The sequence below is a fragment of the Chiloscyllium punctatum genome, chromosome 36, assembly GCF_047496795.1.
Source record: "Chiloscyllium punctatum isolate Juve2018m chromosome 36, sChiPun1.3, whole genome shotgun sequence".
Lineage (NCBI taxonomy): Eukaryota > Metazoa > Chordata > Chondrichthyes > Orectolobiformes > Hemiscylliidae > Chiloscyllium > Chiloscyllium punctatum.
Window position 1 is genome coordinate 44,335,710 of NC_092774.1, and position 72,089 is coordinate 44,407,798.

Sequence of the window (72,089 nt, forward strand, 5' to 3'; positions counted from 1 at the left end):
GTTTGCAGGATCCCTGAATATAATTGACAAATCTTCCCGCAAGGATATTCATTCCTTTCCAGTACTAATAAACCCATTCTACTTGAGCAGGTCTTTTCTGCCCTAAAAGAGAAGCCAAGGGTCTAAGAACCTAAACCGCTGAACATGACACCCTCCACAGACATTGACTTATCTCCGTTATCCTTTGGTTTTTTTCCCATTGTTTGAGTAAACCAGGGAATCCTACTTATGGCGTGCTGTTTTTTTACCTTCTACCTAACCTGTCACATTCACTCTGTGAAGCCTTAAATATGTTATTCTTACAAATCCGTGCAATAACTTACGATTTCTCACTCTCCCCTTTTACAATATGCTTCAAACATTTCGAGATCTCCTGATTCCTCACATTAGAGAAACATCCTTCGATCCTAAATTCACGGTTATAATCGCAGAATAACCTGTCTGTGCACTTGACGGGACAATTCCTTAATACTGATTGCTTTAAATTTTCTCCACCCCTGCCCAACATAAGACACATTCATTGTGTCCAAAGTTTGACTGTCTCATGAATTTTTCTATTGGAGACCATAACTAAGAATGTGATTGTGAGGGTAACAATCACAAAAGACTTCTAAAGTGACTTCTTACCTTTCGTGAGAGTCACCCATCTCTAAGAGTATCCTGCGCTTTAATCACTTCTCCAAATCAATTCGCCTGACATCTCTGTGTCTCTTGTATGAGCTGAACGTTATTAAGTCTAAAAAGAAGCAATTTGAAATGACACCTTAAACACAAAATAAACTACTTTTCTGCACCAAAGAGTTAACATTGGGCATGCAGAAATTAAGAACTTTAAAAAATCAAGCGTTGGAATCTTCAATAAACTCAACCACCGAGTTAAAGGATTGAGTAAAACTTGCTCCTGCTCAAATGTTCCAGCAGACAGCTTTCAAACTTCTGATTTAAAAAGCAACGCACTGCAGATTTGCCAAAGCGTCGGCCTCTCCAAAAACTCCATAAACCTTACACCACGTAAAACAAACTCGCCTCCACAATTTAAAGCAAATATCTTTCGCGATGATTAAATCAACATAAATTCTATGCATATAATTTTCCAGAAAAATAAACGTGCCGTCCAAGTACAGATCTCTCCATAATGTCTGTCTTGAACGTCGATGCTCCAAATAAATTAGAAGGGTAACAGTATTCAAATCCATAAATTATGGTAAAAGGTCTGTATGTGCTCTTTTAGGATTAGATGGATTTGTAGTGATCTCTTATACATATTAGATTGATGAATATTTGTAAGCAGCAGATTTGACTTCGCTATATCAGTTCGTTTTCAGAACACATGTATAAGCCAGTAATAGTTTAAATTAGGCACAGGCCATACTAAAGTGAATTTGGAAACAATTGTCACACACATTGTGCATTAACTTTCAAAAGGTGGCGGTTCCTGGGAAGTTCAAATCGATGAATGTGTGTTATCGAAGTTGTCAAGGTGCATAGAATTAAGGTCTTAAACGTTTTTTTGGTGTGGGACGTTGTTTGCGATCTAAATGAACAAAAGTATTGTCTGTCCAATCTGAGATGTTGCTTCCGTTTCCTCGGACATGCAATAGCTAGCGTTATTCTCTAGGTGCCGTGAAATGCTGTTATATGAACCTATTCTCCTTTACAGAAGTGTACCAAGACAGAAAAATATACACTGATTTCTGATTGTGCTGCACTGTGTAATTTTCTGCGGGAAATCCATTAAGTATGGTTTAGTTTCGAATTATAGAAAGGACATGGCTTCAAGTTATCTCCTGAGATAAAAAGCTGAAAGCTTTCAATTGAATTTCACTTCTGTCTTACGCAATTGAATTCGCCCGTATAACTGCGATAAGTGAGGGAAGAAGTAATGCATGGAAAACATGCTGGCAGGATTTCTTTTGTCTTGTATAGTTCGTATGAAGCATATTGGTGAAACCAGACAAAGATTAGCATATTCTGACCATCACACAAATAAGGGACACAGCATGCGAGATTCAACCTCACTGTTACTTGAACTTTTTGCATTGTTTTCAGGCTATTGAATTTAATATTAACCATTCAATTGTTTTACAAGTGTGTTCTTGGACTCTGTAAGGTATTAAAATCACTTCTCGAAATCCCAATGTTATGTCACTTGTGCCCATATTTTTCGACAATATGAAAGGGAGTGAAGCTATTTCATGTGTATTGTTGACGATTTTGAACTGTTCTCGCAACGTTGACGACGTTTGAATGAATGCATATCAATGACTATTGTAAATCATTGAATCAAATTTGATTTTGTAGACGAATACCATTTTCAGCTCTCCTCATGCTTCCATACAAGAGCTTTTGAGACATTTGCAATACTCAGGCAATGAATGAAATGACGCTGTTTTTACAAACTTTAGGATATTGAAAACATTTAATGTGAGGTCTGTCTTAAACTACAGATATGTGTTAGTAAGGGATTGCGTTAAGAATGAGCTACGTCATGATGCCAAGCGATCTTGGGACTCTCGCCCTTGCTTGCTAATTCAAGATGTGCCACTGAAAATCGTCGATGTGTCTCAGGCCACTGACAATGGGCAATGCGGCAAATTGCAGTAACATTTTGGGGTGACATCTTAAAAGATTGTTTAAAAGACATTGTAAAAATAATTTTCAATATCGACCCGAGATAGTGGTATTACAGTAAGGACAAAAATTATTGATCTGTACCTTCAACATTGGGAAATCAGGGATCATCCACTGCACAATGTAAAATCCCCTGCCTTTTTCAAATGATAAAGCCAATTGCATTCATAATGTGTATAATAATTATTTCAACTCTAGCTGGTATATCCAATGCTAAGGTATCAAGATCTGCTAATTTTATTTTTCAATCATTGTTTTTTTTTTACTGCATCGAGCTTCCAAGTCTATACAGATATATATAATTATTTCTGTCTTTCATGAACAATGAAGAACTGAAGACGATGATGCAGCTGATTGCTAAAATCCGCGACACTAATTCAATGACTTTCTATCCCTCTTCTTTGTAATGTGATGAATTCAGAGCCACGTTACTCTACTGTTTTGAAGTACAAGGTCATTCGTTACCATGGGGTCAACGGAGGCTTGCCAATTCCCCTCGATTCATTTGCCATCTTGACATGTTTTGTGCAGTCCCCTATGTAACATAGATTGTAGCAGATTAAAAACAATAATCTCGCAAGGAGGAATTGTAGATGGGAATTAAGAGCTGGTCGTTTCAATGCTGCCTATTTCACAGGAGAGTTTCCATTCGATCTGACTTTCCTGCCGGCAGGAAACATTGAAAGTAAATGAAAAGAGCTCTGAACACCGGTTTTTAAGTTAATACTTGATTTTAAAAATTTTATTTGCTAAAGGAACACCATTTATAAAGCAAACGTAGGCAATTATTGACGTAGTCATTGGAACGAACTGAATAACATTGAACTTCGAAAACACATGTTAGTTTTTAAGCCAGAGTTTCAGCAAAACAAATGAATATCAATATGAGGCACAAAATAGCAAGCACATTTCACACCTCTACGTTGAATAATATAAAAGCAGTAACGAAATGAAAACACAGCAGGGACATTTATTGGTGGCAGCATTTCATTTCCACAGTTTGCGGAACTGAGTGAAAGTTTCTACTGTTTCAGACACTACATTTTTCATTTCAAAATCACAAGGATGACAGTCTTGTCAATAAAGTCAATCCAAAGTCTCAGAAACACGTGGGAATACAGTATAAGATACTGAGCAAGCAAATGACAAAGATGTTGCAAGGTTTGGAATGGCCCATTCATTTCAAGAATGAATCCCTGACCCACTAAAAACGAGATATATTCTCTTATAATTAATCATTTTCATTGCAACTTGTAAGGTTTTCAGCTGGATAAACAGCAGAGAAATCTTTCATTTGCATTCTAGCTATGATTATGCAGACCATCTTGTGTCGATTTGACTTTCTTTTGCCTTTGACAGTAGAGAGAGATAACGAATCGTTTTAAAATATGTTGGAAAATAGCCCTTCGTCAAGTTGCTTTCCAGCCACGATGATATCAACAATTTTGATTGAATTCGCAACAAGATTTTGAAAAATGAATCGTACTTGGAACACTTTTCCACATATGTGTTGTTACTGACAGTAATGACAGTGCACAGTACCCATTATATTTCTACAAGAATGTGAAATCCTGGGACTGTGTTAAGATGGAATACAATTGAATGCTGCTCTCATGAATTTTTTTCAGTGCTGTCTGGGCTCTGTATCTTGAAATATCCTGAAGATATTTTCAAACATTGCCTTCGTTAGTTTAAGCAAACGAAACGATTGCTCACATGGGCTATAGGCCAGTGAGTCTCACTTCTGTTGTGGGCAAAGTCTTAGAGAGAATTGTAAGGGATATGATTTATGCATATCTGGATAAGAATGATGTGATCAAGGATAGTCAGCATGGTTTTGTGAAGGGCAGGTCGTGCCTCACAAACCTTATTGAATTCTTTGAGAAGGTGACTAAGGAGGTAGATGAGGGGAAAGCGGTGGATGTGGTATATATGGATTTTAGTAAGGCGTTTGATAAGGTCCCCCATGGTAGGCTACTGCAGAAAATACAGCGATATGGCATTGAGGGTGAGTTGGAGGTTTGGATTAGGAATTGGCTCTCTGGAAGAAGACAGAGGGTAGTAGTTGATGGCAAAGGTTCATCTTGGAGTGCCGTCACTAGCGGTGTTCCGCAAGGATCTGTTTTGGGACCATTGCTGTTTGTCATTTTTATAAATGACCTGGAGGAAGGGTTAGAAGGTTGGGTGAGCAAGTTTGCCGATGATACGAAAGTCGGAGGAGTTGTAGACAGTGAGGAAGGATATGGCAGGTTACAGCGGGATATAGAGAAGCTGCAGAGCTGGGCAGAAAGGTGGCAAATGGAGTTCAATGTAGCTAAGTGTGAAGTGATTCACTTTGGTAAGAGTAATAAAAAGATGGATTACTGGGCTAATGGTAGACTACTTGGTAGTGTGGAAGAGCAGAGGGATCTTGGTGTCCATGTACACAGATCTCTGAAAGTTGCCACCCAGGTAAGTAGTGCAGTCAAGAAGGCATATGGCGTACTGGCTTTTATTGGTAGAGGAATTGAGTTCCGGAGTCCTGAGGTCATGCTGCAGTTGTATAAGACTCTGGTGCGGCCGCATCTGGAATATTGTGTGCAGTTTTGGTCGCCATACTATAGGAAGGATGTGGAGGCACTGGAACGGGTGCAGAGGAAGTTTACCAGGATGTTGCCTGGTATGGTAGGAAGATCCTATGAGGAAAGGCTGAGGCACTTGGGGTTGTTTTCTTTGGAGAAAAGAAGGTTTAGGGGTGATTTGATAGAGGTGAACAAGATGATTAGGGGGTTAGATAGGGTTGACAGTGAGAACCTTTTTCCACGTATGGAGTCAGCTATTACAAGGGGGCATAGCTTTAAATTAAGGGGGGGTAGATATAGGACTGATGTTAGGGGTAGGTTCTTCACTCAGCGAGTCGTAAGTTCATGGAATGCCCTGCCAGTAGCAGTAGTGGACTCTCCCTCTTTATGGGTATTTAAGCGGGCATTGGATAGGTATATGGAGGATAGTGGGTTAGTGTAGATTAGGTGGGCTTTGATCGGTGCAACATAGAGGGCCGAAGGGCCTGTACTGCGCTGTATTCTTCTATGTTCTATGTTCTATTCAGCATTGATAGCCTTAGTATTTAGCAAATAAAAAGCCAAACAGAGGAATTCTTCATCTCGCGCTGGCAGATTATTAGTGAATAACAGAGGGGAGAAGAACGTTCAAGCTTGGAGGTTTGTTTTCAAGTCATCTCAAACACAATTTGTGGATGATGCATTTTTTAAATTCTATAATAATGATTTGAACTTCTGAGATCTATCTAATGCTTTTGGGTAAACATTCTTTGCTTGACCGCATGTCTGTTTGGAAAGTTGCTCTTTACTTATCACAAATATATATCGAAAATATCTCTAGCAGGCCAGTTACATTAGATACATATCACACTTTCAAAATGCTACCAACAATTGGCAACTTTCAAAGATTTGTCTTCAGCTTATTAAATTGGGGAAGTGCAATTTCCTCAGTCTGAAACAGTTACAAGGAAATTCCTTAACATCAATACTTAAAAAAGAAAGCGTGATGGAAAGCATTAATGATGAAAAATGTGCGGGCAGTTCCCATTCCTTTGTTGAGAGTAAATAGGATTACACGTTGAAGTGATGCCGTGGAGCAGTCAAAACAGTTGAGAGCGAAAATCGATTCAATGCGATTTGCAATCAGCAGAGCATGGAGCTTCATTCACAAGCTTTCAATGAAATCAGATGTAATTATTTTCAATAGTGGAGGTCAGTTCACCTGTAGGGAGAACAAGCGCAATAATTACGAGAAGAAATGTATAAAAACATTTAGAATTCTAAAGCATACACAAAAAGGCAAAAGCAGACGATAGTTATGAAGTCGGGACATCTGGAATATGATCTGGAAACTAATGACAAAAGATCATGCCGAGGTAACCTCAACTCTGGTTAGATATGTCCTCAATTATGGAAAGAACACAGAGCAATTTCGACTAGAAAGAAAGACAAATGGAGCATAGATTCATGTTTTCAGAGAAAATTAAGTTCAGTTGCACAGGAGACAAATTCTCTGGTGATTTAGCAAATCAAACGAGTACAAATAAAGGTAGATAATGGTCTCTGAGGGCAAATGTCAGGTTTGTTTTTCAGTCGATGAAGACAGATCAAGTTTGATTTCAAAACGTTAGCAAATTATATGTTCGCGCTATTGACTTAATTGAACTAATTTTCACTCTACATCATCATCCTGCCTGCAACTTGAAATGTTTTGTCAACAACATGCTTCAGAGGCCAGTTAAAGTAAAAATGTAAATGCACACCCTGAAGCATATAATGACAAACTGTTGAGAATCAAATTTCGAAAATTGCTCCAGGAAATTCCAGGATAATCTGTTTTCCATGCTCTACCAAACCTGAAAGAATTAACTGATGACACATTATGTATGTGTGCTTTATATTAAATACAAGAGATTAAAATTTAAAAATATTCTAAGGCTCTTGAATACTCCTAGAATATTTCCAAAAAAACTATGAAACCTCTTCTCTACTTTAATCTGGTGCCCTGTGAAATGAGGTTTTCACCTACTTCCTCAGCAACCAACTGTCATGCAGGAATTCATTTTTTTTTCTCAGGCAAAACATTTTCATCAATCAAAACAAAAATTAAACGTCTGTGGATACAGTAAATCAGAAACAAAAATGGGAATTGATGGAAAATCTCCGCGGGTCTGGGAACATCTGTAGAGAGGAAGTAGATTTGACGATGTTGGTGCAGTAACCTTTCGTCAGAACTTCTGTATTTGTATTTGTTTGATAGATTAAGGCAGTGTGTGGGACACAAGTATTTGGACATTCTGTTATTATTACATTGAATTCTTAACTTTGCGTTTGGCTGCAGAGGCCACACAGCAAGAAGGTATTCCAGACCCTTGCATTTAGCAGTATGCATTGTATCCATGTTAGACCAGGACGGTTATGTTGAAGCTGACCAAAATCTAGGTGAGACCACAGCTGAATTACTGTCTGCAGTCCTGTTAGAAAACTATATGAAGAATATTTCTGAACTGGAAGTAGTTTGGAGAAGATTAACCAGAAATGGAGAGCTCTCGATGTGAACAGATACTCTATTCATCCTGATTGCTTTCTTCACAATACAAAAATCAGATTATAAACGTGATTGAGGTGTACGTCACTATAAGTTGCATGAACAGGGTAGATGTGAAAATCCTGTTTCCTATAGTTGAGGGTTCAGTAAGCAAGAAACATGTTGAAATTAAACGAAAAAGGGAGAGTTGGGAGGGAAAGTGGCAGATGGATTTCAATCCAGAAAAATGTGACGTGATGCATTTGGGCAAGACCAATTCTAGAGCGAACTATACAATGAACTTCGAGAAAGGTTGTTGGGCAGAGGGATCTGCGAGCGCAGGTCGATTGTAGCCTGAAGGTTGCTGCACAGGTGGGTAAAGTGCTCAAGAAGGCATATAGTATGCTTGCCTTCATTGGACGGGGTATTGATTTTCAGAGCTGGCAAGTCATGTTAAAATTGTACAAGACATTGGTTCGGATGCATTTAGAAACATGTGCACAGTTCTGATCGCCAAGTTAGCAAAAGGATGTGGGCGCTTTGGAGAGGGTGCAGAGGAGGTTAGCGAGGATGTTGCCTGATAGGGAAGGTGCTAGGTGTGAAATAAGGTGGATTAGGTCAGGTTAATTTTCATTAGAAAGAAAGAGGTTGAGGAGGGACCGAATTGAGGTTTACAAAATCATGAAGGGAACAGACAGGGTGGAGAGACACAAGCTTTTTCCGGGGGTGAATGATTCAGTAACGAGAGGTCACACTATCAAGGTAAGAGGTGGAAAGTTTAAGGGGGTCACACGCGGTAGGTACTTCACAAAGAGGGTGGTGGGCGTTTGGAAGACATTGCCAGCAGAGGTGGTGGAGGCAGGCACGGTAGATTCATTCGAGATGCGTCTGCACAAATGCATGTGTAGGTGGGGAGTAGAGGGATACAGATGATAAGGAATTAGAAAGCAAATTTGGATTGGCTCAGGCTTGCAGGGTCGAAGGGTCTGTTCCTGGGCTGTAAATTTTCTTTGTTCGTTGTTCTTTGGACCGCGTGTTAGAATGAATTTTATGCAATATTTACTCGGGCAGTGGTGGGCTTCTGGAGTGCACTGCCTCGGAGTGGACCAAAAGCGACAAACATTATTATATTTAACTGCGAATGTGGATGATCACTTCAAGTGTCATCTCATTCAACACAAATGACTGAACGTACGATTAGAGTGGTTAGGTCGGTGCAGACTCAAAGTCTTGAAGTTCCTCTTGTGTGTTCTGTGTATGTATTTCTCTACCATCAGGACAAACAAGCTTTCTGCATTATGTGAAGGAGCCGATGTTGGACTGAGTGTAAAAAGTTAAAAATCACACAAGATTAGTTTATAGTCCACCAGGTACATTTGGAAATACAAGCTTTCAAAACAATGCTCCTTCATAAGGGCAGCGGTCCGAAAGCTAATGCTTCCAACTAAACTTCTTGGGCTACAACCTGGTGTGGTGTGAGTTTTAAACCTTTCTGCTTCTATCCTGTAAAGTCTTCGGCGAATGTTGCATTTTATACGTAAAGCCGCCAATCATGTCCATGTTTTTATTCCTATCTTTTCACGGTGATTTGTTTCTGCTCCATCATTAAATAATGGTTTCCCCATTCCTTCACGGAGATTCTGAATTACTTGAAACAGCTTTGGAAACTGTTGGGGGGGACAGCCTTGCAGGTGTAAGCTGCAGTGAAGGGGTCGGTGGCTCTGAGACTCAGAAGGGAAAGGGGGAGAAGAGGAGAGCGCTAGTTATAGGGGACTCTCTAGTTAGAGGGACGGACAGGCGGTTCTGTGGACATGGGCGAGACTCTCGGATGGTTTGTTGCCTCCCGGGTGCTAGGGTCCGAGTCGTCTCGGACCGTGTCTTCAGAATCCTTAAGGGGGAGGGTGTGCAGCCAGAAGTCGTGGTACACATTGGCACCAACGACATAGGTAGGAAGAGGGGTGGGGAGGTCATTCAAGACCTCGAGGAGTTAGGCTGGAAGCTAAAAGCTAGGACAGACAGAGTCGTCATCTCTGGGTTGTTGCCGGTGCCACGTGACAGAGAGGCAAAGAATAGGGAGAGAGTGCAGTTGAACACGTGGCTGCAAGGATGGTGTAGGAGGGAGGGCTTCAGATATTTGGACAATTGGACTGCATTCTGGGGAAGGTGGGACCTGTATAAACAGGACGGGTTGCACCTGAACCAGAAGGGCACCAATATCCTGGGGGGTAGGTTTGCTAGCACTCTTCGGGGTGGTTTAAACTAATTTGGCAGGGGGATGGGATCCGGACTTGTAGTCCAGCAAGTAAGCTAGCTGTGTGTCAGGATGCCCAAGACTGTAGGGAGGCTGTGGAGAAGGTAGCACTGACAGGGACTACTTGCGGACACAGAGATGGGCTCAAGTGCGTATACTTCAACACAAGGAGTATCAGAAATAAGGTGGGTGAACTTAAGGCATGGATCGGTACCTGGGACTACGATGTTGTGGCCATCACGGAAACATGGATAGATGAGGGACAGGAATGGCTGTTGGAGGTTCCTGGTAACAGATGTTTCAGTAAGATTAGGGAGGGTGGTAAAAAAGGAGGGGGGGTGGCATTGCTAATTAGAAATGGTATAACGGCTGCAGAAAGGAAGTTTGAGGGGGATCTGCCTCTGGAGGTAGTATGGGCTGAAGTCAGAAATAGGAAAGGTGCAGTCACCTTGTTGGGTGTTTATTATAGGCCCCCCAATAGCAGCAGAGATGTGGAGAAACAGATTGGGAAACAGATTTTGGAAAGGTGCAGAAGCCACAGTGTCGAAGTCATGGGCGACTTCAACTTCCCAAATATTGATTGGTAACTCTTTAGATCAAGTAGATTGGATGGGGCGGTGTTTGTGCAGTGTGTCCAGGAAGCTTTTCTAACGCAGTATGTAGAGCGTCCAACCAGAGGGGAGGCCATATTGGATTTGGTATTCGGTAATGAACCGGGACAAGTGGTGGGCTTGTTAGTGGGTGAACATTTTGGTGATGGTGACCACAATTCTGTGACTTTCACCTTGGTTATGGAGAGAGATAGGTGCGCACAACAAGTAAGATTTTACAATTGGGGGAAGGGAAATTACGATGCTGTAAGACTGGATTTGAGGAGCATACGTTGGGAGCATAGGCTGTCAGGGAAGGATGTGGTGGAAATGTGGAACTTTTTCAAGGAGCAGATACGACGTGTCCTTGATATGTATGTACCGATCAGGCAGGAAATAATTGGTCGTGTGAGGGAGCCTTGGTTGACGAGGGAGGTTGAATGTCTAGTAAAGAGGAAGAAGGAGGCTTACATAAGGTTGAGGAAACAGGGTTCAGACAGAGCAGTGGAGGGATACAGGATAGCCAGAAGGAACCTGAAGAAAGGGATTATGAGAGCTAAGAGAGGGCATGAAAAATCCTTGGCGGATAGGATCAAGGATAACCCCAAGGCATTCTATGCGTATGTGAGAAACCTAAGAATGAGGAGAACGAGGGTAGGTCCGATCAAGGACAGTAGTGGGAGACTGTGTATTGAGTCGGAAGAGATAGGAGAGGTCTTGAACAAGTACTTCTCTTCAGTATTTACGAACGAGAGGGACCATATTGTTGAAGAGGAGAGTGTGAAACGGACTGGTAAGCTAGAAGAGATACCTGTTAGGAAGGAAGATGTGTTGGACATTTTGAACAACTTGACGATAGACAAGTCCCCCGGGCCTGACGGGATATATCCTAGGATTATGTGGGAAGCAAGAGAGGAAATTGCAGTACCGTTGGCAATGATCTTCTCGTCTTCACTGGCAACGGGGGTGGTACCAGGGGACTGGAGAGTAGCGAATGTTGTGCCCCTGTTCAAAAAAGGGAATAGGGATAACCCCAGGAATTACAGGCCAGTTAGTCTTACTTCTGTGGTAGGCAAAGTAATGGAAAGGGTACTGAGGGATAGGATTTATGAGTATCTGGAAAGACACTGCTTGATTAGGGACAGCCAGCACGGATTTGTGAAGGGTAGGTCTTGCCTTACAAGTCTGATTGAATTCTTCGAGGAGGTGACCAAGCATGTGGATGAGGGTAGAGCAGTGGATGTAGTGTACATGGATTTTAGGAAGGCATTTGATAAGGTTACCCATGGTAGGCTTATGCGGAAAGTCAGGAGGCATGGGTAGAGGGAAATTTGGCCAATTGGATAGAAAACTGGCTAACCGTTCGAAGGCAGAGAGTGGTGGTAGATGGTAAATATTCAGCCTGGAGCCCAGTTACAAGTGGAGTTCCGCAGGGATCAGTTCTGGGTCCTCTGCTGTTTGTAATTTTTATTAATGATTTACATGAGGGAGTCGAAGGGTGGGTCAGTAAATTTGCAGATGATAAGAAGATAGGTGGAGTTGTGGACAGTGAGGAGGGCTGTTGTCGGCTGCAGAGGGACTTAGATATGATGCAGAGCTGGGCTGAAGAGTGGCAGATGGAGTTCAACCCTGCCAAGTGTGAGGTTGTCCATTTTGGAAGAACAAATAAGAATGCGGAATACAGGGTTAATGGTAGGGTTCTTAGTCAGGTGGAGGAACAGAGGGATCTTGGGGTCTATGTACATAGATCTTTGAATGTTGCCACTCAGGTGGATGGAGTTTGTAAGAAGGCCTATGGAGTATTATCGTTCATTAGCAGAGGGATTGAATTCAAGAGTCGTGAAGTGATGTTGCAGCTGTACAGGACTTTGGTTAGGCCACATATGGAGTACTGTGTGCAGTTCTGGTCGCCTCACTTTAGGAAAGATGTGGAAGCTTTGGAGAGGGTGCAGAGAAGATTTACCAGGATGTTGCCTGGAATGGAGAGTAAGTCGTACGAGGATAGGTTGAGAGTTCTCGGCCTTTTCTCGTTGGAACGGCGAAGGATGAGGGTTGACTTGATAAAGGTTTATAAGATGATCAGTGGAATAGATAGAGTAGACAGTCAGAAACTTTTCCCCCGGGTACAACAGAGTGCTACAAGGGGACATAAATTTAAAGTGAAGGGTGGAAGGTATAGGGGAGATGTCAGGGGTGGGTTCTTTACCCAGAGAGTGGTGGGGGCATGGAATACGCTGCCCGTGGGAGTGGTGGAGTCAGAATCATTGGCGACCTTTAAGCGGCATTTGGATAGGTACATGGATGGGTGCTTAATCTAGGTTAGAAGTTCGGCACAACATCGTGGGCCGAAGGGCCTGTTCTGTGCTGTATTGTTCTATGTTCTATGTTCTAATTATTTGTGAGCTTCTGTCCATCTATTCAGTTACCTTTATAACCAGAGGTGTCAATATATTTCACCGTGTCCAGCTTAGTACAAATAAATACAAACTCCTTTCATATAAACCGTTGTCTGTCCTTTTATGAGTCGACATTAACTTTTAATCATTATTTGATTACTGACATATTTTTGTTCTTCAAGTCCGCATTTTATCCTGTGTGTCTGCATTTCTCTGTGCAAAAGTCCTAATAAGGTTATTTATTCAAAATGGCAGTTAATCACCCAAGTCCAGTAGCATTCATTATACAGGATAAGCTATTTGTTTGAAATGTATATACATTATTATGTGCTGCTAAACCGCATCTCAGCTATGAATGTAGTAGATTTGCTGAATGACATTCTGCTGTAAAAATGCATCATTACCTTAAGCACAGTTACAAATGTGCTGTATAGCATACTGAGAATAAACAGGATGACGAAAGTCATGATGGATAAGGAGCTGTTGGCATCTCCATCGACACTTTCTAGTTCGTTTTCTTCGATGCCATAGTCTCCTGGGTATTCCATTATTTCTGGGTTATCTGAAATTAACGGAGGAATATTGAAGCAAAATTAGTCACGTTGAGTAAAACTTTCAGGTCAAGTATCTGTAATATCATGGCACTGGAAATCGTGAGATATTTAGCACATTTGTCATCAGACTGAGTGAATTCAAATAAAGGAATTAATGGCCTATCATCGGGCTGTCATCACAGAATAGATTGCATAGTTGTCAGAACAAGCAAAAGAGGGCAGAGAATAGCAAGCATGGCTTTGTCAGAGAGACGTCATGCCTATCATTTTGGTTAGAATGTTTTGAAAGCGCAATAAAGTGTGTGGACAGCGAGAGATTAGTTGATGTAACTTATGCATGGATTGTAGCAAAGTTTTTGAAAGACCCCTTACTGGAGATTGATTGAGATGGTTAAAGGATGTAGACTTGAGAGAAATTTGGCGTGCTCGTACAGAAACTACCTCAGCAATAGGACACAAAGTGCAATGGTAGAAGGCTGTTTGAATAATTAAAGGCTTGAGTGCAACGATGTATCACGAGGATCAGACCGAGGACCCTTATTGTTCGTTATAGACATAAACAATTTAGATTTTAAAAAAAGTCGGGGTGATATGAATCAAATGTACAGAAGACACCGTGTTTGTTTGAATGGTCAATAGTGAAGATCCTTGTGGGTTATTTGAAAATATAGATAAGATATTGAAATGGGCAGACCTGCGGCAGATGGCAATTATCCCTGATAAGTGCGAGATGGTGCACTTTGGAAGAAGAAATAAGATGAAGGAGTATCATGAGACACTTACTTTCATCTATCGTGGTATGGACTATAAGAAAGTAATGTTGGACTTGGACGTGATGTTAGTCTGGCAAGAATTGGAGTATGATGTGCAGTTCTCGTCACGTCACGACAGGAATGATGTGATAGGACGAGAGGGGATACAGAGAAGATTCACCAGGATGTTGACTGGACAGAGAAATTGAGCTAAATAGAGACCCTAGATAGAGTGGAATCGTTCTAGTTAAAGCAAAGAAGACTGAAGGGGCCATGATTGATGTGTATAAGATTATGAAAGGTATGGCAAGGTCTAAAAGGGAGCACCAGTTCAATAACAACAGGGAGTAATTTTATGGGAAGGGGCAGAGGGTTCAGAGTGAATTTAGCAGCAATATTTTAGTCACTCAGCGTGTGGTGCGAATCTGCAATGCACCACCTGGGAAGGTAACGGAGGCTGGAAACGTTACAAACTTTGAAAAAAGAAATCGGGTGAGTATTTCAAATATCGCAACATTCAAGGATTTGGGACAAGTGAAGGCAGTTGCAATTAGCGCACATTTAATGGTAGTTATGTTGGTGCAGATTCGATGGAGCAAAGGGTCTTTTCTGTGCTATTATGAACCTGTGAATCTATGTATCTTCAAAATGCATTAATGTTCCATACAAATGTGCTTTTCACGTTCGGGGGAAAATGCTTTATGAGGCTTACAAGAGCATTGGGTGATCAGCAACTAATATCTTGCGTCTTGATACCAATAACAATTAAATAAAATCCAACTAAAAGAATTACACTTTACACTGTTCTGTCCAGAAAAGTCAAAGGCATTAAATGGCTAACTGAATGCGGAATCAGATGCTAACTTTATATTAAAGATTACATGAAAAACGCAACGCAAGGGGATAGGAGAGATGACGTCAATTCTCGTTTAAAGATTTAAGGCCTGTTCAGTACATCTTACTATGTATGTTTCTCAATTCAGAAGGACACAGTATTCTCTGTCATTTGACATTTGTATAACTCCTTCTGATGTTTTACAATTTTCTATGTGTTCCATGAGTTTATACGTAAAGAGAAATATCGTTTCTCTTCCTCTTGCGATTTCAAGTCAGCGACTCAACAAGATAACACACATGGACTCACTTTGTTACCCATTCAAAAGAGAAATCACGTCACATGAACTCATTTTTCCTGTTTTGAATCATGACTTCATTCCTGTAAGTAATTCACATATCTCCAATTGGCTTTCAACTTTATCCAAGATGATACATTTTAATTACAAACCATATCCCGATGACAATGTTCCATTGACTGGTTTGAAGAGACCTACATAGGCAATATGTTACGGTCAAGCATGAGTGAAACCTTGCAGAACCATAGAAACATACAAAATTACTGCAGGTTATAGCATCTCAGGTGCACATCTAAACTGGATGCAATTAATTTGGGGATTTTTGTCACAACCACCAAACCAGGAAACAAAACTCAAACAGCCCCGAACATCTGGGAGAAATGTTTTTCTTTCCCTTGCTTCCCCTGTCGTACTAAGAGGTACCCACTGGTTGAATACGGTCAGTTATCGTTTTCGAATTAGAGAATGCAGCTACAACGAATTTACTTTACCCGTCTCTCATGCAGTAATGTAACTCCCTCTGGATTCACCGCAAAAATAACACGACTTCGCTGCCCATACTATATAAACGCCTCATTGTTTCGCACTGTTCAATTTAGTTGGACTCAGGCACTGTTCAATTGTAAGGTGTACAACAATGGCACCTTCACTGAAAAGTCCTCATAACATTCTTGTTGTACTTGTTGTTCTCTACCTGGAACAGCTTTGCCTTTCCAGGGATATGGTGGCTTGAACTCGATACAAAACTGCTGAAACGATTTTTCAAGCAACCCAAATATTTCCAGCATTGCACCTATTTTGTATTATACATTTCATCAAAACAAGGAAAATGCCTCAATAGTTTACACATGCATTTTTTCTAACCAGTTTATCTCCTGTTCCTCAGCAATTACGGAACTCTGGACATAAAATCCAAACTCTCTAACGTCCTCTGCACTTCATAAATTCTCACTGACAGACTAAATTCAAATTGTCATATTTCAGCGATCGAATTGAACCATTAATGTAAAGCTACCTTCGACAGCCGATATCAAACGTATAAATAACACCATCAACTTTGTATCATCAGCGAAATCCAGTTCAAATCGTTTGCATTAAACTCTAAATCGCTAAATCACACCGAAAATTGCGAGGGATACAATACTAAGTCATGTCAGAAAATACTGGAGATGGTCAACAAGAAAGACAGTCTGCACTTTTAAATTTGGCTTCCTGCCGTGAATTAGTTTTGCATCCGAACTTGTCACATTCTCTTGTATTCCATGGGTTCTATCTTTCTGGCCAATCTTCCACTTTGGACTTCGTCAAATTCCTCACCATATTCATTTAGGCAGTACCCACATTACTATCCCCATGAATCCCCTTGGTGTTATTGCACCAAACAATAGCAATTAACTTCGTAACACACGATGTTCACTTCACAAATTCATACCGACTTTTCCTGATTAGTCCATTCCTATCTTGGTAGCATTCCATCTGATCTCTAATTATTGGTTCTGTACATTTCACTGCACGGAGTACAGACTAACTGGCCAAAACCGATATGGTCCACTATCAAAGCATTTTCCAGGCTGAAACATTTGTAGACTTATAATGACACGTCTCTGGTGCCTCACATGCATCCCATTAGAACTGGAAAATGATCCTTTCAGCATCTATTATTTCCTCACTGGCTTCATTTGACCACGAGATACACATGCAATTTCATGAAGGTTTCTCTCTGTATTACTCTCATTATCATTATTATTCTTTTCTAATATCTTACTGGACTCTTTTTTAAACTACATTGTCTGCATTAACTCCCTTCTTCGTGAAGAGAAAGCATTCTGCAAGAAATAGTGACGATGCCCATGGCTCTTCGGCCCAACAAATTCATTATTCACCATCTTGCCTGAAAAAGCATGAAGAAAGTATTTTAAGTTTTCATTAAATTTCCATTGTTTTCATCGTCTCGTTGCTTTCCAAATCTTTTTTTTTTACTTTAATTGTCTTGAATTCTGCAGTTTTATGCTCTTTTTTCCATAGGAACTTGGAAACATACGGGCAAGATCAGAGATCAACACTAAATTTAAAATGTGATAGTTCCATTCGGCAATCTAATCGCAGCAGGGAAGAAGCTGTTCTTGAATCTATTCGTGGATGTGTACAAACTTCTACATCATCTGTCCGATCAAAGATGATGCACGAAAATATAGGAGGGATGAGAGCGGTCTTTGATTATATGAGTTGCTTTCCCAAGGCAACGGGAAGTAAACATGGATTCCACAAATAGAAGTTTGGTTTACGTTATCGACTCGGCTGTATCCATGACTCTGGTAATTTCTTGCAGTCATGGGAAAAGCAGTTGCCAAATCTCAGTATGATGAATACACATAGAAGATTCTCTATGTTGCATCTCTGAAAATTGGTCAGAGTTCTTTGGACATATCAAATTTCCTTAACACTCCTGAGGAAGTAGAGAGGCTGTTGTGCTTTCTTGAACATTGAGACGACATGGGAGGACCAGACAGATTGTTGATGACCAGCACTTCCGAAACTTGACGCTCTGCACCAACTTCACCTCAGCATTATTGATGCAGACCAGGGCGTGCCCTCAGCTTCACTTCCACAAGGCAAAGATCAACTCTTTCGTTTTATTGACTTTGACAGTGAGATCATTGTCTTTACACCATCCTTCTGAGCACTCCATCACTTTCTTGCATTTGTTAGATTTCAATAACTATTATAATCAGGTTTTCAAGATGCTTTTTAGCACCAACATTCCCCATTCTCTTGGCTTTCCAAAGATATTCCTCTTCGAAAGTCGTCATGCCAGTCATTAGAACCATGCACTTAATCCGCAATCTAATCCATCTGCTCTCTACTTGCTCAGACATCAAGCTGTCCGTATCAGCTGGGAGCCTCCTGACATTCTCATCATGACCCATATAATTAAGTACTACTCATAATGCTGGAAATCTAGTATTTTGTACTTATAATCATTGAAACAGCTTAGGAGTAACGAGTGCACAAATGTTGGTCATTATAATAACTCACTTGTAAGAACATTGCTACAACTTAATTATTGTTTGTGTATTCCATTTAGACTGACTTCATACTTTCTTCAAATCAATTAAATCTTAATTAATGCCAGTATAATATCCGTCATCAAGAAATCTTTCATTCACACCAGGTATAGTTAACATGGAGAAATCAGTGCTCATAATGTTTTAAGGCAGTGGGATTTCATGTTCAAAATAATCATGATCGATGAAGTGCTGTACTTCTCACAGACTGAACTATTTCACAGAATGATTTAGAAGCTCACATCCAGGGTTTTAGCCTGTCACTGCACTGTCAGGTTGAACTGATCTACTGTGTATTCTCAGCAACAGCTGAAACTGGCATCCATCTAAACTTAAAAGCAAATCATTTTTAATTTACTCATGTGCAATTGATAACAGGACTTCAGTGAGTTGAAGGAGTTCACATCGATTTACTGAGGAACAGACGATGAAAAATAATGGGTTCAGATCCCCAGGAGATATTTCAGCACTGTGGATATCGATTGAGATCTTGAGAAGAAGATTGTAGGCAACACCGGAACTTTATTTGCAGTTCTGCCTGATTGAAAACTACTGCTCAAATCGCTGACATAGCATGGTCACTTCCACAGTTCATCAACTAACCGGAATGTAAAGTCGCGGATCCTGCTGTAAACGAGATTCTTTTTTTAACATGAAGAGATACCACACACAAAAGTTCAGCAGTTTGTGTGATCGTCAAATCAAGCAAGATTATACATTTACATATTCTACTTCAGTAGCAGCATCATTCTTCAATTCACAGGTAATATAAAACATGGATAGATAGGTTGACCTGAGGAATCTGCTATAGTTACTGACACCTCCAACACTCTGGACTCGCGGGACACTATATGGCACTGTGTTTCTCTTATATAATGAAACAGCCACTGCACAAACAGATGCCACATACCGCATTAGAGATACTTTCTCATTCAGAAGACGTCTATGGATACACAGAACAAACAATTGAAGTTCAGCTCTCCAAACACTAATCAAACAAGGACAGTAGTCACCTCACATTAAACAGACGTAAAAACGCACAGATACGTCCGACAGCATGGAAAGATGTCACATTGAAGAGCAAAGCAGATTGTCACACGCGGATATGCAATCTACTGAGAACAAGTATCCCATGTCATGATATAGCGACAACTGCTGAATGTAAGAAGTCTCATCACATTCACGAACAACAGGTCAGACACGTATGTTCACCTGAGCAGGTCACCTGAGCGTGGCCCCTCACATTGGTGTACACCTTCGTGACCATGTAGAAATTTCAGAATCACACTCCTTAGCACTCCTCTCCCATAAACTATTCAGAACACATATGTTATTAAAAACTTAGATCAGAATGCTCAATGAGAAATTTGTGCTTTGTTGATTCGAAATGTCATAAAAGGTTTGTTAAAGAGTTTTACCTGTCATCTTAAAATGTAGGTCATTTCAGAGAACAGGCATCGTAAAGTCAGAAGAACTTAAACACCTGGCAACCAATTCCCCAGACTACTCTATTGGTTTCAGCTTATTGTGTGCAAAATGCTAGCATAAAAATTTAGATAAAAATAAAAAGAAATTCTGCATCCTGTAAATCAGTAACAAAAGCAGACGTTGCTCAGAAGGCTCTGCAATCTGTCAGCATCTGTGGATAGAAATCAGAGTTAACGTTTCGGGTCGACTGACACTATTCATTGGTTCTAAAGAAGATCACTCGCACAAAACGTTTACTCTTACTTTTTTCTATCCACAGACACTGACAAACCAACTGGTAATTGAAACATGGACTGTTTGGTGCACAGGTTGTAAACGCCACAATGCTATTCCAACAATGATATCATCAGTAAATCGATGTGCTCATCATCTAGCTGGAATTTACATTTGCATGTTATTAGTCAGGGCCAGCGTGCCGATTCCACATAGATGAGGTTCTAAGCATGGTGTCTTGTGGCGATGCAGTAATAATGCTGTGCGAGTGCGATAAGACATGCCTTAGCAGAATATTTGGGAAGACTGGTTAAGTGAAGTTAAGTGTCGCCAATCACGAAATTGAATGAACGAATGTCATTCAATGAACACAGTGATGGCAATAAAAATCTGGAAGTAAAAGAGGCCAGAACTGCATGGGTGCAGAGATTTTAGTGAAAATAAATCAGAAGGGGTCACTGAGACTGTGATGGAAGAGGATGTGGCGGAATTTAGACACGTCAGGAATAATTTTGTAAGGGAAGCATGAGTGGACATTATTGAATAGTTCAGTGGTGATGGATGATTGGGAACTCCTGCGAATTCATATGCCACGTAATTTAAGACTATAGAGAGTGGAAAATATATAGCAGACGACGAGTGTTGTCAACGGTCAGTGCGAAAGACATGATGTTGTTGAAAGCAGATTAAACCAGTGATCGGTTTAGAAATTCAGTTTAAATGGAATGTAAAGTCAGAAAAATAAACAAAAGGTACCACAGGAAATGGCCAAAGACATCACTGATTCAGATTAGTGACGAGCCTGAGTGGTCACCACAATATAGGAATATGATTTTGGACTCTGCACTTTTTGATTGTGTGTTCACGTATTTGGATGTATTGGACATATACAGAGGAAACAACAGACGATTGTGAAAGAGATTATTGTGGTAGCAGTGCCGAATTGGAATCTGAATTTGCATGATATGCGTGAGGGATTGGATGTAGCCTGTTCTGGATGAGGGCTCAAGCATAGATCATCGTAGGGATGCAACACGAAAACTGTAGACCAGAATTGGACATCACTGCAGTAGAAAACTTGGTAGGACTGGGATAAATGAAGGCGAGGGCAATTTGGATGCCTTATTGCTGAACGAAACAAGTTGGCATCACATCAACTTCGTCATTTCACTTCACATCTCGATATCAAATGAGCAATGGAGAACGAGAGTGCTGCCAAAAACGGCTATCTTAGTTGTGGCTTAGTCAGAGGGAACCCGAGCGAGTCTAAAGTTCTGCACGTTAAAACAAGCTGCAGTGCTGATGTTTCAAAAAATGGATATCCCAAACACTTCAATCAAGGTCTAAATCATCTTTCTGAAATTACGATGCATGTAAATAAAGAATAAGCAAGTCAAAGAGCTTTCATTCTGCATTTATTGCAATCATTGGAGCCACATGCAAACTTAATCACTGTTTCCTGATCTTTCAGTAGCAGTGTGGAACGTTCAAACGATCTTCTGAACGATTGTAATCACAGGATAAGCTTTTCCTGGAAATTCCGATTCTAACCTTAATTACCCTTTATCAACAGATACAATTTAGAATAGTAGGCATTCTCCTTTTTACGAAAATGTTCACTGATCAGAAATATGACCGCTGCATGCAATGAATTGAAAATGCATTGGTTTGGTTGCTTAAATAGTTATCGCCGTAACAACATTAACCTATTTATGGAAAACAGCTCGTCAATCACGCCAAGTTACGTGCAAGATTTAACAACGTCGCTTAGTACGACTGAAACATTGACTGATGTCGGTTTACCACGAGACTTATTTATACTTCTGATTAACTCCCGGCTGAGGGATGGGTGTCCCACTAAGCAGGAGTAAGTGATGTCACTGTTCCATTCCGCCGCTGTGACTCTCAACCTGCTGGTCACGAAGTTGGAACCATTCCCCTTCTCACTATCCATGTGCGTCCGGTAACCGGCATCCAAAAGCGTGTCATTGGCCATCCATCCAATGTAAATGTCAGCTGGGTAAAAGCTGGTGGCGAGACACATCAGGGTCGCTGAATTCTCGGTGTCAATCTCGTCAGTCGATGGATGCAGGAGATAAACCTGAGGAGGACACATTTGACCATCTGCAAAGAGAGGATGATTGTTTAACTGAGACTGTCTTATGTCTGTGTCACAATTTCTTTGTTAGTAATGCATGTGATAGATAAAATATTTCCTATCTGCAAGACTTTGCGAATATCTGTAAATGCTACAGCATTTCATGTCCCTTATTTTTCCCATGACCCATCCACCCACACTGTGCATATGTGAATATGACCCCTCCACCCAATCTGCACTTTTTTGTACTGTGGACAAAAACTGGAGTACCCGAAGTAAACGCACGCAGACATGGGGAGGATGGGAAAATTCCACACAGACGGTGCCGAAGTTGGAACTGAATGCGTGTCTTGGCGCTGGGAGGCAGCAGTGCAAATCAGTGATCCACCTTGCCAATGCTAACCTCTGACCATTTAATGTAAAGCATGAATTATTTGACAGATTTTTTTTTTAATTTGACAATTTTATGAGTCAAGCTTATCTCACAGTAACATTAACTATTAGTTTTGGAAAGACACATAGTGGACTAGAAAGGTCCACCCTAGTTTTCTCTCAATAGATTTTGCCAGACCTGCTCAGTCTCTACGGAACATTTGTTTTTCATTTAAGATTTCTGAAATCGATTCGATTTGATATTATTGCAGTACTATTCCCACTTACCAGTTGCTTTCTTGATAGAGTCTTTTACTGGTGTTGGTAATTGACTGTCTTCGACCAAGCAAACATATTCGGCACCGCTGTCCCACTCTGACGCCACGATTTTAAGTTTGCTCACAATGGTGAATTTACTTCCGTTCCAATCAGGATTTTCCGTCACGACTCCTTTGGTTCTCTCAGACCCGTTCACTTGCCAGACAACATTGATGTTTCCTAACTTGCTGGAAACGATTTTGCAAACGATGGTTGCTGTCTTTTGTGTCCAAATCTCTTCAAACGCAGGTTTCAGTAGGTTGACAGAAATATCTGGCTGATGGCATTCATCTGGAACGAGAAAGGAATGCATGTTTTCAGGCTGCAATATCGATATTAATTCCAAAATACTTCAGGAGGTGGGGAATAATTTTACTTACTGTGATCTGTCACCTCTTCTGCTTGATAGTTTCGACTTGGTGAATTAGATGTTGTGCTCTCCTGTTCGTGTTGGTTGCATTCGCCCTGACTGCTATGGATATGACTTCAGTAAGATTTGCGATGTATTCTTGCACAATTTGGAAATTGCTCTGCCTTGGGTATACTGATAACTATCGTCTCCGTTCGAATACTGCACACTTTCAACTATTGCAGTTACGGATGCCAGAAGATAGTTGCTGCCACATGGACTTAATTCGACAGAATCCAATACCAGACGAGCAAAAAATGCATCATCAGTGTCTGCTTTTCAACAGCTGAAATTGCTTTCATTGTGACCGACCAACCATTGGAGAAATGTACGCCTGGTATCAACTTGCATTTGATTGATTGCATTTTTTAAAATGCGTTTGCTGTCCCGATTCGTCAGCAGAGCATTTTATTTGTAAAAAAGGATATTTACCGCATAATTCAAGTCCAATCAAGGGCACTGTCAAAAATTTTTATTCTTTTAATTAACTATTTTTGAAGAGTGTGAAGTGAGGAGGAATAAAATTTTATGAATACTTGTCTTTCACAGCTCAACTCTTGCTAAAACTAACAGAATCAGTTATCAGAATCGTGATAACGTTAAAAGGACGCATTAGACGGGGAAAGCATGCTTTTAGATGTCTTCAAGGTAAATCGTCGGTCTAAATACAATAGTAGTTACTTTATTTATGCATAACGGTAAATACCAATGAAAAGAAGGTTCTTGAATATTCTGCTTGTGTCGTTACCATAAATATCAGTACATTAACTATGTTCGCTAAACCGGTTATTTCTGAAAGTCCCAATACCTCTTTTGATGACTCATGTTCTGTGTCTATTGTACAGCTCTAACGGCCTAATTTTATTTTGTACGCATACTGTAAAGCTTATGCAGTTCTTCAATTATGCCACTCCCTCTGCGAGGGTGTTTGGGCGAACAGGATATTGGCTGAAATTACTGCCGAGTTGATTAATATTACTGTCTCACAATCCAAGCTCTTAAGTCTAAATACTTGCTTGTCTTCAGCCATCCAGAGTTAATCTCTTCCACTAAATCTCCAGTCAACCAAGCAGACTGTTAACATGAATTTGTCAATTGACAACCTGAGCTCAGTCGTGGTATATTTTCAATTCATGATTAAATAATTGTGCCCAATTTAACATACAAGATCAGGTCCATCTGATGAGTCTTGGTCAAAACCTTTCAGTAATAATATCCAGACGGTGCACGGGATTGTGGGAAAACTGATCCGAATGAAATTAACCATCTCCTCACATTAAAAATAGAAATCAGAGTTTTAACAATGACTCATTATAGCAAACAATTTCAGAATTTTGCGTGTATAGCTGAGATGATTTTAAAAATGACACCTTTGCATCGAAGTTCTGAATTGAAAACTATCACATTTTCATTACTGTGAAGAGGAAAATGGATTTTCATATTGATATAGAAACGGTATTGGTATGCAAGATTCCTTTCGGAATCTCATATTGGCTGATCAGTCTTTGTAAATCAGTGGGAGAAATGGAATATAGGCAGCCCATTCCACAGGAAATATGTAAGACTCGCATTTGTCCTTGCCCTTTGCAGGAGTGCAAATACGTTTATTTTCAGCAAGACTCCTCAAATGAAAGATAGAACAAAGGGACTGTATGGAAATAATACAAGTCTATTCCGGTCTAACTTTCAAAGAATCATCAGCAGGCCGAAATTATCACATGGGCTTCTCAATGCCTGCTATTTTAGTGCATGGTTGCTCACCAAACGGAATTTATCATGCTGAGTGTTTGTTACCACATCTACGAGCAGTGTGTGCTCAGTGCAACTTTTCTCTTTCCCTTTGTTGTATGTGACTTTCTGTCATCCATTTGTCAAAGCAGTTGTTGTTCCACTGAAATCTACGCGCTAATTATCAGCAAGTGCATGACCAGAAGTTTGTCACAACCCGTTCATCCATTCCCTTGATCACAGACCCGTGTACCAGAAATCAGTGTTGGAAAGTTGAAGCATTGTGACTCGATTTTTAAGGACATGAACGGGTTTTTTTGCCCGGCCCCTTACACAGTCCGGTACAAAACAGTACCTAAGCAGACAGTCGGAATTAAAGCCAATTCACTAGTTCACATGACTTATTCTCATCAAATGCAAAATTATTTGTCAGTTCCTGCGACGTTCAGGGGAAGAGGACAGAAGAATATAATCTTTGAAGTATACAAATTAATTCATGAGCTTTCATCCTGCTCTTCAGAAATATTTGCATTTCTGTGTACCTTTCAGTCGATTGTCAGCAACCACTCAAGCTGGACTCAAAGGTGAAGCAGTGACTGAAGCGAACAAGACACGAAATCATGGAGACCAATCTCCCTCTCATCGCCATTCATTATTGTTAAAAAAAGCCTTCAAGACTTATTCGTGCAATGAAGCTCTTTTTTCTCAAAATAAAAAATTAGTTAACCACTTTTTCTTATCAAACTGTTCAGATAGATCAAGACACCACTCAGGAGCAGGTGGGAAGTAAACGTGCGCCCCTTCGTCCAGTGCACAGACACTCCTCATGTGCCACAAGAGGGCCCTCTCCGTTCTTTGATTCAACAGACTTCACAATGCTTGAGCCAATGCGCTTGTGGGATATTATTGTTTCTCCTGTCAACCCGTGTGCAATGTTTTAAAATTGTTTCATTTCAAGAGGTTTTGTGCATTTTAAAGTTGGTGGTACCTTGGAATGTTTGGTCATGGTTTCATGTTGCGTTGATATTTACCACAAAGTGATAACTGTGGGAACAGTTGCGAAAACCCTGTTCTTACCTTTCGTATGGCTGATTTCCCTTTTCACAGTGGACTGTGAAGGTGGATGCGAGGCAGTACAGGTGTATTTTGCTCCGCTCTTCCATTCCACTGCAGGTACAACGAGGAGGCTCCGTGAGCTGTAGGTCAAGCTCTGTTCCAGAGCAGTGGGGAAATCGGTAATGTTCTTGCTGACAGAAGCTCCGTCTTTCTCCCAGTTAACTCGTATTTTGTCAGGATAGAATCCTCTTATCAAACATGTGAGAGTAGCAGAGGTGCCGTTTTGTACCTCGTTTGGTGATGGAGGCAGGAGGCGGAGATGTGGCTTCTCTGGTTCGACTGTAATAGAATTACAATGTTAATATTTCGTCATTGATACAATGACATATATAAATGTATATCTCTGGTTACCAACCTCTTGCCATTCTTGTTCGTTTTGATACTGCGGTTGATGATTGTTTGTGTTTTGCAGAGCATGTGTATTCCACCCCACTCTGCCACTCATCCACGCTGGTAGTCAAGCGGCTGATGGTCAGACGTTGATTTTCAATAGCTGCCTCAGTTTGAACGCCTCCATTCCGTACCTTTCCATCCACCATCCAAGAGATGACTATCCCAGCTGAAACTGTAGAAAGCACTTCACAAACCAGAGTGGCATTTTTATTGATCCAGATTTCTTCAACCAAAGGATCCCTTAGTAATACAGCGATCTCTGTTGGTGAGAAATCAGAGTTTCAAATTCTTTTCCATGTTTCAATAATAATGTAACCAGGATTGTAACAAGAATGCCAAAATCAGTGCCAAGAGATGGTACGATAAATTGCGAATGCCTTTCTCACAGAGACAACAAGAAAGAATTTGCAGTGCCATTGCTTTATTCACTTTTGTTGATTTGCTTTATAATTTGTATAAGCCAATACAATTAAGAAAGAAATAAACACAAAGGAAAGCGAGAGAAGCATTTTGAGGAATGAAGGAAGTGATGTGGATCCATTTCGTAAGCAGGAAAGAAAGAAACAGAGAAACAATCAGTAGAGAAGAAAATGCAAACTAATTCAAAATGATGCACACACAAATGCAGATTAAGATATGCAGTAAGACAGATGTAGGAATAGGTGAAGTGAGATTGTCAGATGGATATATATAAAGACATAAAGCTCAGAGAATGGGATCTGGAGATAACAGATTAGAAAAGACAGCCAGAAAGAGCGGAAGATGGTCAGAGAGTACCAAGGAAAAGAAAACAAAATGGAGACATAAATACCGATAAGTGCAAAGAAGAAGAGATGCATAAGCAGCTGCAGTCAATGATGTGCAAAGAATTATTAAAATCTGCAGAAACAGGAGCGTGAAAGAATAAATATTTTTGAGAAAGGGAGAAACAAAGAAACCAAGACATATACACATATGGTCAGTGAAGAGAAATATCAAGTTACAGAACTAGAGTGGTCAGAATTAGCAGAGAGACACAAGCCAATAGACTGAGACGAAGTGAGTCTGGCAGTAATAAAAGAGCGTGAGAAAGCAAGATAAAGATGGCGAGACAGAGAAAAACTACCACATCATGAGGGTTGCTGAAACTGAAGCACAATGATTATTGAGATCATTATCCCTGATACGTCATTGGATGTACTGTCTGAAAAAACAACATTTGTCTTGTCTTTCTGGCGATCTATGTCAGGAAGGTTTCAATAAAGCATGTTGTCTCCCATCCAGAAACAAATTTCTCTCTCTGTTTCATCAGAATCCTTTGTCTCTCCGCTTAGTTTCTCTGAACAGCCATCCTCCCAATTCATCTTTTCTACAAATGCTTGGTTCCACACAGCAGCAGAAAACACTAAATCCTTCATAACGTTTGCAGTAGAATTACTCATTGTTGAAGTTGTTTCCTTTCTGATGAAGTATAGGCATTGACAAAGTATTTTTGATTGGAGAAAGTGAGGACTGCACATGCTGGAGATCAGAGTCGAGAGTGTATGGTGTTGGAAAATGACAGCAGGTCATGCAGCATCCGAGGAAGGGCACCTGACCGAAACGTCGATTCTCCTGCTCCTCGAATGCTGCATGACCTGCTGTGCTTTTCCAGCACCACACACTCTCGAAACTATTTTTGATGCCTTGGATTGAATTGGTATATTAGTTAAAGCGTGGAATTACCTTGTTTTATAAAGATAATTAATATCAAGAATAAGGAACTTTGGTTAAAATCGTCATCTCAGGAGATTGTACATTAACCTCTATCGTTCTGTTATTTTCGTCACAGTGCCTATATCACTGTCTCTTTTCCTCAGTCTTCTAACAAGGCTTCTATTTATTTCCATCAGCTTTTGCGACTGAGATAAAGACTTACACAAAGCAGAGGGAAATAATATCACATGTTGTACAGCACTATTGTTTTTTTGAAGACAAGTTATAGGTACCTGGGTCATTCCCAATCCCTTTTGGAGTAACATGACTCTGGGGTACAAATTGCCATTGATATCCCTCACTGCAACTATTTAGAGAATGCTTCATCCTCAGCAATAAGACAACATAATAATGTTCCTTCCCGTCTAATATTCATTATGCAAGTGATTATGATTATTAATATGAGTTTGTGGGATAGTTCAAATTTTTTTACCGGCTGTTGAATGAATTTCCTTTCGCTGGTTCGTGCTGGTTGCAGAATGAGAAACTTGACAACTGTACACAGAACCGTTGCTCCATTCCTGCAGGGGCACTTTAAGCAAACTTGTAGAGCTAAAGTCATTGTTCGCTGTTTTCAATGGAGATGTGGTTGTAAAGCCATCACTTATGGCATTTCCATTCTTCTGCCATTTCACCGCAATGTTTCCAGGATAGAATTTGTTGATAAGACAAACCAGCTGCAGAAATCCGTTTGCTCTCTGTTCTTCAGAATAGAGGAGACTGATGACTGGTCGAGAAGGGTACACTCCTAAAATTACAACAAAAAAGATTGACTGTCTTGTGTATAGATGATTAGAAAGTTTCTGTGCTGCCCTGTTGAATCGATTCCTGTCAAACATTACAAATAGTAATAATTTTACTATATCATGGTATCACGTTGTGAAAATAAACTACTCTCAACGTTGGCATCATATTTAACCTTGAGGTGAGCTCCAACTGGATAGATTGATATTGTCCAAAGAACAGAGAAAAATAAAATTCACTCGAATTCATCCACGCTGACCTGGTTTCACTATTTGTAATTGTTCCATTTAGAGTCATAGAGTCATAGAAATGTACAACAAGGAAATATTGCTTCAGTCCAACTCGTCCTTGCCAAGCAGATTGCCTAAATTCGTCTCATCTCATTTTCCAGAAATTAGCCCATATCCCTCTAAACATTGTTATTCATGTACCCATTCAGATGCAGTTTAAGTATTGTAATTTTTACCAGCCTCCACCTCTTCATCTTTCAGCCATTCCATAAACGCACCATCCTGAGAGAGTCAAAGTAGTCCTGATGGACCCTTTCATATCTTTTCCCTCTCAACTCAATCCGACCCCCTCTAGTTTTGGACAACCCCAACCTAAGGAAAAGACATTGTCTATTTAAGTTCTCAATGTCCCTCATAATTTAATAAACCTCTATAAGGTCACACATCAGCCTCCGACACTCCAAGGAAAATGGCACCAACCTATTCAGTCTCTCCCTTCGCTCAAACTCTTCAACCCTGACAACATTCTTGTAAACCTTTCCTGAAGTCTTTCAAGTTTCAGTACATTCTTCCCAAAGCAAGGAGACAAAATTGCATATCGTATTCCAAAAGCGGCATAACCAATGTCCTGTACAGCCACAATGTGCCCTCCCAACTCTTTCCTCAGTGAACTGATCATCAAAGGAAAGTACACCAAGCGCTTCTTCATTTGCTTTACTTGGTCCATATTCTACAAGCAGTTCTTCCTCCTGTTTCTTCCCAATCGCTTTAAAATATTGCAACTGCTCCATTTCTACCCCTTCCTCTGGAAGTTCATTCCACACTTACCTCACCATCTGTGCGAAAAATCTGATCCCCAGGTGTCTTTACAATTTTTCCCTCTCACCTTAAACCTATACCTTCTAGATTTGATCTCCCCTGTCCGAGGGAAAATACTTCTGATTTTTAAATGATACAGGCTTCTCATGATGTTATCAATCGCTAAATATTTGCCCCGGATTTCCTCGTTTAGACCACCTGTTTTTATATCGAACTTCTGCCTATCTTTAACTCTAAGCTAATTTATTGTTCAAACATTAAGTCATGAATTTGCACAATCTTGAGAATGCATTCTTGGCCAATCACCACTTTCTACCTTTGGGGCTTCAATTAATCTTCTGCCAGTGTCTTAAACAAAATCTAAGTACCTATCCTGGAACACCTGTCTGCTTTGTGACCTAAATTTTGCCATGTTAAGCCATCCCTCAACTTCATAATTCCCATAGTTGTCCTGAAGCTCTCAATACCTTCACTCAACTCTCACTCTAAAATTATCTCGAGCTCATATCGTACGAGAAATCTGCATTCATGTACTTGCGTCTGGAGAAATCCTGATTTAAACTGTCCCAAAACGAATCAACGTCCATCCACCCTCCAAGAATCCAGGTTATGTAATATTCCTCCATAAACCTATTTATTTCTAATCCCCTCTTTCTATTCTTTGTGCACTTGTTAAAGCATATCTTTCTCTTTTAAAATTTAGCCATGTCTCCAAAGTTTAAGGAGTTATTGCCAATATCTGTTTTAAATTTCCTGATAACGAGGCAGTTTCATCTTATATAATTGCCGGGAGAGAATTTTGAACAAGCTTTTCATTTTGGTGTCATTTTAGTTTTGACAAGTCAACAAGTGTGTTTGCACACCAGAGGCATAAGGGATCTCGAAGCCTTGTTAATATAATTGAGGGAGCAAGGTTGCTCCTTACTTAACTGGAAACTCTACTGTATCAAGCGTAGAAACATAGAAGTTATTAACAGGAGGAGGCCATTCGGCCTTTCGAGCCTGATCCGGCATTCATCATGATTCTGCTGATCTTTCAGCTCAGTAGCCCAATCCTGCTTTCTCCCCGTAACATTTCATTCTATTCATTCCAAGTGCAATATCACGCTGTCTGTTGTACACATTTAAGATTTTGGGATCAACTACTTCCTGTGGTAATGATTTCCACATGCTCACCACACTTTGGGTGAAGAAATGTCTCCTTAAATGCCTCCTAAATGGTCCAACTCGATTCCTCAGACTGTTTCCCCAGTTCTCGCCAACACATTGTACAGGATGGCAGCATAAATCAATTCCCCATCCTCGCACTGTGATTTTCTATCACTGTTTTCACAGTCCCATCGTGGAGTAAAAGAGAACAGTTAACGCCTATTACGCAGCAGAAATCATATTCTTCAGTCCCATAACTTCAAGCTTTTGTTTATTCCAAAAATTAGCATTCGTGCCTCGCTGTTGTATAACGTACACACAGTGGTTCTGGGAGAATCACTCCTGGAACAAAATACCTCGAACCTGACAGCTATCTCGATCGTAAAAGGCATCACTTAATATCGCCTTTACTGAGACGGTTTTTTTCAAAGAATCACTTGAGTCCCCAATAAACACAAATGGGTTTCTTTCCATTCAGTGTTTGATTGGACCTCATAACTTTAAGACATTCCTGTCAGGAAAAGGGACCACATTTTCTTTACCTACAGCATAGAACATTATAGCGCAATATAGGCCCTTCAGCTCTCGATGTTGCGACCACCTGTGAAACCAACCTGAACCCTATCTAAACTGCACTACTCCATGATCATACGTATATCTATCCATTGACCATTTAATTGCCCTTAAAGTTGGCGAATCTCCTACTGTTGCAGGCAGTGCGTTCCACTCCCTTACTATTATCTGAGCAAAGAAACTACCTCTGAAATCTCTCCTAGATCTATAACCCCTGAATTCAACTTATGTCCCCTCGTGCTAGACATCACCATTCGAGAAGAAATGTTCTCACTCCCCACCCTATCTAAGCCTCTGACTATCTTATGTGTTTCAATTCAGTCACCTCGAAAACATCTTCTCTCTAAGGAAAGCAGCCTCAAGTCCATCAGCCTTTCCTTGTCAGGCCTCCCTTCTCGACCAGGCAACATCCGAGTAAATCTCCTCTGAAGCCTTTCCAAAGCTTTCATATTCGTCCTATCATGCAGTGACAACAACTGTACACAATACTCAAAGTTCGGCTGCAGCAGAGTTTTGTACAGATGAAGCATGATCTCGTCGGTCCGAAACTCAATCCCTCTACCAATAAAAGCTAACACACGACATGCCTTCGTAACAATCCTATCACCCTGATTGGCAACTTTCAGCGATGAATCTACATGAACACTGAGATGTCTCTGTTCATCACATTACCAAGCATCTTACCATTAACCCAATAATCTTCATTCCTGTTACTCCTTCCAAGGTGAATCACTTCACACTTTTTCTCATCAAACTCCATTTTACATCTCTCAGCCCAGCTCTGCAGCTTATCTATGTTCCTATGTAATCTACACCCTCCTTCCGCACCATCGACAATTCGACCGACCTAAGGATCTTCTGCAAATTTACTAACTCATTTTCCTACGGGCTCCTCCATGTCACTTATAAAAATGACAAACAAAAGTGGCGATAAAACAGACCCGTGCAATGCACTAGTAGTAACTGAACTCCAGGATGAACATTTCACATTGCCATCAAACTACGCCTTCTTTCAGCATGCCATTTTCTTATCCAGACCGCTAATTCACATTCAACCCCATGCTTTCCTATTGTGTTCAATAGCCTACCGTGGGAAACCTTATCAAACATTTTACTGAAATCCATAAACACCACATCAACCACTTTACCCTCATCCAACTGTTTCGTTCCCTTCTCAAAGAACTCAATAAGGTTTGTGAAGCACGTCCCAGCCTTAACAAAGCCGTATTGACTATCCCTAATACACTTATCCCTCTCGAGATGATTAAAAATCTCAGCTCTTCAAACATTTTCCAACACTTTACCCACAACCAGCAAGGCTCACTGTTCAATAATTACCAGAGTTGTCTATACTTTACTTCTTGATAAACGGAACAGCATTTGCAATCCTCCAGTAATCTCAAACTAAATCTGTAGACAATGACGGCATAAAGATCAAAGTGAAAGGCTGTGCCATCTCCTCTCTCGCTTCTCAGTGAATCCTGGGGAAAAAACCATTCAGCACAAAAGATTTATGTATTTTCACACTTTCCAGAATTGTTAACACCTTGTGAAACTCAATCCCATCTATTCCAATGTCTTGCATCTCAATAATCTCCTCGACAACGTTGTCTTTTTCCTGTGTGAATGCAGATGAAAAATATTCTTTTTGTGCCTCTTTTACCTCTTCGAACTCCATGCACAACTTCCACTCCTGTTCTTGATTGGTAATAATCTTCCTCTCGTCAGATTTTAATTCCTGATGTACCGACAGAACGCATCAGGGTTTTCCTTGATCCTATCCGCCAATGATCTCTCACTTCCCCTCCTGGCTCTTCCTCGCTCTCTCTTTAGATCTTTCCTGGCTAACGTCTAACTCTCAAGCGCTCTAATTGAGCCTTCACGCCTCATATTAACATAAGCTGGAGATGCTGGTGTTGGACTGGGGTGTACAAAGTTAAAAATCACACAACACCAGGTTATAGTCGAACAGGTTTAATTGGAAGCACGCGAGTTTTCGGAGCGACACTCCATCAGGTGACGCTCCTGATGAAGGAGCGTCGCTCCGAAAGCTAGTGTGCTTCCAATTAAACCTGTCATCTTAACATAAGCCTTCTTATTCCTCTTGATAAGAGATTTAACTTACTTTGTGAAACATGGCTGGCTCGCTCGACAACTTCCTCCCTGCCTTACAGGTACAGGTACATAATTCTCAAGACACACATTAGCTGTTCCTTGAGTAAACTTCACGTTTCAATTGCACCAATCCAGTTCACTTTCCTTCCCCATCCTATGCGTCCTAAATCTTCCATGATCACATCATGAATGCCTTTCAACCAAACGATGACTCTTCCCCTGCGGTAGATACACATCACTTTCCATTTCTCTAGTAAACAAATGTTTAAAACTAAATAAAGAAAATCTATTGCCACCAATGCAACCATCTGACCAGACTGTTCACAAGCTGTGGTTTACTCGTGACCTTGTTATAATCATCAGACAACTTAATACAAATTCAGCAAGACGACCTGCTTGTTCATGAAAACTAACTCCTCTCTCGAAAATGCCTCAGCTGACCTGCGACCATAACTTCAAAGGTACCCGAGATTTTCCGTCATTTTCCACGCTGAGTTCCTATCTTCAAACTCTTTCAAGTAAATCGAATCAGGATTCTGCTGCCCAGAACCTAAATTGGACTTTTTGATCACCCATCAACGTATTTTCTCAAAGTCAGACAATACTTTCGAATTAAATTTTTGTTCCATTTATTCAAATTCAGCCACAGCCACATTCATGCTATTATAACGGCCCAAGATAAACACCCTCTTAGTTCATGGTAATGGTACATTGCTGACTTCTTATTAATATCCAATGTCTATCATTACTCAACTAACGTCATTAATAACACTAGAAAATATCGTTTGTGAAGTTTTATAATAAAATAATACATCACATCATCAAATACACGTTCGCTTCCTAAATGTCAAGTTATTTGTATTCTTTGGTCCATTCACACTTGAGTTCTGCCCCATGAGCTCCAGCAACCAGACTGTCAATAAACCGCGTAATTTTCATCCAAAGTTAGATATCAACATACTGCAATGCTCTCTCTGATAATGACTTTCCATAACTGTCTCGGTAACCAAATACACCTGCATAATAACTGACTCCACCTGCTAATGAAGTTCTCATGCATGTGTTTATGTCTTCGCTATCATTCATTGTGGAAACAATAGCTTGTGATACCTTCCAACAAGTATTCCAACAGGTACATTCGATTGAATTCATATGAACGACGTTCACACTCATATTCAGCACATGCCGATGCCAATAGGTTATGAAACTGCTCTTGGCCTTCACCACTATCCTTCCTGCAAGACGACATGGATTGGATTCGTACAGATGATGTAGAAAAGACGGGAGACTAAGACACCTGGACAAGTGCAACAGTCCATTCACAATGCTATTTGCAGAACAGAAAGAGGGTCAACAGAGTCACATTAGACTGGAAACAAACTCTGCCTCTGACTCGTCACAAACGCTGCCAGAAATATTCTGGCTGTTCTTATCTTATGAAAGGCAGATGAGTGTCCACCATTTCAGGAAAGTAGTCTGTGGAATTGGTTTTTAAGTAAAGTTAAGAAATTGGCATTCAAGAGGTTATTTGTGGGAGTGGTGTTCGGGTCAGCCTTGTATGATTATACGATAGGGAGGGCATAGAGGTAAACGTGATGAGAGCTTGTCTGATAATGTTTATTATCAGACAATCATTATGGGAGGTATTATTTGTAAAATCAAGCTGTGAAAGGGAGATGGGCAAAGACAGCCTCCATATGGAGCTCCGAAAAAAATGTTTGACTAGTTCATTCGAATCACATGTTTTCGACATATGTTGAACCTCCTGCAATGGTGCAATGAGGTAGGATTAATTCATCATTACATTGTAAAGGCCCCCCTACTGATTAGTAACATTAACGTGATTGCATTCACTTTCAAACTGAGGGAGAGAAAACTGCTGTTTAGCATAGGATATTATGAGGGCACGACAGCAGAGCTGGCTGATGGGAATTGCAAAATAATCTTAGAGGAGAATTTATCCATGATATAGTGGCAGACATGTAAGGAGACATTTCAGATCACATAAATAGGTACCTTCCAAAGATGAAGGAAAATTCCAAGTTCGGACTATTACCTGTGGTTTAAGATTACCATTAAGCAAACTAGATGTGACTGTGGACAAACAGATGGAAAGTCAGAAAATTAGACAGAATCGTAAAATTTGCAGAAATGAAAGATATGAAAATTATTAACTATTGAATCATCAGGTTTTGATAGGAAGCTCACCAGACATTAAATCAGAGAATACGAATCCCTGCATTTAAAACAAAGTAATTGACAAAGTGAACGTCGGTCATGTAGAAAATGAATGTGGGCAAATCATGCTGTAAAACCAAGGAGACACAAAAATAAATCGAATATTTAATTTACATGAGGTCTCACGGTAGGGAATGCAACAACATTCCAGGAACTGTAATGAATAGACAAATGAAAGGAAGGAAAAAAGCGTGGAAATGACATGCAACAGAAAGACAGGACTGGGTTAAAATGTACAGCTCGGGGGCCAACACCTCCGGTCCCCTCGTGGCATTATTCCTGCGTTCGAATATAAAATGATAGTGAAATAACTAACGTTTTTAGTTTATTGCTGCAGATCATCCCCAATGCTGGAAAAGCACTTTAGATTGCAAGATATCACATTTAACAAGTTCATCAAAACATTTTAACAAAGCAAACAAGAAATAGAACGAGTCTGTTTTCGAAACTGTCATAGCAAAATATTCGAAGCTATTTAAAATGAATTTCAACTGCATAAGTTCAAGAAAATCATGGCGTAATAAAAGAGAAATCGTATTTGAGAAATCTGCTGAATAAAGTAGAATCAGTGGTTGCACTGTGTGTTGATTTGCGAAGACATTCAATAAAATGTGACATCAAAGTTCATTGTCGACAATGAAAGACCAAGGAGTTAGAACATTGAAGAGGAGAAGAGAATAGCTGAGGAGCTGAAATTGACAATGGGTGTGCAGGAGTAATCCTACAGTTTACAAGTGGTGTGCCAGACGAACCAATGTGGGAATTGTAACTGTTTGCAATGTTCCTTTTGCTAAATTTACTGAGCTCTCAAAAATAAAAAAGGGGAATTAAGTCTTCAGAGGGCACAAGGAAATTAAAAGATTATCATGACATGTGTGAATAATACGGAAAATGATTGTGGGGTTTGGTGAACAAGATAACCAGTTGGCAAGAGGAAGAGAAAACAACAATCAAAATGATGACAGATTGTACAACACGAAGATGCAGAAGGACCACAGTTTCCAAATGGATGGATTGCTTGAGGTTCGCACACATGGCCAGCAAATAACTCAGGAAATTTACGCAATGATATCATTTATCAAAAGGAAAACTGGATACGAATGTACAGAAAAAGAGTGGAATGCAGATGCTGGAAATCAGAGTCGATAGTGTGGTGCTGGAAAAAGCAAAGCAGGTCATGCAGCATCCGAGAAGCAGGAGAATCGTCGGATGCTGCCTGACTTGCTGTGCGTTTCCAGCACCACCCTGTCGACGCAATCTACAGAAGTCATTTTTTTTTTGTTTCAGATAAACCAGATACATGCAAGCTTAGCCTGGAGTGTAGTGTGGCAGATTGTTCAGCTCATTCAAAGGAGATGCAATTGCATCACAGGGTGTTCAGAAAAGGGTTACCTGACAATTCCATGGAATGAACCGGTCATCTTATGAGGAATGGTTTTGCAGCCTCCTGGCTGAATGTTTACTGGAATGCTGCATATGTACGTAGATATTACGTTATCATGCTCATGAAAAATACTGCAAATCAGAAGAAGGCAGTATACAATTGCCCAGTAATATTTGAGACGTCCAAGGAAATACTGTTAATGATTCCTATGGAGCAGCAGGACATTGTCACGAATTTTATGACATTGCATGCTGGATTGGAGGATCGTCTTGGTCTAATTTGCCAATAACTGCAATAAAATTGCTAAATAATTCTGGAGAACGCAGCAAAGTTAATGCCATATTTTACAGGGTAGAGTGCATTTATATCCTAAATTTGCTGGTGTGAAAATTTTCTGGTGATGCCGACATTTTTTGAATCAAATCCACAGATATTCTTAAGAAATGCAATATTTATAAATTAAGCAGCATTCCCTGTGTTGTTGGAAAGGAGAGGAATTTCCATGAAATACTGGAAACTTCAGAGCCAAATGGATGCATTACAGTGAGTAGTATTTGACGACGATGATATAAATAGCAGAGCTAATTAAATAACGACAGAGATGGTAATGGAATAACCAGTTGGAAACAGTGTGAGTAATTAGCTTGAAGATAAACAATAATGCAGATATTAGATTCATACTGCTGGCAAATTTCAATATTAAATATACATTATCTGTGTAAACGCAGCTGTCAGAGCGAATAAACCATCGTCTTATTCAGTGTTTTCAGTGAGAGAAAACAAATGTCAAATTCACCCTAAAATCTCTGTCGGCCATTTTAGGGAAATACATTTGAAGCTCAATTTGCATCATTTCAATATTCTATGAAATTCTCAAAATAACTATTAACTGAATGAAATAAAGTAACATAAATACAAAATTAAAATCAGTTCTATAGTTTTTCAAGCAGGCATGGAAACAATTGTTTTGGGAGAGTTTCAGGTAGTAATACGTTTCCTGAAGCCAAATGATTATCTCATTGCAGCCTTTCCTCTTCCCTTCCAGAAAATTTCCGACATACAATTTATTCTTCTACCTTGACGATGAAATACATGAAACTCTAAATCTTTTTTTTCTCAGAACCATAATTGTCTATGATTTCCCTTCAGACACAGCACTTATCTGACCATACTAGGTACCATACTATTTCTTGGGGGGGCAGGACTGATCTGCATGGAGAGAGCATACTCAGCTCGACCATATTCACTGGAGAGCGAAAAATGAGGGAACCCTCATGAACAGTTACAAAATTCTAATAAGATAACGAGGAATTTCTTCACCAAGAGAGTAGTGAACCGATGGGATTTTCTGTTAGAGAAAACTGTTGAGGGCAAAACATTCATTGCTTTCGAGACCAATTCAAAAACGGTCATAGGCCGAAAGGGATGAAACAACATGAGAGATAACGGGTAGAAAGATTGAGCTGACTGATCCATCATGATCATACTGAATGTTGGAGCAGTTTAGAGTGTCTTGTTTGCTGCAACTTGCATATTCGAAGGTGTCACGTTTTATATTGAAGGTTATTCTTCAGGTGAACGTCATTTTCTAGTCTGCCCAGCTGGTCTGTTTACCTGCAAAATTGACTGCATACTTTCTCTTATGGGAAGATGGAGAGCAGTTATTTGCATCGATTGTGCCATTCAGATTTGATTTTGGGTCAAATTTTAACAATTTTGTTTGCCATATATTATAGCCTGTTGGTGGCAAATCACAGGCTATAATAGAGCCATATTATTGGAATTTCACACCACATTACCAATACTGCAGAGAAATGTCTTGTTACTTTTCAATTACAAGTGACAGTGTCTTCTGCCGGGCAACCTATTCCACGCATCCCCTAAATGCACTAATATCATTTCTTTTTGTATGTCTTTTCACATTAGTCTACGAATGCCGAAAAAGCAGAAGTCGTTGTTTAGTGGAGTGAATGCTTCCTTTTGTTAGATTGATAATATGGAAAATCCAGACTTTTCTTGGATTCGGAGGTGACAGTGTTGAACTGTGTGATCAAGGTCTGATCTCACACGACACCAGTTTATAGCCGAACAAGTTTCTTTTTAATATCACACACTTGCTGCCCCGTTCGTCAATTGAAGCCTGATTTCTGACCTTTTTTTGGTAATTGTTGTCAATTACTAACAACATATGTGGGGTTCCCCTCAGATCATCCTCACGCCTGGCTACCTGACAACCATAACACAGCAGGGTGGCTGCATTACAAAAACAATGCTGTTGTGTACATATCAACTCATCGATCCTGCTTTGTTTGGTATGATGTCTAAATCCTGGGGATCCATGAGATCAAGGCAGAAGATTCAAATTAGGTAGGATTATGTGGTTAAAATAATTGAATCGGACAGCAATGAGTGTAATCAGTAAGTCAAAGAAAAAATTATTCCACTTTCCCACCCAAGCTAAAAAAAACGAACAGATGGGCTACATGATTTACACTTTAACTCAAATTAAAAGCTTATGCTAAAACTCCAGTGACTACAGATTTCTCAAATGGTCGACGAGCAGATGAACGGGGTTCTGTGAGATCAGATTTCAGGTCATCTGGTTTCATGCTGAAGTACAGCGAAATTACTCTCTGCTGGTTGGTCTGAAATGGGGCCCTGGTGAAATCAGTGCACAAACTATTCATTATTTTGCGCAATTAGAGCACAGCTCCAATCAACCATTATTATCAAGCCCACCTTCAGCAAGCCACCATTGTTCCAGTTTCAAAACTGGACGGCATATTTGCTGATTTGGTGACAATGTTAATGTAATCGAAATTATTTTACACGATAAGTCTTTCCTTTTGAAACATATTAATTTTGAACACAATCCAAATCAATAATGTCAACAGAAAGATTTCTTCAATCCAGAATAATGGTAATTGTTTGGATGTGAAGGTTTGCATCCTTAGGGCACACAGTCATCTATTAGTACAGCCTCACAACTTGGGTAGTTTCCTGTCTTAACACTAAGATCCCCGATCTACACAAATGAACATCTTATGTTCTTGTGCCAAGCAAGATAAATATTTAAATATTGGCTTGTTTCCAGCTACATTATACCTTTATATCTTTATATTCACAAACATTTGCTCAAACAAAATCTGCAGATGAGTTTGAAATGGAAGACACATAAATGACAGCATACAAGATTTGTTGACGAAGAAATGGTCTGCTTTTCAATTGTGCAGTTCAGCCTGTTTTAACGAGAAAAACCATTATTTTAACTCGTCTACAAAATCATAGCGATAAGTAGCAAGGGGGTCACTTACTAGGTTTCACTGTTAGAAAAGTGCCTCTTCCTACATGGTAGTAGTCACAATCCGTCAGCTCCTATTCAAAGCCATTCAAAAAGCGTCAGTGAAGCAAAAGTCCTGTAATAAATAAGCCAAAGCACTTCCTTTCCACCATATTCCATTTTGATTCACAGCCTTAACAAGTCTTCATTTGTTAACAGTTTAAATTCACTCATACATCCGCTATCTCCAATTCGAGTTTGGGTGACATTGGAAACGTCAGCATGCCGAGCTCTAATCAACAATATCCATAGAATTCCAGAAGTGAACGAATTGGTATTTTTGTTAACACCATAAAGCAGCATTCATTACAAAAAGCTCATTACGAAATCATGCCCATCAGACTTAGAAAAGGGAATTACTGTTGGAGAGGTTTGTGCTGTGCCTTGTGTCACTGTGCAATCCAACACAGTCACACACAGCAGTGCAAACATGTCGCATTGTCATTCATACAACAAGCTCAAGTAGTTATACAAACTGCAAGCTGGATTCCGATCAATGTACACTTTCTGACATTTGTTTCAGAAAACCACGTTTGATATCCGACCAATCTCCAGAATAGCTGGCCATCCTGATAACCAATAAATCAAAGTGTTTGCGGTTCTGGTCACAATGTGTGCTGGCAGTTTCTGTATTACAGACGTCGAGTTCTCGATTGTTGTGGTCATCACAGCTGTCACAGTGATAAATCCCAGGGCAAAAACAAATGCTCACACGTCACAAAGTTGAACAACAGCACTGAATATCCAAGTGCACGTTCTCTAAACGTTCCTGCTCAATTTTGTTCACTATCATTTAGAACCTGCCTCTTGCTAATCCGTATCATAAATGATGGCATCAAAGTGCATGTTGAGCGTTGACATGAAGAAACAAGGCCAATTTACTTCATGGACGATGTGAAGATGTTTTTGTCTTGGTGGAAGATCAGGTTTATTACTGTGGTCAACATACACTTCACAGTTATATGCACCACTGTCTTCAACTCTCAGATCACGAATTCGCAAAGAAAATGACTTTGATCCCTTGTTCACTGTTTCAGAGTATCGTCCACTAATTGATATGCGGCTCCACGTTGTTGCACCCAATTTTGTCAGATACCAGTACGTGCTACCCAATGCATAGCTAGTACTTTTTAGGACACAGTTGATGGTCAGTGATTCGCCTGTCTCCTTCGTTGATATTCTCGGTGTTTGCTCAACCAATGCAGTAAAGACATCTGGAAGGAGAAAAATATATTTAATACATGACATTTACCTCTCAACAGGCGAGGATCACACAAGGACATTTCAATAATGAAAACATGGTCTCTATTGCGAGGAACATCTATAAGAAACGGTACTTACTTGGTAACCAGGTTAAAAGGCACGAAAACAAGAAAATATTCATTGTTTCTGCACCAGCAGACAGACCTTTACACGCAGCCAACGCCGGAATTAAATGCCACCTGTTCTGTGTAACAGTGTGTGTCGGAGCACCGACCTTATAAACCACGGGAGACCGTGTTTATTTGCATCAAGTGGAGCGAGAAACCAATCGCGTTGATTCTAACTCACGAATTGTGATGGGCTGAGCTTTGTGCAGAAGAACCGTCATCACATCATCGAAATCTGCATCAATTTAGAATGGTTAAATTAGCAGCATGCACTTAATTTCCTTGTGTTTAACTTGGTGATATTTTAGTTTCATATCTGGGAAGATCTATCATGTTCAGACAGCGAATTCATGAACAAAGGGGAACACTTAAATAATTAAGGCTGTAACCCACACATGGTGAACTCTGAAAACCGAGTGGCTACATAGCCAAATGTATGCATGCTATACTCACCAGAACTATAAAACGGATAGAAGTTTCACAAACGATTTGCTTCTGGAGAAACTTCCAGTCACGTTGATATAATCGACCTGGGTGTAATCCTCGAGACGGTGCTGCTGAAATTTGTATGTTCTATTCAGCTACAAATTATGGCAAGCAATTTTGAAGATCAAAGAGACAGAGATGGATTGGTGTGAATCAGTTTAGAAGTAGCAGACAGAATTCACGATCAATTATTAAAAAGTTTTTTGGGAGTTGTTAATCGACAGAAGATTCGATATGCTTTGAATTCCTAAAAGTGTTTTGTTTTGTTGAGGAAGACTTCTTTTTGAGCATAACGTTCGAGCTTGGTTCGACTTTACAGTCAATAGAAATTCCATTTCGTGTTTGATAAATCACTACAAAATAGCGCAAACAATAAATCCCAACACTATATCAGAGCTCAGCGTTCGACTCCAGCCAAGAGTTTGCATGCTGTGAATTCAAAGCATGCACCAGAGATTCTTTCCCATGTTGCCTGACACGTGGAAATGTGAATATGAGGAATACATGAAAATTGCATTTTCTTTGTTCAAAGAACTGCAATTATTGGTTCAAATAATACATGTTTGAAATATGACCAGAAAGCTTTTCCATTGAGAAAGAGAAGTTCCAGAGGTTAAGAATCTGGAATTAGAAGCCGTTCATACACGTTTAAATGTAAACTCTTTTTCGGAGGGGCCGAATGCACGCCGTCGTCGACAAGGTTGTGACGCTGTGATTTTTGTTTCCCTGGGTTGTAGCTCCATTTCGGGAAGCTTCATGAGAAGGGCTCCGATTGAAACTCATGGCGTGAAGTCTGAACTTTGATCTGTTATACTCAGACATTGCTAACGCTGTTGAGCATTTCCCCATTTTTAATGCAAAATGTTCAGCAACATTGCATGCTGTTTTAAACATAATCAAGTGAAGTGGGAGATAAAGATCTTTACTGTGAGACAAAGTAACCTGATACCACACTCTTCAGAATTTTGCAGAATGAATAGCCTCGTTGTGTCGTATTGAACGGTTTTTAACCTGTCTGGAATGGCCTTACACACCTTTCAGGGAATAATTTTGACAGGGCATCCAGTTCCAACTGTGTTCAGAGGAGTTCCATTGTATTTAGCAAAGAGGCTTCATTTCGGGAAATGACACGCAAAGTACATTTGGAAATGTTTGCAAATCCCATCTTTTATGGAGGCTTCCTGGACATTCTATATCAAAGACTTGAAAATTGGATTTATATCTCTGGGGACGGTAGTTTGTGGAGTATTAGACAGAAGGTGGGTACAGGAGATTTCGTGGCTGTTAGACACTTGGCGCAGTTTGATTTTCTAAGTGAGTCATTTACAAAAACTGGAAAGTGGGGCTTGTTTGAAAGTATGGTGTTGACAGCCCGGTATTGTTGACAAGTTTGAGTTAGGATTTAAGAAATGAATGGGACTCACCATGATTGGACATCAGATTTCTGTTTGTTACAGATATTATACCCTGAAAAAATAAACGGACGATTGTCCAGATTCAGATAAAATTATGTATTAAATTGAATTCCTTTTAAAAAATTTCACAACTTGCCTGGTACAGGATAAGTAAAATAAAACTTTTAGGTTAAAAAGACAACATCAACATGATGTGCAATAAATCGAATAATACTGCAAGGCAAATACAGGAAACTCGAATCAGAAACAAGATCAGAACAGGAAGAGGCCTTTCGGTTCTTCAAGATTTCTCTGCCATTAATCACGAGCATCTCAACCATCTAATCATGATTTCTCGCCATCAGCGTTGATCCCAATTTGTCCTAGGTGTTATACCTAGCACACATTTGAATACTTTCAACGGTTTGGTGGTGGAGGAGTGTTGTTTTTCAGGCTGGAGGCCTGGGACCCAATGGTATTCCACAAGGATTGGTTTTGTGTCCACTGCTTTCATCATTTATTTGAAGAATTTGGATGTCAACATCGTAGTCAAACTTAGTAAAGTTGCAGACAGCACCAAGTTTGGAGGGATACCGGGCTGGAAAGCAAATTAGCTCACAGTAAAAAGGGAGGTTCATCAGATGGGCGAATGGGCCGATTGATGTCAGATTCAGTTTAACTTAGATTAATGTGTGTTGCTGCATTTTCGAAAGGCAAATAAGAGCAGGACCTACACTCTTAATGGTAAGATACTGGAGAGTGTGGTTGAAGAAAAATAACTTGAAGTGCAGGTTCATAGTTCCTTGAAAGTGGAGTCGCAGTTAGATAATGAAGAAGGCGTTTGGCATGCTTGCCTTCATATATCTTGAATATAATAGTTGAGAGATCATGTTGCAGATGTACAGGACATTGGTTTGGCCATTTTTGGAATATTGTCTGCAATTCTTGTCTCTCTCCTATGAGGAGTATTCTGTGAAACTTGAAAAGATAAGCAAGGATGTTGCCAGGATTGAAGGATTTGAGCTAGAGGGAGAGTCTGAATAGTCTTAGGATGTTTCTTTTTCACCTGAAGCGTTAGCGGATGAACGGTGACTTTACAGAGGTTTTTCAAATCATGAGGGGCATAGACAGGGTAAATAGACAAGGTCTGTTCCCTTGGTTAAGAGAGTCAAGAAGTAGAGTGCACAGGTTTGGACTGAGAGTGGAAAGATTTTATAAAAGACTAAAGGGGCTACTTTTTTCATTCAGACAATGGTGCAAGTTTGGAATTAGCTGCCAGTGGAACTGGTGGAGGCTGGTACAGTTACAGCAGTTAAAACCAATATGTATGGGTATATGAATAGGAAGACTTTGGAGAGATATGATCCAAGTGTTGGCAAATGGGAGTGGATTAATTTAGTTTGTCTGATTGTTGTGCATGTGTTGCACCACAGTCTGTTTCCGTACTGTACATCTCTATGACTCTACACCTCCTTCCTGTGGTAATGAATAAATGAACTACTCGGCAGCAATAAACATAATGTGATATAGTTCAGCCTGCAGTTTGAGAGTAAGAAGCGTAAAACGGATCGTGGTATTTAACTCATTAGAAGTAACGAAAAATACATGAGGGTGTGGAGGCTGGCCAGACTTTTATTCGGAGGGAGGGTTAGCAGAAAGATGCCAAAGAGCAACGTCAGGTGTTTCTGAGGCAATTCGGAAGGCACAATAGAAATTCATTCCAAGGAGCAAAAATTTATTAAGGTGAGGACGATGCAATCATAGCTGACAAGGGAAATCAGAAACAGCAGAAGAAAATGATGGCGAGTGATGGTGAGTGGGAAAAGAAAGATTAGAAAATCTCTAAAAGCGGCAGCAGGCAATTGATTTTAAAAAAGGTGATTTGTCAGAAAAAGCTGGCTTTATTACAAAAGATGACAAGAAATTTGTTTCGATATATACAAGGTGAGAGAGAGGCAAGAATGGACATTGGACCACAAAGAAATGAGACTGGAGAAGGAGATATTATGAACCAACAAATTGTGGACGAAATGAATGGGTATTTTCCATCAGTCTTCACAATGGAATACTACAGTAACATTGCAAGTATTCAAAAAGACAACGAGCTGGGGTGGGTACAGAGTCCATGGCTAAGGAGAAAGTGCTGGGGAAGCTGAAAGTTCTGAAGATGGATAAATAACCCTAACCAGATGGACGTAAACACTGAGTTCTGGGGAAGATAACTGAAGAGGTCATGAAGGCAGTGGTGGCGCATTTATTTTTTAGGAATAACTGGAGTTGGGGAAGATCCCAGAGGATTGGAAAATGGCTAATGTAAAACCGCTGTTTAAGAAGGGAGGGTGTCAGAAGACTGGACATTTAGGCTAGTTAGCCTGACCTGGGTCGTTGTTAAGATTTTAGATTCCATTATTCAAGATGATATTTCAGAAAGCTTTATGTGATTGGTAAAACAGAGTTGATTCAGCATAGATTCGTCAAAGGGGAGTCATGCCTCACAAATCTGTTAGAAGTATTTCAAGAGGCAGCCAGGAAGTAGGACAAAGGAGACTCAATGGATATGATCTATTTGGATTTCCACTATGATTTTAACAAGTACAAGCGGCTGCTAAATACGATAAGAACCAAGGTGTTTGGCACAACTGAATGACAAACCTGGAGAATTGGCTCACTGGCAAAAGGCAATATGTGGGGTTAAAGACGTTATTTTCAGGATGGTAGCCAGTGACTACTGGAATTCTGCAGGGTCAATGTTGGGAGCACGATTTGCTTTATTCATAAACGATCTGAACGAAGAAACTGAGGGCATTGTTGCCAAGTGGCAGATGACACAATGATGAAATGAGGGACAAGTAATGCTGAGGAAGCGGATTGTGCTGAAAGATTTGGACAGTCTGGGGGATTAGCAAAGAAGTGGTGGATGGAATATCATGTAGGTAAATGTAAGGTTATGATTTTTGATTGGAAGGATAAAGGTGAGAAACACTTCCGAATTGGGGAAGGACTTTTGAAACTTGAAGCATGACGGGAGTTGGGAATCCAACTTCAAGATTCTCTTCAGGTTTAACATGCAGGTGCATTTGGCCTTTAGAAAAGCACATGCAGGTTTATCATTCATATCAAGAGTGCTACACTGCAAGAACGGTGATTTACTATTGATACTGTATCAGGAGCACATTTGGATTATTGTGAGCAGTTTTGGTCTCCTGTCTAACAAAGGACGTGTGGCATTGGAGGGGATACGCAGTGACTGTACACTGGATACCGGGCTTATCTAATGAAGAGCAGTTGAAGATTCTACCTTTGTGCTCAATGCAGTTTAGCAAGATCAGGGTGGAGTATCATTGAATCTTACAGAATACTGAGAGACCTGTATATAGTGGGTGCGCAGACAAAAAAAAAATCACTGGCAGAACAGACTTCAACCAGAGGGCACAGCCTCAGAATGAAGGGACGGTCCTTCAAATTTAGATGGAGAGGAATTTCTTCTGTAAAAGTGTGAAACGCGTTGCCACAGAAGTCTGTGGAGTCTAAATGATTGAGTGTATTTAAGACAGATTTAGGTTCTTGATTAGGAAGGGCATGAAAGCTTACGGAGCAAAGGCAAAAGAATGGGGTTGAGGGGCCTGTCAATCATGTTCGAATAACGGAGCAGTTTGAGTATGCGAAATGAACTTATTGATCCCCCATTTCTTTTGGTAGTATGGTTTAATATTGACACACTTTGCAGAGTTTCTACAATATTGTGAATACAGTCAGATAGGGTTTCTTAATCCCGTTCTAATTTTCCTATATCTTCCATCAGAACTTATTTATACACTTACTAAGCACATACATAACCCTACTGTTACATTAATCCACAAAAACCTTGAAGCAGAAACATCACATTTTAGCCAGAATGCCCGTAAAACGTTCTCTGTTTCAGAATCCATGGCAGCTCGGTTTTCGTGAACCAATCCTGACCAGATTGTTTTGATCGTTTGATAGTAACGTTTAGAATTCCTAATAATACCAGAATGGAGCAATTTTGAATGCAATAGCAATTCTGGGTGGTGCTGGAACAATATTAAACATTGAATACATGAACAAACGTATCAGGAAATAATATTTAGAATTAGTTTTCGAGACTAAGGCAATGCATCTACTATATATCTTTCACGGCAGTGCCTAGAAGAATACTCGTTGTTTGTGAAGCTGTGTAGTCGGCACGAGACAGGGAAACACTTATATAAATGTAAGTTCTGTTGTAGATTTAATGCCCATCATTACTTCATGCACACGACTTGATATATTTTATGTGAGACCGCAATTAAACCAACCAAACAACTGCAGGCCACCAGATGCATGAACACAGTTTCAAATGTTTTACTTTTCTAAACATAAATACGAACTGCAGTTCAGCCAATCAATAAATGCAGTGTTCACCGCAACGGACAGTCGGGTTCGCCCCGATGCCACAAATGGCCCAATATTTCTGTATCATAAGGGAACTAAAAGAAGGAACTAGCTCGTTTCTTATCTCTTATTGCCTTTAATCTCCTGCTCCCGTAAAATCAATAACTAATGTTCCTTACACCAGTTACCGTCCAGAAAAATATTTTCAATTTATAATAACTGAGAATTTGCCACAAAACAATACCTACTGGGGGGAATGCACCTCAGTTATCATGAGCTGCCCGTGGGCTACATAACGTCTTTTAGATCGAGTAATACAACATGTTTTAATTCATATTTGAACTCAACATTTGCAAAAGAGACGAAAATGTTTCGACCTGTTTTGGTTACAGTTCCAAATTACTCCTGAGAATATAATGGACAGACATCTTCTTGAATCACTTCATACAATCAGAATAAACTCCCAGATTTCTGTCAAAAGGTTCCATTGCGGCTTCTTAAAATGCGTGAGAGAACACGGTATTATATCAAGTTTGGAAGGAAAATTGTGATTTATTCTCATCCCTAGCACACCCTGTCTCTTTCTGTCAAAGTAAATATGTGCATTGAAAATTACAATCCTGCTAACTTTTAAATTGTTTAATTTATGGGACATGTAAATCATGGTTGAGCTAGCACTTACTGCCCATTCCTTGTTACAATTGAGAGGTGATCAGCTTTGTTCTTAAATTTCTGCTCCTGCAGAGGCCCCAGAATTCAAAGATGTCAGTCTACAGTTTCGATTCATTCTTGCTCATACCATCAAGTATTTGGAGGCTCCGAATAGTTCAATGAGGACTTACAACGTTCCTCCAAATGTACTCAATACTTGTTTTGCAAAACCTGCTGTCCCATGAGCCTAGTTGTTCTGGTAAAGCTGCAGTAATGCTATCTAAACAGCAATGATAAAAATCGCCTCGCTCTTTCGTTTTCCACTCCACACAATTATTACCCAATCATAATCTCGATCACTGGAAAAGTGATGATACGGCTCGTCAACAGTGTTAAAAAGAACCAATTGCTTTGTAGTAATTATGACTTGTGCCAAGGCTGCTTCGATCTTGATGTCTTGACGTCAATGCAGTCTGAGTTCAAATATGGATAAGTGAGCTGAATTCCAGAGGTAAAGCAGAAGAGTCAATCCTTCAGGCCGAATCTCAGATGGCGATGAAACAGACTGCAGACAGGGGGTGGGAGACCTGGAAAAATGGTGCACTGAGAACAACCGAGCTCTCAATGACTGCAAAACCAATGAACTCATTATTGTCTTTTGGCGGATGTTACTCATGCCCCCCCTTCACATTAACAGTACAGAAGTGGAACGAGAGGAGAGTGTCAAGTTCCCAGGAGTAGGATTTCTTGTGGCTGCAATGGTTACAAAGGCCCAACCAAAGCTTCTTCTTCAACAGGCAGCTGAGCAGACTTGGCGTGACGGCGAATACACTTGCCAAAGTTTATAACTGCACCGTGGAGAGCATTCTGTCTGGATGTATTACTACCTGGTATGGCAACCTAAATACTCAAGAATGGAGATTGCTACAAAGAGTGGTGAACTCGGCATGGATAATTGCAAAGGCTAATCTCCCTAGTATAGAATCCATCTACCAGGCCCACTGTCAAGGGGAGACCCCCCAGCATTCGTAATGATCCATCCCACCCTGGCAATGTTTTTCGACAACGTCTACTGTCGAGGAGAAGGTACAGAAGCCTGAACGCACGCACCAGCCAGTTTCGTAACAGTTTGTACCCGACTGCTGTTAGGATATTGAATGGACTCACAAACTCTTAACATTCGCCATAAAGTTTTACATATTATTTACTACCTATGCTACTTAACTCTGTGATATTCCTGCATTGCTCCCAAGGCAAAGCATTTCACTATGCCTCGATATATGTGACAATAAATTGAATTGAATTCAATTCACATCAAGGACACATTTGATCGCGTGTAGAATGAAGAAACCGTCACAAAATTGAAATCAGATGGAATCAAAACTCTTCCCTGGCTCGAGTCATACTGATTAAAAGGTAGGGTGGCTGTGGCAATTGGAAATCAGATATTTCAGTTCCAGAACATCTCTGCTGGAATTACTCAAAGTAATGTCATATATTAAACCACCTTCAGCTTCTTCAGTAATCATCTTCAGATCAGAAGTGTGATGTTCGCTGAAGAAGGCACTATATTCAGCATCATTCACAACTCCTCAGACACTGAAGGAATATGTGGCCCAGTGCAGCAGAACCTGGATAATGCCCAGGGTTAGGCTCAAAAATGGCAAATATTAGCACCTCACATGGTCAGCCAATAACCATCTGCAACAAGAAAGGATCTTGCTATCACCACCTGATAGCATTACAATCACTGAATTCCTCCATCACCAACAATCCTGGGAGTTGTCCAAAACTAGAAAGTGAAAACGATGTTTCATTTACGAGGTACAATTGTAATGAAATTGCAAGCTGAAAGCATACTATTGTTAATTGCAGTATCGCTGAGATTGCCCTCTTTTTTCAACTGTTGTGCTATGTTTTTGTTTTAGCTTTTTCCCTGTATTCCTAGACAGCTTGCATTTAAGAAGGGTTTTGTGTTGCTGGAAGTTGACAGCATTTCAGTTGTACTGGAAGAGCTTGTACTAGAAAGGTGTGGAGCATTTTAATTTGTATCTACTGTATGGACATTGGCAGTAACCGTAGCCTTTGCTGTATCCAGTACTTTGAAATATTTCTTGATGCCACGAAGTTGTTTTATATTCTGTCCCTCGCGCTGAGTTCATTTTAAGTCAATTGCAATCTGGTTAACAGTTATTTGCTGCAGATAGACTTGAGAAGCCAAGTTGCAACGTATTCTTCTATTTCAGATAGCACCTTAGTGACTCAAACAGATATTGCTCTCAAAGCAATTGATCGTTGACATCACTTAAATTAAGAGACGCGTTAGAAACGTGCTTGATAGACATCTCAGTTCTGCTATGTTTTCCCGTAAAACACACTTTCAAAACAAAAAAAATATCCGTGACCTGTTTCGGAGTTCAACAAAAATCGACATCTTTCGGTAACTGTGTAAGTGTGCACTCATCAACTTTGGGCGAATTATGGCAATGCAAATTAAACTTGACAAATTCCTTAAAGTATTAGAAATAAATGACATGTCGCAACATTAAAGTTAAATATAAAATATTAATCAGCACAATAGCTTGCATTATGCAGGCAAATTACAATTTACACAAAAACTTTGCAGATGTCTGATCCAAGTTCATAGTGCAGAAACTGATCAGTATTCTGCAGTCAGGAAGCTTGAAAATGTTTTGCAAGGTTTGCATGATAAAATGCAGATTCTCAATAGTTTCCTGTCTTTAAAAATGCAAACATTATCAATAGATTAACAGCTGTTCCGCGCTATTGATCAAAGAAGGATAATTCAACTGCACTGATGGAAGTACACATCTGCATCAGGCAATCGTACTTTTGAGGCATTTATACTAACTGAATATTGTTTCTTAAAAATTCAAAAAGAAAAACATTGAAAATTAGGAGCGAACCTGTCAGCGTAAAGCAGGTTCCACACTCTTAATTAAAATAGCTGTGTCTGGTCAAGATTGTGCTCAACCATGCAAAATTGGAGTGGGTAGACTGAGAAAAACAGCGTACAGGAAATAATGAAAGGTGCAAATTATCGATATCACGGTTGATATCTCCAGGAAGATGCAGATGGCCTGAAATGGCTGATCAGAACAACACCCCTATGAAACATGAAGGAATCTTTCTTTTCCTGGAATGTTACATATCAAATTGACAATGTCAGGGGATTTTTTTTATTTCTGAAGGCTTAAAGAACATGAAACCGAGAATTTCACAGAGGTAAAAATTAAAATATCCAGAAAACGTCAAAAGAATATTAATACACACACAATGCATTTGATTTGTTTCCCGGAGGCATGAAGTAAAATCGCCCACGAGTAATTCATGTTAAAGCAATGATCAGGTCATGGCAGATTGAAAATATCCTGGCAAAATGAGACATTGCTCACTATTGTGGAAAGAAACGGTGTGCATAATAGTTGCCAAATTATGAAAAGGTTAGAAAATAAAGAGGAACAAAAGGCTTTGGGTGCCCTTCTCAATTATGCACTGAAGGCTAACATCTGCATACAACAAGCAATTAGAAAGGTTGATAGAATTTTAGCTTTCATCGCAGTATTAGTGAAGTGTTATTTCATTTGTAAAGCAGCTTTCTTAAACCTCATATGGAGCACTGTGTGAATTTTTGAAACCTTACCGCTGAAAACATGTTACAGCCGTTGAGGGAGAGCAATGCTTGATAAACCCCAATTAGCCCCAAGATGGAGGGACCGGACTTGAACTGTCGGCCTCGATCACTCTATTTCAGAAGAAAAAAGTCAATGAAGTTAAGGTACCGACCAAACAGGGTCTGAAGTAGACAGTAGTGAGGAGATATATTTCAATATATACATAAATGCAGACAGAAATGTATATACATTTCTATCATATACTTGTGTTTGTGTAATATAAATTGCGTTGTATAAACATATTCGTGTCTAAACTGCATCTCAGACTGATTCGACACGGAATCAATTATCACATGATATTTTCACTGAATTCTCTGAAACTTTTGGGGGACTTCAAATACTCTGAGATCCAACCAATTATCATCGACAACAAGAAATCTAGCTATCACCACTTCATACCCAATGGTGTTTCAGTCAACACCCTGTGAGTTACTATTAAACAGAAACTGCAATAGTCAGAAAGTGTGGTGATGCAAACGCGCAGCCAGTCAGGCAGAATCCGAGGAACAGGAGAGTTAACGTTTCGAGGATGAGCTCTTCATCTAATTAAGTGCTCATATTCGAAAAATAGACTCTCCTGCACCACACTTCTTGATCCTGATCTCCAGCTTCTGAGAAGACTGACCAGTGAAGATGTAGCACGTTCAGATACCACCGACCCAATCTGCTGCAGAATTAATTCTAATTCCTCAGACATTCAAAGCACCTTTTGCTACACCCGCTCTTGAAAGATGTTTTCAGCATCCTTCTGTTCTTATACCCTCTGATACATGGCACAGAGAAATCCTCAGATTACTGGCTTTGAGAATCTATTTTTCAATTTCATTCTGAACTCGTTGAAATCTTTCTTCTCCATTCTTCTATCTGCATCTGTTGTGGTATCAATGCGGGCAGTGACATCTGTCAGTCCCATCTTCCCGAGAAGTAATTCTGTAGCCAATCATAATATCATTCCATTCAACGATGCAACGCCCGATCTTATGGTTAGTGAATCAGATTTCTGGACTCTGAACTTTTTGAGACTGTTTTTGAGACTGTACTTATATGACTACAATAGTTCAGATTCTGATCAATGATGACAATACTGTAAAACTAACATCACTGAATATCTCCGGGCAATGTTATTGGAGATAATCAGTGCCTGGGATTAGAGTGGCAGGGAATTTCGCTGACAATTGTCAACTCAAAACCTGCTATGAATACAGATTGTGGTACATTTAGACATGGACTGCTTCAGCATTTGAAGAGTCATGAATGGTACCCAAAGTTGTATAATCATCAGTGAACATCCCTGCTCCTGCCATTATGGTATAGGTGAGGTCATTAATGGAAAGCATGATGATAGTTCAGCTAAGATTATTCCCCTGAGGAAATTCAGCAGAGATGCCTGGCGCTGAGATTACTGATCTCCAACATCTCCAATATTTTCCATCTGCCAGAAATGGCGTGAAACATCATAGATTTTTCACCTGATTCTCAGTCACTCCAGTTTTGGTCGAGATCACTGAACCACAATTTGGTCAATTGCGATCTTGATATAAAGAAAGATTGCTCTCACATTATCTGGAATCCAGCTGAAATAATGACGGCATACATTATAATTAGTTTGTCGTTATTTTTAAGTAAGGCGTGGTGAATGACTAACTTCACAATTCTTCTTTCCATAAGTAGGTCACTATGTAAATTGGGGGCAAAACCTGCCTCACTTTAAATGTATCGACACCTGCGAATTATCTCACATATTTGGTCATCTTCCTTTTGAGCTGTGGAAAGAGGCCTTCTAAAACTGTCGAAGGCAACAATCAAATTACACATGGAAAACCGTGAACAGCTTTTGGTCTCCTTATCTGTCGAAAGTGTTTTGACATTGGTTAGAGTCCAGAGAAATTTCATTGGGGTAATTTCGGTTATGGAGGGTTTTCTTTTAATAACTGTAATGAAAAGATTGAGTCTTTCCATGTTGTGGTTGGGAAGAATGAGAGGCGATCTTATCAAACCAATTGCAATCCGCAGGAGATTTGGAGAGGTTGTTTCCCCTTGTGGGAGTGTCGATGGCCACTGGACGCAATCAGTGTAAGCATTTACCGACATAACGGAAATGTCGAGAAGTATTTGTTCTACAAGAAGATTGTGAATCTGTCGAATTCCTTATCATACAGGGCAGTCGGTGCTGGGTTATTTACCATATTCAAAGCAGTGATAGATAGAATTTTACTCGGTAAATGAAGCAATAGGTAAAGGGAGAAGTCAGGTCAGTGAAGTCCAGGTTTATCAGATCAGCCATAGTCTCATTGAATAGCGGAACAGATTCAATAGACTGAATGGCCTAATTCTGCTTCAGTTTTCACGTTCTGAACGTGAAGGAGGTGAACTGTGAAGAGGAGATGTCAAAGTATGCAACGGACCGACATCACGGTTGTCATATTCGAATCAAAGTTTGTGCTTCATGAGTGCAAACTCAAAAAAACATACAAGCAGAGCTCTGTGAAATGAAGGAAAACTTTTTTATTTCTTTTGCCAATATTTTGCAAATTAATTTCAAAGGATATGAACCTCGAGGTTTCAGAAACAAACTATGAAGGGAAAGGAGACTTTTAAATGCTCTAACTAAAACAGTCAAGACCTTTGGTGTCATTAAAAGGGGAACTGAGAAAAATACACCATGAAGACATGGTCATTCCTCAGAAGTCACTGAATCAACTTGAGATCTGTTTTATGTCAGTGCACAGCCTTCAGGATAAAAAGCATGCCATTGATGTGGTCACTTTTATTGAAATTGCCAGTTATGAAAAATTGTAAATATTGAAAAGGGTCGAAAGTACATTTCTGCATGGCACAATGCTCCTGTAAGAGCTATGGAGTCACAGAGGTATACAACACAGGAACAGACATTTCAGTCAACATGTCTATGCTGGCCAGATATCCTAGATGAATCTAGTGACATATGCCAACATGCAGCCCATATCCCTCTGAACGCTTCTTATTTATATACCCATCCTGATGACCTCAAAATGTTGCAATTGTGCCAGCCTCCACCACTTCCTCTGGCAGTTCATTCCATTTATGCACCGCCCTGTCATTGAAAATGTTGCCCAAATTGCTCCTTTCAAATCTTTTCCTTCTGACCTTCAAAGTATTCCCTCGATTTTTTGACTTCCCTAACTCGGGAAAATACCTTGTCCGTTTACCTCATCCATGTCCCTTATGACTTTTTAAGCCGCTATAATTTCAGCCCTCAGCCTCGAATGTTCCAAGGAAAATATCCCCACGTTATGTAGCTCAAACTCTCCAATCATAGCAAAATCCTTAAAAACCTTTGGTGAACATTTTCAGTTTTCACGACATCCTTACTACAGCAGAGAGACCAGAATTGTGGATCGTCCATCTGTACTGTCTGTGTGGAGTTTGCATATTCTCCCCATGGGTTTCCTCCGGGTGTTCCGGTTTCCTCCCACAGTCCAATGATATGCAGACCATGCGAATTGACCATGCTAAATTGCCCATAGTGATAGGTGCATTAGTAGGGAGTAGGGGAATGGGTCCTGTCGGGTTGCTCTTCGGACAGTCGGTGTGGACTTGTTGGGCCGAAGGGCCTGCTTGTGCACTGGAGGGAATCGAATCGAATCGAAAAAAAAAACTGGATTAGATATTGTCCTAAACGGCCGCAACATGATCTCTCAACTCAGTATGCAATGGAATGACAAATACCGGCCACTGTCCTATCTACTTCTTCACTGTCCTATCTACCTGCAACTCCACTTTCTATTGTCTTATTTCTGCAGTTGCAGAGAATATTTAATGAACGGACTTAACATTATAGGTTGGTTATGGGAATAAACAATTTTCTCTGTCAATGTTATCAATAGCTAAGCATGAATTAAAGATAATTGCTTTAAAACAAGAGACAACAAGAAAAACGGTTAGCTCTGGTTTGAGACAGCAAGTTGTTTGTGCATGGTCGATATTTGCCTGAAAGTATTGAAAACAGATGCACTGATGACCTTCAAAAAGCAAAAGATTTGGGCAGTTTGCAAATAAAAAAATTACAGTAAAAGTGATTTAAAGTGCTAAAAATTCAATCTCTCTTTCAACATAGCCAGCACGCAGGGACAATTGGCAGATTAGCCTATCGATGTACTATGATTCAATAACCACATATGTGTCAATGGGGTGATTGATACGCATTATTATTCATCCTCTCATGTCACTGATATGTGTGCAGCAGCATTTACGTTCCAGGAGAGAATGTTTTCTCATTCAGTGAGTAGGTGGATGTATAGATAAGACGGAAATGTCGACAACTTCTTGGGAAATACGTCAGGCAATTGACTGACATGCTCTTGGAGGAGCACGTTTGGACCTGTGACTATAATTCTGTTTGTCTTAAAATAGTAATGGAAAAGGAGAGAGCTGATACACACGTTTAGTTCTAAATCAGGGCAAGAACAATTTTGATGATATTGAACAGAAACTTTCAAATGTTGGTGGGGTGGGGCTCTTCGCAAGCAAAAGGACGTCTGGAAAATTGGAAGCGTTCAAAAGTGACATAACGAGAGTTTGGAGACAACATGTTGCTGTTCTGAGAGTCAAGGGGACAGCTGACAGGAGTAGGGAACGAGGTAAAACAGGAGTAGGGAACACTGACTGAAGAGAGACGTTGATGCTCTGGTCAAGAAAAAGCAAGAGGCATATTTCATGTATGGACAGCTGAGATCAGTGAATGCTGTGAGTAAAGTGGGTGTAAGGGCATACGTAAGAGGTAAATCAGTGCGGCATAAAGGGGACAAGAGATAGTTTTGGCAGCTTAGATTAAGGAGAATCCAAAGAGATTTTGCATGTATATTAAGGGCGGAAGAAAGGGTCACTTGTCTGTGTGAAACGACAGGAGACTTGTTAGATCCTAATCGAATATTTTGTGTCAGAATGCAGAAAGATATGGAACCGAACAACTCAGAAAAATTATTAGACATCTCTTGAGAAGAGTCCACATCACTGACGAGGAGGCACTGAAACCCTTAAAATGCATAAACGTCGACGCATGCCTGTGACATGCTTCAGTGTAGAGCAGTATTTTGTGCGAATCTAGGAATGAAATTGCGGCATCTCGCAGATCTATCTGCGACATCGACAACAACGGATGAACTGCCAAAAGACTGAAGGGTTCAAGTGTTGTGCTATTTAAGAAAGACTGCAAGGAAAAGCCAAGGAACGATATAGCAGTAAGCCTGACGTCAGTGTTGGACATGTTATTCGATGAGATGCTGAGAAAATAATCCACATGCATTTGGAAAGGCAGGGAATGATGAGAGACACTCAGCATGACTCTGCACGTGGGAAATCACGTCTAACTAACGTGATTGAGATCTTTGGAGGGGTGACCAAGGCGGTAGATGAAGACAGCATGACAGTCATTGTGCGCATGGGCATTGGCAAGGCCTTTAGCAAGGTTCCGCATGGCAGACTGGATAATACCATGAGAACAAATGTGATGCAGGGAGAGCTAGTGAATTGGGAAAATTGGGTTTGTGCGAGAAGACAGAAAGTGGTGATTGAGGTTGTGGATCAGATTGGAGGCAGTGACCAATAGTCTGCCTCATGTATTGGTGTTTCTTTCACTGTTATTCCTCATTAAAGTAAACGTTTTATTTGAGAAAATGGGAGGCATCGTTCGTGAGCTTGCGATTAAGTCAAAATTGGCAATATAATGAATAGTCAAGTAGATTCCTTACAAGGAAAACTGGTCCAGTGGGACGAGGAATGACAGATGGAGTTCAAATTGCCTAATTAGGAATTGTTGCGCCTTCCGAAGAAAAACCAGAGTAGGAAATAATGGCAGGACCCAGAGGCATGTTGACAAACAGAGACACCTAAGTGTGCAGGTACATAGTTCCTTGGAGGTGGTGTCACAGGTAGACTGGTTGGTGAAGAAGAGTGTTTGTCACACTTGCCTTCGTCTGTCAGAACATTGATTACATGAGTTTGGGAGGTCACGTTATGGATGTATACATAATTGGTGAGACCACATTGGGCGTACTGCAGACAATTCAGGTCGGCCAACAGGAAAGGTGTCATTAAAATGGTAGGAGTGCAAAAAATATTTATTAGGATCTTCCCGAGGCAAGAGGGCTTCAGTTATGAGGAGAGGCACGATAAGCTCGGACTGTTCTTCCCTGGAGGTTACGATGCTGAAGGGTGACCTTAAAAATGTTGAAAAATTCATGGTCAAAATCACATGATGCCCCGTTATAGTTTGAATTGTCTGTAATCACAAACTTCCAGACCACTGTCTCTTCATCACTACATATGATGAAAGGACAGCGCTTTGAAAGCTTGTGATTTTAAATAGCCCCGTTGGGCTATAACTTGGTGTTGTGTGACTTCTGAAGTTGTCCACCCCAATCCAACACGAGTACATCCACATCATATAATCATGAGGGGTATTTAAAGCCTGAATAGCAAAGGTCTTTTCCCCACTGTGCGGAAGTCCAACACAAGAGGGCAAAAGCTTCGGGTGCGAGGAAAAAGATATAAAATTGACCTGAGGGGGAACTTTTCCACACAGAGGGTGTTGCATTGATAGAATGAGCTGCCAGTGGAAGTGACATATGCAGGTACAGTTGCAACATGTAATCGGAATTTGGACAGGTACATAGATAGCAAATGTTTCAAGGGATATGGACCAAACGCAGGAAAATGAGACCAATTCTGTTCAGAAACCCTTGTTGGCATGTAACAGTTGAACTGAAGGGTCTGTTTCCACTCTCTGACTGCATGTCTTTAAATAATTGGTGTCCTCGGTGTTTTTAACATGACAAAATAAATCTTGTATCAATAAAGCAATAGGGATAGGTTTACAGCTATGATACCACAATACACTTTCCTGTTCATGGTCTATTCCAACCGATTTTGCGAGATTCCAGCTCTTGCAAAAGGTGAAATGCCGTTGGAAATTCAGATCCGGACATTACCAAGTCAACAACAAATGTTGCTTTTCAACAAGACTCTGTACAAGTGTTCTTTACTTGGCCTGTGACCACGCTTCCAGTTGATGTTACTGACATTTGGGTGTTTGCTGCACGCCTCCTCCACGATCCATAATAAGAGCCTCCCATTTGTGGTCCGCCATCCCTTCTGTAAGCTCCTTCAAAACATTAGATTTGGAACACTGTGTTCAGAATTTCCATGTATCTCACCTCATAACCCTTGTTCTCAAATAACATACGACCTTTCTTGGTTGTGCAACTTCTCTGTGTCAAATATATTGCCTTTCAGTCCTCTTTTTTCCTTCGTTCAGCCCGCCAGATTCCCGATTGCATCCTCCCTGACAGTAAACACTAAGTTACCAATGGTATTGGACCCACACTGTTCCCTCTGCATCAGAAACCAAGCATTCAGCCAACTGGGGTACGAAACCTTTGCTTTGCTGTAATGTTCTTGTGTCCATCCTTCCCATTAAGACATTTAAAACTATACAGTTTCCAAATGACCTCTACAATTGCTAATGATGGGGGCAGCAGATGCATGAGAACACATCTATATTCAAGTTACTTCCAAGCCCCTCACCGTCTTGACTTGGAGTTATATCGCATCTCCTGCAATGTTGCTCATTCCTGAAGGGTACTGTCTTTGACCGACCTTCGCAACAGCACTGTGGCTGTCCATGCCAAGATCAGAGACTGCAATGGATCACAGACACCATCTCAGCTGCGGATGTGCAATACAATATTTGCTTACTTCGTGACTCTCACTGTCTCTTGAATGAATGAAAAGAATACCAGCTCGTTTTCGTCCTTCCAGCTGACAGTCGAAAATGAGATAGCTGGGCCTGTCGATAAACTGCGCCCTCTACTGATACATCCAAATCAGCGCATTTATATCAAATTGAGCAAGAACCCTGAGAGCTGAGTAAAAACAGAATGTTTTCTACACCATTTGTTTAATGAACCAATTCGTCAACACAACCTTCTCCTTCGTATGTTATTGGGGATTTTGCAAACATTTCGTGCTGCATACTTAAATTTGTGAACATCAATTGTCTGTAGACGCCTTGCCAGTAATTCTTGCTCTTTTCCATTGTACATATAATCAACACTAATACTTTCATCTGCCTTGCCCGTAAACCTTATCAGCAAACTGACTGAATTTGTGTAATCCCAAATAAGGGAATAAGAAGTAGGAGCAGCAGTAGGATATTTGGTCCTTTGAAACTGTTCCACCATGTGATAAATCAACGGCTCATTTGATTCCAGCCTAACTCCAATTGCAGACGGCTCTCCCAAACCATGATTTCCTCCTGAATGCAAAAATAAAGTACGGCCCAGCCTTCAATGCTCACTGGGGAAGACAAAGAGTGAACACATTCAGTGGTTGAGCAAATCCTATCTGAGATGATTAATTGTCTTTATTGTCTATTGGTCAGTCGAAAAAATCTGCCCGTCATTCCTTGCACTCATGAACCTATCTTCAAATTGCATAGTTCATGGAAAATCGAACTTTTGTCTTCATAATAAGTTTTCCCTGGTAGCAAGTTCCTGGCCTTTTTTTTAATCGTTCACAGGATAGGGGCATCGGCAACAAGACATGTACTAATTTCCAACCTAAATTGCAGTTACCATGACTATTTTTTTTCGGAAAGCATGAAGTTGGAGAATGCAGTAAAAGCAAAGCAGTTCAGGCATCATCGGATGAGCATGAAAATCGATGTTTCGGGCAAAAGGCCTTAATCAGGAATACAGGCAGAGTGCCTGAAGGGTGGAGAGATAAATGAGAGGAGGGTGGTGGTGGAGAGAAAGTAGCATCGAGTACAATAAGTGAATGAGGGTGGGGATGAAGGTAATAGGTCAGGGAGGAGGATGAGTGAAGGTAGCAAAGAGTACAATGGAGGGATGGGGTTAGGATGAAGGTGAAGAACTTCAGGGCAGAGGGAATGACCTGGGAGTTGCAGTGGGAGAGGGACTCCCTGAGATTCTTGTAGAGAGAGGAGGAAAACGTCTTCAAGACAGGCATCATTGCAAGAGAATTCACAGTAGGGTTAAAATCAACTGGGTAAAAACAATGACTGCAGATGTTGGAAACCAGATTTTGGAATAGAGTGGTGCTGGAAAAGCACAGCAGTTCAGGCAGCATCCAAGGAGCAGGAAATCGATGTTTCGGGCAGAAGCCCTTCATCAGGAATACAGGCAGAGTACATGAAGGGTGGAGAGACAAATGAGAGGAGGGTGGATGTGAGGAGAAAGTAGCATAGAGTACAATAGGTGAATGGGAGTGGGGATGAAGGTATAGATTGTTTTTATCTAGTTGATATTAATCCTGCTCTTCACGTTTATCCCACCCCCATCCACACATGGTACTCTTTGCTACCTTCCCCCACCCTTCTCCCCGATGCATCACCTCCATTCCCACTCCCATTCACCTATTGTACTCGATGCTACTTTCTCCCCACCCCCTCCATCCTCGCATTTGCCTGTATTCGTGATGAAGGGCTTTTGCCCGAAACGTCGATTTTCCTGCTCCTCGGATGCTGCCTGAAATGTTGTGCTCTTCCAGCACCACTCTAATCCAGAATCTGGTTTCCAGCAACTGCAGTCATTGTTTTTTACCTGGAGAGTGCAGTACTCAGTGTTTATCTCCAATATTATCGCTGATTCTGACAGTGCTCGTGGGGTTACATTACTTGGGGGGGCGGGGGTAATACGTCGCTACATGTTCAAGCTTATTACTACTTTGGTTTCACAATAACAGAGAGAAACTGTTGCTGTGTAGCAGCGTTCAAAACACCAAAAGATGATTCCTAGTTGACTTACCACTCTGAACTTTCTGAAAGTTGTTCCCTCGGACTGGTAAGAACCCGTGTTTGAATTTCCCTTTTGCAACGGATGTGTTTATGGAACGTTGTTTGATTGCAGCATTTTCTTAATTAAGTTGCTTGTTCAATTTGATCAGTTTTCCAGCAGTTAAGTTATTCTAAATTCTCTTTTCTTTTGTTTGTGGTTCAATTTTGTTTTAAAGTTAATTTTGGTTTTGTAAAACGAATGATGTTAGCAGCTGCATTACCCCTGGAACAGTCACTTCACATCTGCCTACAAAATAAGAAGCTCAGATATAGGCTATTTTCTTGAACTCATTTTAGGAGGTCATATTCGTCCATAACCGGGAGGAGGAGTGGTGAGCTACCATCTTGAACCACACAGTCAATGTATTGAGGGTCGACATATAATGCTATTAGGAAGACAACTCCAGGCTATTGGCTCTGCAATATTGAAGAAATAGCAACACATGTCCAAGTCGGAATGGTGAGTGGTTTCAAGGAGAACTTCCAATTGGTCATGTTCCCAGTTGCAGATACTCAGTTGCAGTCTCATTCATGCAGTGTCACCTCGCAAATTTATTTTTGATAAAAGACTACTAGCCTGGGAATGTTAACTGACAGAATCTGAAGAGACAGAAACTTAAAATCCAGTGTGACTCTTCTGCAAAACTCGAGATGAGTCAGACCTGTTGACTTCCTCCAGTGTTTGTTCCTTTACAACTGGCAATGAGAAATTATGTAACAGGGTTTCTACTCCGACATTCGTGTCAAACTGTGATCAGTTCCGAAGTGAATGTGAAATTTCAGGGTTCCGGATTCTACACAAAAGTTGCAGTAGTGCCAACCTTGTGAGTTAATATCAATAAATAACATTTGAGAAATGCTTGAACATGACTGCGTGTGAGACACCTACTACCATTTTGTACCATGTTAACTGTGACAAACCATGAAAGCCTTAAACCTGAGCTCCTTTACTCGCAACAGAAGCTGCCAAGCATTCCTAACATTGTCTGTTAGTTTCAGGGGAAAATAACTTGATAAACAGGCACTATCCATGCAACGTCAGCTGGGAGTTTGTATTTGAACAAATAATGCAATGAGGGCTTTTAATTCTAAGGGCGTGGCCTTGACATTCCTAACGAAGAACTTATGCCCAAGACTTCGACTCTCCTGCTCTTTGGATTCTGCCTGAACTACTTTTCCAGCGCCACACTTTCTGATCTGACTCTCCAACATCTATATTCCTCACTGTCTCTCGTGCAGCTTTGAGAGAAAGGCTATCATTCATCCCCGGACAGTCGTTGATGGAACAATTAAGGGAGACCATCTTTTTCTTGATCCGGCCTCTGGTGAAGCACTTTCACAATTTCATTCAGCGACATCCTACGTTCAAGGCTCAGCAAAAGAACGGACAGAGATTATTTATTGCAAAGCACCATGGTCGTTAACTTGAAAGCAAAATTGGAAATGTTTGCACTCGAGTGTTTGCTACCTTTTGTTTCCTATGCGAACCAGTTTGAGAGGTTTCGCAGAAGCTCTAATTTATGAAGATTTATGAAACCCATCTTCTTCACCCTCATCTCATTTAATTGCTTCTCTCTCTCTCTCTCTCTCTCTCTTTCTCACTCTGTTCCACGCTTCCAGACTTTCATTTCTCTCTATGTTTCTCGCTCTGTGTGGCTCAACACAACCCTTTCTCCCCTTCTCTCTTTTCGATCTCTCTCCTTCATTCGTTTCTCTCTTTTTCTCTCCCACACCGCCTCTCCACTTCTCATTTCTTCCTTTCTCCCTCTCGTTCCCGTTCTGCCGCCTTGTCTGTCTCATCTCTCTCATTCTCCCTGTGTATCTTACATTCTTTCTCTCTCTCCGACTCCCGATCTCCCTCCCCCTCTCTTTCTTCTATACATCGAACATTCAAGTTGAAGATCCAACCAATCACCTTCCCTGACGGATATTATTGAACAAATGTGGTTTTCTCGAATAGCATTAGCTTCATGGTTGCTTTTTCGACTTAACATATTCATTCCGATCAATTTCACAATCTGCCTTCGTAATTTCTCGGCCCGCTTTCATTTTTCTGCTTTAAATTAATTTCCCAGCATACTGCAAACGACTGTTGTGCGGATCAAATGTCACACGATGAACATATAGAGTAACTTAATACATCAGATGCTGAATGATACGGGACTTTCACGAGGAAAAGAAAATGTACATTCTGCATTCGTGGGGAACCGGATGTGTCTTCATTACATTAACTATACTTCAGGCATTCAGCTGACCTGCAAGACACAAGAACAACAACTCGGAGAAGGCCAAAAAAAGAGTGATAACATGTATTACTGCAAAAAACAGTGAAGCTGATAACTGGTATGTTAGTCCTCACAGCGAGAGAATTCCCGTATGGGGCAGAGATGTGTCATTGCAATTGTCGGGCTTTGATGATTACACATGGAGGGCTGTGTACAAATTCATCTCCTTCTCCGAGGAAGGGCGTTCTGGCTATGAAGGGAGTGCACTGAAGGCTTACCAGACCGATTCCTGGAATGCAGGACGGATGTATGAAGAGACACTGGATTTCTGAGGAGGATATTCATTGGAACTGAGAAGAATCAGAGAAGTTCACATTGAAACCAATACAATTCCAGCAGGAGAAGACGGGAAATTGCAGGAAGGATCTTCCCGGTGACTAGGGATCCAGAACAAGAAATCACAGGTGAAGTACACAGGCAAGGCCTCTTGTGACTGGGATGAGTAGAAATGTATTTAACTAGAGACTGGTGAGCCTGTGGAATTCTCTGTCACAGTAAACGATTGAAGCCAAAACATCGAATGTTTTCGAGGAGAATTTAAGTTTAGTTATCAATTTGAAAGGGTTAAATGAAGATGGAGGAAAACAAGAAAAAGGTGCTGTGCTGAATGATGACCCACAACCAGAGTGAATGGTGGAGTAGTCGAGAGGGCTGTAGGGATCACTCCTGTTACTATCTGCTATGTTTCTATCAATTGCAGAATAATGGAGGACCAGCATCATGTGGTCAGGTTCTGAAATGGTAGAAATGAGCATTAGAATTTGTAAAAGGACCTGAGGGGAAAGTATGTGTTCTTCCTTGAGTTGCGTTGTGCTTCTTGGATAAAGTGTATCAAGCCCAGGACAGAAATATTGGCATGACAATGAGGTGTGTTAATGAAACAGCAAGCAAATAATAAATGATCGATTTCAGGTAAGAAAACAAAAGATGGGTTCGAAGGAAACTCTACTGATGTCACAAACACGGTTGGTTTCGATTCGGTAAATTGGCTGTTTTCACAACAGTTAGGATACAAAGACACTTGTCTGTAAGTAAGACAGTTGCGTGAGTTAATCTGCGTCAGTTAGAGGCAAGAAGAATTTACAGGAACCTGAGGGTGTGATGAATGACAGCTTCAGAATGTAGAAAAAATGCACACAATCACGTTAATGGGCAACCTCTAGAAAAAGTAGGACCAGTAGGCAGGGAGTGCAGGGATCTCTCTTAGCTTTCCCAATCTTAACTAAGTATGTCGTTCTGCAAACTTCAAGCGGTGATGGGCTCTCAGAATGAGGCAGCATTGACAGACAAGCAAGACTGATTCTATTGCAATGAATGATGTGTCTGTTTCCAAGCAATTGCGCTCGGAAACGTTATAGTCAGGAGCAGAAATGCACATCTTTGCAGCAGAGAGCAAGATATCAGAGTGCGTGTTGCCTCCCTGGTGCCAAGGTCAAGAATCTATCAGAGACGGTGCAGAACATTCTCAAAGGGGAGAGAAACCAGCAGGAGGTCGCTGCACACCACGACAAAGGAACAGAAAGATGACACCATTCACTCAGGAGAATTTAAGGAAACGAGTCAGAATTTTTTTAAAAATTCAAAAGAGGCCAAACATCTGATTTACTTCTGGTTCTACATGTTAGTGACAGTAGGGATTGAAGAATAGAGTAGAGGAATGAGTTGTTACAGGGGGCATGGTTGGGCACACTTTGATCATTAGGATCGCCTCTGGGGGAGGGTGACCCGAATAAGAAGGATGGTTTGTATTAGAATTGGAAGAGGGACAATATCCTGGCGGGGGGATTTGCCAGTGCCACTCCCGTGGCTTTATACTAGTCAGCAAGTGAGACAACTCGATGGGAATCAAAAGAGATAGTGAGCAAAGAGATAAGTCTGAGGTTGGTGCAGTTGAGAACAGGGATCAACTAAAATATTAAAAGCAGGAAAGAGCAAGGCAGAGAACTATGAAAGACTGATAAATTAAACTTAATTTGTCTCGATGTAAGAGGCCTGAAAGGTAACTCAGATAAACTGAATTCATGATTGGGAGCATGGGACAGGAATGTCAAAGGCATTACAAAAACGTAGCTCAGGGAATGGCTGTACTGGTAGTTTATTTTTTAGATTACTTAGTGTGGAAACAGGCCCTTCGGCCCAACAAGCCCACACCGACCATCGAAAGAGCAACCCACCCAGACCCATTCCCCTACATCTAACACTAAGGTCAGTTTAGCATGGCCAACTTACCTAACCTGCACATTTTTGGGAGGAAACCGGAGCACCCGGAGGAAACCCACGCAGACACGGGAGAATGTGCAAACTCCACACAGACAGTTGCCTTAGGCTGGAATTGAACCCAGGTCTCTGGCACTGTGAGGCAGCAGTGCTAATCACTGTGCAACTGTGCCAACCATAGTTTGGGTACATTGTTGGCGTGGTCTGATTGGACCAAAGGGTTAGAACATAGAACATAGAACATAGAACAATACAGCACAGAACAGGCCCTTCGGCCCACGATGTTGTGCCGAACTTCTATCCTAGATTAAGCACCCATCCATGTACCTATCCAAATGCCGCTTAAAGGTCGCCAATGAATCTGACTCTACCACTCCCACGGGCAGCGCATTCCATGCCCTCACCACTCTCTGGGTGAAGAACCCACCCCTGACATCTCCCCTATACCTTCCACCCTTCACCTTAAATTTATGTCCCCTTGTAACACTCTGTTGTACCCGGGGAAAAAGTTTCTGACTGTCTACTCTATCTATTCCTCTGATCATCTTATAAACCTCTATCAAGTCACCCCTCATCCTTCGCCGTTCCAACGAGAAAAGGCCGAGAACTCTCAACCTATCCTCGTACGACCTACTCTCCATTCCAGGCAACATCCTGGTAAATCTTCTCTGCACCCTCTCCAAAGCTTCCACATCTTTCCTAAAGTGAGGCGACCAGAACTGCACACAGTACTCCAAATGTGGCCTAACCAAAGTCCTGTACAGCTGCAACATCACCTCACGACTCTTGAATTCAATCCCTCTTCAATCCATGCTGTATGATTGCATGCAACCATTGCTTATTATCATAAAAACACATCTGGGTCAGCGATGTCCTTTTGGGAATTAGATTTACTGTCCTTACCCTGCCTGGCCTCGGTGTGATTCCAGATCCACAGGATGGTGGCTGACTCCTAACTGCTCTTTGGGTAATAAGTACTGGCCGAATGCGCGGCACCCACATCCCATGAATGAATTTTAAAACAACAGTTTCATGTCCTGGGGTATAGATGCTATGGCAAGGATAGCGGGTGGGGGGGGGGGGAGGGGGGGAGGGGTTGGGGGGGGTGGACAAGAGAGGAGATCAAGTGCCATTTATGGTTAAGGAAAGCATTACAGGCGTATTGTAGGAGGTTATCCCAGAAGAACACCAATGAACGGCTTTGGGTGGAATTTGAGAAATATGGAAGCGTTTGTCCCCTTATTAGATTGTAATTTAGGCCTGTAATGATCAGCGAGAAACTGAGAAGGGATTTTTCTTTTCAGGAGATCTCAGATGTCTATACAAATAATAGGTTTGTAATGGGGTACTTTAACTTCCACACGTGAACTATGAAGTCTATCGTGTGAAGGTCTTGGATGGAGATGAATTTGCTAAGTGAGTTCAAGAAACATTTCTTCTTCAGTAAATGAATTAACCTAGGAGAGAAGGAGCAAAATTTGACCCATCTTGGGCGGAAGGCGGGACAAGCGATTGAGTTATCAATAGGGAAGAACTTTGGAACTGGTGATCATAATTTTATTGCTTTTAAAATAGTCATGGAAAATTATCGGGTGTGGCACTGGAAAAGCACAGCCGATCAGGCATTATACGAGGAGTAGAATATTTGAGGTTTCGGGCATAAATCCTTCATTAAGACTGAAGAATGGCTAATGGCCAAAAGGTCGATTATCCTCCTGCTCGGATGCTGCCTGGCTGGTTGCGAATTTCCAGCGCCTGACGTTTCAACTCTGACGGTCCAGCAGCTACATTCCTCGCTTATTTCCAGATTCAAACTTATCGAACTGATTTAAAGCAATGGAAATCGTATTAAGGCCGATTTTGATGGTTTTAGGTAAAAATATTCAAAAGCCGATTGGTAGAGGTTATTCTCAGTAAAGGGGCGTCAGAAAAAGTGAAAACCATCAAAAACAGAGGAACAGAGGTGACGAGGGTCCAGAGACAATATGTTCCTAATACTGGAAAGGGCAAGGCTGGTACATGTGGGGAGTACTGGATGACGAGACAAATTGACACTCCAATGAAGAAAAAGTAGGAGGCACCTGGAACGTATAAACAACTGGGATCAAGTGAACCATTAAAGCAGTATATGTCCAGTAGAAGTGTACTGAAGAGGGAAATGAGGAGGGGAAAGGGGGACATTGAATTGTTTTGGAAAATACCCTTAAGGAGAATCCAAAAAGACTGCACAAATAAATTAAGCTGAAATGAATAAGTCGAGAGAGAATAGGGCGACTTCAAGACTTAATTCGTTCGACTGGGTGTGGAATGGCACGAGATGGGAAAGACACTGAATGAATATTTCTTCCCATTACTTATTTGGAAAACGACAAAAGTTCATTGAGTCCCAGCGCAACACAATATTGAAACAAACATTTTGGTCCTACTTTCCGTGCCAACCAGATATCCTGAAAAAACATACTCCCATTTGCCAGCATATATCCAATGTCCATTTGACACTTTCTTTATCATATACCAAACTCGATTTTTATAAATGTTGTGGTTGCTCCAGCCTCCACCACTTTCTCTGACAGACATGCAACACTATCTGCGTGAAAACTTTGCCCCACAAGTCACTTTTTAATGTTTCCCCTTCAACCTGAAACCAATGCCCTCTGGTGTTGAGCTCCCACAATCCAGGTGAAAAAAAAGACCTTGTCTGTTCATCCTTAATATTCCCTTCATGGCTTCATAAACCTCTATAAGGTCACACCTCAACCTCCGGCGCTCCAGGGAAGGTAGCTCTCAGCCCCTGCCAAGATGTCACACGCGCTACCCCTGGCAACAGTCTTATGATTTTATTTTTAACCCCTTCAAGTTTCACAACATCTTTCCTTCAGCTGGGAGACCAGAATTGCGCACAGTATTCAAAATGTGGCCTCAACAATGTCCAGTCCAACTGCAGAATGACATGACACCTTCTACAATCAGTACACTGATCAATAAAAGCAAACAAACCAAATGCCTTTTTCGCAATCCTACCTTGGACTTCGTTTCCAAGGAACTGTGACATTCTACTGCAAGGTATTTTCATCAGCAGCACTCCCTAAATCGGACCATTAAATATATGCCTTCCCAAAATGCAGCACCTCACATTTAACCACATTAAACTCCATCAGGTACTCTTCGGCCCATAGGGCCAGCTGACCAAGGTATCGGTCTATTCTAAGATAACCTTCTTCATTGTACACTACACTTCGAATTTTGCTGTTAACTGCAATCTTAATATCCACACCTCCTATGCTCACATTCAAATAATTTATGTAGATGACCAAAAGCAGTTGATCCGTCACCGAGTTTTGTGGCATGCAGCTGGTCACAGACCTCCAGAGTGAAAAGCAACCGTCTTTCACCATCCTGTGTCTTCTGCTTTCGAGCTAATTCTGCATCCCAATGGCTAGTTCTATGTATATTACGTGTGATCTAACAATTCTGATAGTCTACCAGGAGAAAAATGGTTGAACATATCAGTGAAGTTCATAGAGATCGCATCCACTGCACTTTTCTGCCTTTTCCTTATCATCTTTCTTCAATACTGTCATCGCGTTTGTCAACCTCCAACATTTTGATATCCCCTCTGTGACTATCAAAAGTATAAATAACTCTCTAAGGGACAGAGAAATAGCTTCCCTACTTCCCACAGAGTTTGAGCATATACCTGATCGCGTCTTGAGGATTTATTAAACTTGATGCATTTTAAGACGTCCAACACCGCTTTCTCTGAAATATAGACATTTTTCAAGACGTCGCTGTTCACTTCTCCCATTCTCTCTCTTCCATATCCTTCTCCACAGTAAACATTGATGCAAAATGCTAGTTTAGTACTTCCCCCATCTCCTATCATTCCACACATTGGCGACTTCGCTAATGTTTAAGTTGGTCTGTTATTTCCCTTATTATTCTTTCGTACTGAATACATGTGTAGAATCTCTTTGGATTCTCCATAACTGTGGAGTCCCCATAACCATAGTTACCAAATCTATCCTACGTCCCCTTTTTGCCCTCCTGATTTCCCTATTAAGTATACTTTGACTGTCTTTAGACTCTTCGAGGGATTAGCTCGATCCCTGCTGTCTATACCTGAAGTATGCTTTCTTGAAAAAAACCACAACTTTTCCAGTCATCCAGCATTCCCTGCAAATAGCAGCCTTGCACTTCAAACAAACAGGAATATACTATCTCTGTACTCCAATTTTGAAGACTTCTAATGTTTCAGCCATTCATTTACCTGCGAGCATCTATGTCAACCAACTTTTGTAAGATTTTAACTGACACCATTAAAGTTGGCCTTTCTACAATTAAAAGCATTATCTTTTAGACTAGGAGACTAGGTCTAACCTTTTCCATCACTCTTTCAATAGTAAGATAATTATGGTCGCTGGCCCCGCAGTACTCCTCCATTGACACCTCAGTCACCTGTCTGCTTTATTTACAAGCCTTTGGTCAAGTTTTGAATATTCTCTAGTAGGTATATCCACATTCTGAATACGAAAATAAGACAAAACATCTTCAACATACTTAACAAATTCCTGTGTATCCACGATTATAAAACTATGGCAGTTCCAGTCCTGTTTGGAAAGTCAAAATCCACGGCCATAATCACCCTATTATTCTTATAGAAAACTGAGATCGCCTTACAAACTTGTTGCTTAATTTGCTGCTGAATGTTGAAGTATCGATACGACAATCACAACAAGACGATCATTCCTTTCTTATTTATCAGTTCTCCCCAAATATCACTCCTGGATATTTTCTGAGGAATATTGTACCGAAGCACTGCCATAATGTTATCCTTAATCAAGAACTCAATCCCCAGCTCCCTTGCCCG

At 40.6% G+C, this 72,089-nt stretch overlaps 1 gene segment (V, D, J or C); it reads right to left on the minus strand.

Annotated features, from left to right (window-relative positions):
- Positions 1–21,542: 21,542 nt before the first annotated feature.
- Positions 21,543–41,325, minus strand: LOC140460458 (Ig heavy chain C region-like). The segment is given in 6 exon segments: positions 21,543–22,264; positions 22,899–23,219; positions 26,143–26,460; positions 26,537–26,833; positions 28,742–29,056; positions 40,875–41,325. Coding segments are annotated over 4 exon segments (1,206 nt in total).
- Positions 41,326–72,089: the final 30,764 nt, after the last annotated feature.